A 72089-nucleotide genomic window follows, 5' to 3' on the forward strand; every position below is an offset into this window, starting at 1 on the left:
TAATTTGATTTATTGTGATTTTATTTAACATAAAAGATCTTACATGTTCTTTCATTAACAACCAAAAGTATTGAGTTTATGTCAAAAAAAAAAAACACCAAAAGTATTGAGTTAACTCAAATTGCTTGGTGCTTGATGCCATTCTAATTGTTGTAAATATATTTATTTTTTTTTATAAGAAAATTGTTGTAAATATATGTTTGAGCGTTATGATGATGTTAATATATAATTTTTTTATAAAAAATAAATTTATTAGCCTAGGGGATAACACATTCAAACCAACACACATAGAGAAGAGAAAATGTGGTCACTCAACTCGCACTCAAAACTTCACTTTGAAAAAAACATCATTGTTTGATAAATCTTCGGTTATAATCCAAATTTTTATTGGGATTTTTTATGTGGCTAGTAAAATATTTTTTTACATTTATTATTTTAGTTCTACTAATGGATTAAAATTTGTTTACATAGTAATTGGATTAAAATATTCTCATAGTTTATACTATGTTTTTCGAAGATTCTAAGATTAATTTTTTATTATAGTGAACTTGAAGACTGTTCTTGATTTATTTAACCGAGGTTTATATTAAGGCTCCGTTTGACCCTACTTATTTTCTACTTTTCTACTTCTCCTTAAAAGAAATAGAGAAATAGAAAATTGTGTTTGACCCTATTTTTTCTTAAAAGAATTAGAGAAATAAAGTAAAGAAGTAGAAAATAAGGAGAAGTTGGGTCAAACACAATTTTTTACCTATTTACTACTTTTAAGTAGAATAAAAAATGTAAAAAAAAGTATGGCCAAACGGATTCTAAAAATAAGACCGAATCATTTGGTTCAAAGAAATGAACTAACAATGTTAGTTGTTAGTATTAGTACAATGTTATGTTAGTTTTTTCACCTTTGAAGGGACTTGAATCCTGAACCTCCCTCCTATTCTTTAACCCTTAGCTCAACTAGTTTAATCAATTGAGCTGCCCATCCGACCCCGCATTGCAATATGTTTGAATCGAGTTCAATTGTCAGATTTTTTTTCTTTTGAAATATATAAGATTTCTTTATTTATGATTATATACTTGGCATTCAATTGAAACGTGATTGAACTTTGAAAAATGACTTAGAGGTCTCACCAGTCAGTTTTATCTTCGGTTTTTAAAACACTGCGATCTACAAATGATTTTCTTGAAACAATTTAACTTTCATGAATGCTATGTTTTCCTTCTACATCAAAATGATCACCAGTTATATATATTCTTCTGTAGTCTCCATAACAACATGGATCAAAAGAATCAAGAGCAGCCAAGGGAACAAGAGAATCATGCTCCAACAGGAACACAAGTAAATGGAGAAAACCAAAATCATTCAAACCAGATAATGCAACTACCTCACCCTCTGATTCACAGTGCAGGGGCTTCTACATTTTCATCTTATCTGAGCAGAGATCCATTCCAACATTTTCCTCACAAATATTTTAACCAACAAAACTTGCAGACGAAACTCGCCACTTTCTGGGCGATACAAAACGATGAAATTCGCGAGACCATGGACTTCAAAACTCATCGGATTCCTTTATTACGGATAAAAAAGATAATGAAAGCTGATGAGCAAGTCAATAAGATATCGGCTGACGCGCCTATTCTGTTTGCTAAGGCATGTGAGATGTTTATTATGGAGCTAACAATAAGGTCTTGGGCTAATGCAGATTTTAACAGAAGAAGAACACTTCATAAGGGTGACATTGCATCTGCAATATCAAATACTGATGTATTTGATTTCTTAGTTGATATTGTTCCAAAGGAAGACACAATGGAACATGACATATTTAAGGATATACCAAGAAGTGAGTGTGTTCCATTAAGGAATGTTAATGTTCCTTATTATGTGCCAGTTTCTCTGCAACCTCAGTATGTTCCCATGCAACCTCAGTATGCTGCAGGTCCATCCTATTCCTATGGTCCTCAAGGAATGCTTATGGGAGGACATGTTCTCAATCAACCTTATTACAACATGCAGCAGCTACCTCAACCTTTTGCAAATCAAAGGTTTGCAATTCAAAAACAGGAAAATGATGAGTCTAATGATTTGCGTGGTTCAGAGAATTAAGCACCTATTTAAGGTAGATTTATAATTTAGGTTAAATAAATTAAGGGTTCAATCTTTCGTTTGCTCTGCACTCTTTTTTCCTTCATTTAGGTTTTATCCTATTGGATTTTCTTGAGAAGGTTTTTAACGAGGCAGGTGCTGGTTATGCCCTTGGCTATTTTATATGTGGGTTTTGGCCTAGTCCCCCACTTTTTGTAATTTTTTTTAATTAAATCAAAATAGGCATCTTTGCCTTTTGATAAAAAAAAGGGTAGATTTATAATTCTTTTTTAAGTATTTTTGGGTTATGAATGAGTACAATATTTTAATGGCGATTAAATTTTATGAAACAAGTTTAATTTTGAGAAGAACCATTTTCCACAGCAATATTCAGGCTGCCCCCATCTTGCTACCAACAACAAATCTAGAAGGGGGACCAACAGAGGCCTCTTAATTCTTTTTTTTTTTTTTATACTAGTGTTATTATATTATTAGTTTAATTTTACTTTCAATCGCTCTATTTTATTAAACTCACGAAAATAGTCCCTTTTTATAATTTAAATTTTTTATATTCGTTGTAAATTTGATCCTATCGGTGCTTTTCCCCTAATATTGAATTTAATGACAAAATATCTCTTTTGAGACTAAAATTCACCTTTTTTTATGCAAAAAAATCACAATTTTTATGGCAAAAAAGTTAAACTTAAAAAAATCACCTATAAAATACATTTCCACAATATTAACTTTGAATTTATCTTACAATTTTTTATATATGCTGTGCTTTCAAAATTTAGTTTTTTCTTTACTAAATTATAGTTTTGAACTCGACCCCCTAAACTTAATTACTGCCTCCGTCCCTACTTGCTACCCCTCGCTGTGTCGCTTTTCTGCCCACCACGCTAGTACAAAATATTTGCCCAAATAGTTTCTCTTCTTTAGTTTCAAAATAATGGTCATGCATGTGCATATACTGGTTTATTTGCTGCACAACAAATAGTGAAGAGCTAGAACCAAAACTATTTGATTTTGATAACATGTACTCAGGATTCCTTTTATCACAGTATTTCTTCAATCTGATAAAGCTGTGTAATGCTTACCTACATTATTGTGGGCCAATAAAATAATGAACAAGAGGCTGGTCTCTACAAAATGATGTCGCCTTACTGTGATCTTTTCACTAGGTTTCACTATGTGCACTAACTATGCTTTAGGCTAAAGCTGTACAAAAGGGACAAATCTTAACTTGCAAGGCTACTCGCGCATCAAAATCTCATTCCAACTTACGTGCTGCATGGTAAAGCTCCAAATAGTCGAGAGCAGGCCGGTTCCAAGACCAGTCTTGCTCCATTACTGTCTTGCATAATGTGTTGAACCACTCACGGCCATCATACCACGCGGATATTGCCCTGCAAATTGTCCACATAATATTAATCTTGCATTTAAAAACATTAAAAATTCAGATGTTAGTCGTGTGTGGCAACGTGAGCAAGCAAGCAAGCAGACAAAACAATCCAAAATCAAAAGTTGTAAGAAAACATAATTCTTGTGATTCGTCTGTTCATGCCACAGCCATTTCCAACCCTTCTTTCGACATGAAAATTCCAATGCAAAAACTTCAGTATACAACGACTGTTTCTAACTATCATGTATTCCATGTATAGAATTGGGATACTCCTAAAACTTCTTACAGTATTATGAAAAGTTCGGCAGTAAAAAGAGCAACTAGAGAGTAAACTTAATGTTGCATAAATGAGCATGCTATGTTGGACGATGTTTCCACTAGTGACTAGACAAGATTAAAAAAAAACAACCATTTGTTACTGTTGTATTTTTTTGTTAATTTTTTAATGTTATTGGCAGATTGGGTTCTCATTATATAATTCTGGCTTGTCATGTGGCACATTACTAACCTATTAAGAGCATAATCAACACCTCCGGCATCAGCCCCATCAAAACTGAATCCATTTGGCTCAAGACCTTGTGCTTGTGCTCTATCCCTATCATGATCAACGTCGAATACCGTGTCGTAAAGTCCTGAAAATTACATCAAGATGAAGCTCAACTGAAGAAAACAAAATAGATGAACAGAAGTAATTGAAAAGACGAAACATTCCATATTAAAAAAGTACAAGGTTAACGATCAACTCATGTGCTATTCAAGGTCGGAAAGTCAACAAGACCAGTTAAATGAATTATATTGGTGGCTAAATATAAAGTATGCACAAACCTCCAGTTTTTCGAACAATAGGTATTGAACCGTATCTCATTGCTGTGAGTTGTGTGAGTCCACATGGCTCAAATATTGAAGGAACGAGAATGAAATCAGCACCAGCATATATCTAGAGTAAAAATAAATCCAAGTGAATCAGTCGTGTCCCATTGAGTAGTACTTGCAGATATAATAGATAAAATGTTATCAAAGTTTTTTTTAGTTCCATAAGTTACCAAGTGGGAAAGAGGTTCATCATATGAAAGGCAAAGTCTAGCCCTATCACAATAATGAGAGGAATGCAATTGATTTGCCAGTTGCACAAAATCATTTTGGATACGGGGATCAGGAGCCGAGCCAAGTAATACAACCTGCATTCAAATGATCTTTATGCAGTCAAGACACCTGCTTCGATGCAACATTTGTGAACATCTTCTAAATTGAACAGAAGAAACTAAAAACAAATTTGAATACCTTACTATGACAGTTACCCTTGGTTTATAATGAATATCAATCACAACTACATGAAGCATAAAATTTTCATTTGAAAAGTAAGAGGTGGGTTCCAAGTCTAAGATATCATACATCCGGATTAAACCACTCGACTTAAAAACTGAAACTGACAAGTGGCAACCAAAAACTTGCTGCTTATCTCCAACACAAGGGTGATGGGATTCAGTTCAACACAACTTAATCAAAGATTTAATACCGCACCAGTTGTCACAGAACCACTTAGACTAAAAGCTTATATATCAAGTATCCAGTGTAGCAGCAAGAATGATTTTTACGATTATAATAAAATAATAGTTGGAATATTTTCAATTTGTTCTACTAGTTTACATTAAGCAGGCAATCAAATATGGAATTGAACGAGATAAGCTCTGTTTTCTATTGAGCCCTAATAGGCGTTGCTGGTGCAAACCTATGAAGCACGACACCGACACTTATGATTACACTAAATTATGTCATTTTTTCAAATTATTATCGGTGTCGACATGTCAATGTCCATGTCGTGTCCGGTGTATGTGTTTGTCTCCGTGCTTCATAGGTGCAAATTGATGTAAAATAGAAAAAGGAAGACCTGTCCGCCGCGTTCTAGGGTACGCCATATGGCATGCTTGATGAGATGGATCCCTTTTTGATGAGTCAATCGAGTAATAACTCCTACTAAAGGAAGATCGGCTGTTTTTAAACCAAGCCTTTGTTGCAAGGCTTCTTTGGAAGCTCTTTTTCCTTCAACGACATTTTCTGATGTGTATGGTACCTGGAATAATGTGATATGGGAGCTAGTTATAACCAAAACAACAGAAAATTAAAATAACTTGTATATATGAAACTACAAGTACAACTAAAAAGGGGGTGGTGTAATGGTACTGTTGACTCATTCATTGCACTCATTATTGAACTCAACTGCATACATGAATCCATTTCATCTGTGCAATGAAGAGATCTAGTTTAAGCTTTTCTATGTTAAACTCAGATGGGAAAAATGTGTGTAGTTGTGCCTCATTGCAAACATTCACAAAGTTACAGAATAAAGTATGCAAGTATCTCCACCCTAATCAGTTGCTTTATCCTGGAGGCATGGATAAGGACTGATATACGATGGAACTGGTCATTTACTCATTAGGGTTATTTTCCATTGGAAGTAAAAAGTGAAGATAAAACGGTTTGTCAGCATTTTTTTCCCACTTGAGTTGTATAACTTATGTAGGCATTGGATCTCAAGCAGTTACCATGTTGAGGCATGAATTTGCTAATATGTACATGTTAAGACATTGTAGTTGTGTAAGAAAAGATAAAGAAAGATCTGGAAAATACCAACTTACAGGAATGAAGTTATCATTATATGGATCCCATATATCAGGGTCGACTCCGTTTATTATGCCATGAAACTTGTAAAGATAAGGAGCAATTGCATGATTCCCAGCAACCTCCCTTGAATAAGTGGGGGAGACCTGCAAGCACGTATAACCAAAATGCGTATATTCAATAATAGAAAATCAGAATATGATAAAGATGCAAAAATCACAATTGCTTTTTCTTTTCAAATTGCAGTTTAACATCCAAAACTCTATTTTATTTTGGAATTTTATAACATCATATTCTAAGAGGATGCATTTGTTTGAAAATAGATTTTAAGAATACAGATGACAGGTCCGATCAAATTCTTGACAAGAACTACTATGAAGTTTACAAGAACTGCATTTGGGGTAGTTTGTTTATGGCATATTGAATCTTAGCACAAAGTAAGTGATGATGCACAATGTCCATGATTTAAGCCTTAAAGGGTTCTTACGAGAGGGGGCATGCCAGAAATGTAAAGTAAAAAACTATACATATGATTTAACCAAACAACTCAAGCTTTTGGGATATTTTAATACTGTTTGAAAGTTTATAAGGTAATTGACAAATTTAGGGGATAAGCAGCACTTACAGTTGTAGCTTTGTCTGCAAATGCCATAGCTCTTGCAATTAAAGCGGCTCCAAATTCAAGATTATGAATTGTAAAGACTGCTCGAGCCTTACTAAGACCATAGTGTGTATACTGTTCTTTAAATAGCCATGCAACTGGAGCACTTGACCAGTCATGGCAGTGAATGATATCCTGTCCATTGGCAAGAGAAAATTACAATACATCCTCGTAAACAACTGATTAAATTCATGTTTTTTCTTCCAAAAAAATGTGAGATCATATACATTTTAAAACTAAGGTCACGTGCAAATTTCTATGAAAGTACTTTGTGAAAGAGAATATTGAGTTAGTACTTTGTGTTTTTCACCCATGTCGGAGAGAGGAAATATATTGTGAATGTTGATGAATTAACACTTATTTCAAAATAAAAATAACATAACCAGCATAATAATTACTTAATCAAACTGTATTCCTTACAGGATTAAATCCATTTTGGAGTAGAAATTCAAGAGCGGCATGACAGAAAAAACCAAATCTCTCTGCATCATTTGCACGACCATATACACAGCCAACCGAAAAGAATCTGCACAAAAGAATATTGATTTGTAAAACATACTTCGGTTTATGAAGCATAAGTTTTTCAAGTCAGCTTAATGGTAATGTTCATAAAGAGTAAAAATGCAGTTACCACAAAAATAACAAAGAAAGAAAATAGTGCACACATGATAGGAAAATATACATTTCTGGATTTGGAACTAACAGCTGAAAAAATCATAATGTAGATATAGTTTTAGAACTCAATGCCAAACAAAAGTTAACAATAATCAATTCAAACTGTTGGTTCGGTTACACAATCAAACATAACTTATACAACAAGAAAGATCAACTTATTGGTTTCAGACACAATTTGATTCTTTTTTGTTTCTTCAGATCTTATTTCACATATAATGTATATACTATGGTTGAAAATACAGAAAATATATTTTTCACAACTTTTGTACTTATTAGTGGTGCACTAACTGTAAAAGCTAGCTTACATGTTATCTTAACATGGTATTGCTCTAACCTAAGAAGCACTTCATTTTAAGTTTGTAAGAAAAGGATCGACAACCAAAGCCTTTACCCATTCTGAGGCTCCAAAAAGTAAACAGACAGGCCTTCGACCTTTCCATGCCATACTTTTATTTCAGTCCCACCCCAGAAATAGTTTTTGTGATATTGAAAGTCCTTTACCTGCATCAGAAGCCATTTGTTCAACAGATAAGAATAACATTAACTAAAACAAAAACAAGAAATCTGCATTTTTCCCGCAAAATGTTAAGGAGAGTGCTCAATAATGGCCATTTATAAGCCACTGATGCAGCCGTTCAAACGCCAATATTAAGAAATGTTCTCAACAAGCCATGCATTTCCTGCAGATGCAAGTCAAACAATACTAATTTCCCCCACCTTGATTATCAACAAGTTTCATATTGAAACTCAAACTATATGTAACTTTTATAATCACAACATCATGCTGTATTCAATAGAGTTAGGGAGAGACCAGAAAACTTGTGAATTAAGGAACATGCATTAAATATCTAATGCAGACTAGCAGATGTAATATAAGTACAAAAGAAAGAAAGAAAAAAGCTTACATTGCTAAGATTCATGCAGTCATACTTCGGAAGAATGATATCCACATTGTGATTTAAATCTTGAATAGCTCTGGATAGACTAGTAACAACATCACCAAGGCCTCCAACCTTTCAAAAGTTAACATCAGATTGTCATAAACAGAAAAAATAGGTTAAAATAACTGACAAATGTTCTCTGCATTAATAACAACTATCAACCAGTTTGCGAAGAAAATTATCACCAGCATATCTGATGAAAGGAAACAATTATCCTATAGAAGCAGCCAAGTTATCTGAGGATTCAATTAAACAAATTTATATAGTAGGAATCTCTCCACATTGCTTACATTAAGAAAAGGTGGGTATATAGAAGAGTTCCCTATTGGTTTCTTTCCTCTAAAGATTAATTTTGACCCATTATCTTTTTATCTTAGTTTTAGGCATGCATACTAAACATAGCCAAGAGACGGTGTCATAGTTCATGCTTTTAGCAAATGATATAGTCTTAATTGGAGTCGAGAATAGAAATAATGGGAAGTCAGACATATCATAGTAGGCAATCCCGAATAGCGGCGCGGAGCGGTCAACCCCAAAATTGGGATAGCGTATAGCGGGATAGCTGCTATTCGAATTATTAAATATATAACTATATATTAATTTTTATACTAAATATATATGTAGTTATTTTTTATTTAAAACAATATTTAATAATTAATGAAATAATACATTATTTTAAATAGTCATTATTAAAAATAGAGACCATGTAACGGTGCCGATCCGGCGGTTTCAGATGTAAAAAGTGCTTCGTGCTCCATGAAAACATAAAAGCGGGATATCCCGGCTGGAGCGGCCATTGCTAACTGCTCCGCTACCAGCCTTCTCATAGCAGCATGCTGCTGCTCCGCTCCACCGCTATAGCGCACTATCGACTACTTTGAGACATATGGATACAAGCCATAGAAGCACAGTACTTCTGCCTAAGTAGAAGAAACACATGGTATATGGAATAATACAGAAAGTTATGTATTCAAAGAGTTTATTGGGCATTGAAGTTATGTATTCAAAGAAAGGGGTCCCCCTTTCACTCAGGAAGTATGTTCTAGACCAGCTGACTGAAACTGGTCTGATGGAAGTCAAACCATGTTGACAGCAAATGGATGCTGAATTATCTCACTGTCACTAGACCTAATCTTGCTTTTCAAGTAAGTGTTGTAAGTCGGTTTATATCTTTTCCTACTACTCATTGGGAAACACTAATTTGCATCTGAAGAAAGCTCTAGAAAAGGGAATTGTGTACCAATATCATGGGCATATGCAGGTGGAGGCTTTCTTAACTCAGATTGTGCAGTATCTCCTGTGGACCGTAAGTCTACTACAGGATGTTGTGTATTTTTGGGAGGAAATCCTTGAAAAGTAAAAAACCAAACGTGGCGACAAGATCAAGTGCATTTGCAGAATACAGGCCTACAATACAAAATGCTTGTCAACTAATATGGGTAAGACAGATCTTGGATGAGATGGGATATGACAATATTTGTCCTATAAAATTGTGGTGTGATAACTAGGATGCCATACAAAAAACATCAAATCTAGTTTTTCATCCAAGAGAAGGTTCAACAGAATCTTATATCTACTTCTATGTTAGGACAGGTGACCAACTAGCAGATTTGTTTACAAATGCATTGAATGGAATGATTTTGTTTGTAACAAATTGGGCATGATAAATATCTATGCTCCAGCATGAAGGACAGTGTCAAGAGATATTATAGCAAGTTACTAGGGTTTAGTATATGGGCTCGGCCCACATGAGGGTCACTACACATTGTAGTGTATCCCGTTACAGTATTCTCATGTCTCCTCCCTATCTAATCGCTCTCTTTCTTCATGTATTATCTCTTACCTTTCACTTTTTTTTTCTTTCCTAAGTTGTAACATAATGAAGTGTAGTATTTTCCTAATCAACTACCTTCATATTCAATCATTCTATCTCTTCACAAAAACAAAAGAAACAAGTATTATCTCTTCTATGGTCTCTCTTTTCTTCCTACTATCATTGAAAATAAATGGAGAGATCATAACAACAATGCAACAACCTTCTTAAAAGAAAAATGTTAGCATACATAACAAGTGAAACAACAGATCATAAATCATAATGTAAGAAAAAAAAAATGGGAAGTGGAAATCTTAAAATTGAAGATCAACTATACACAAGACAACCTCTTTAAAATTTATGAATTCCTAGAATAACCAATTTAATGCTCCATGCAAATAGGTTAAGCTTACCTTTGCAATTGGGGCCATTTCAACAGCAATATGAATGATATGCAAAGGAGGTTCCTTCACAATACTACCAAAAACAGGTATGTGGTAATCCATTCCAAATTTGTTATCAAAAACTCCACCATGTTCACTCTCAGAGAACACAAAGTCCATCATGTATGCATCCAATGGAACTTTAACTGCACAAACATAAAAGCATCAAGCTTCTTCCAGATTTCCTAGTTAGAACAAAGTTATTATACTTTGTGTCAAATTGAATAATGCAAAATTTGCAAAAGTATAGTAAAATTGTCCATCATTAAAAGCTACTCTAATCTATTACTATACATAATCCGTGAACATGAAATCTAAATTCAACCATATGTGATATAGATAATAAGCTCTGTGCAGATTCTTCATAACATTTGAGACAATGAACTCTCAGCACTCAAATCCAAGGCCAGAATATAGCTTAGGATACACAAAGGCTAATTGTACATAAACAATGAAACATACAAACATTTGCAAAAACTCAGCATCATTATATTTTTCTCTAAATCTATGCAGCTACATATCAAAGGTTTTATGCAGAAACTCAAAAGTAATCTGACGGCTCTGGAGCCTGGACAGCTGCTATCATTTTTGTCTCCTTTAACACCAGTAATCTGCTAACCAGATTAGCACACACATAAGGTGATTACATCCTAAGTCACATGTAATATATTTGGAAGAAAGATCATATTTTAGAAATAATACCTCTAATTAAGATCTGAAAATGGGATTAAAATCCTTGATACTACTAATTGCCAGATTACTATGGTACAGTCATCTTTCAAGTGTAAACAAAGGAAGAGACTCACCAGAGACTTTGACATGTGTGCCATTCTCTGCAGGCAACATTCTCTGAGGTGGCAATGGACCATTACGATGAGACCAACGATTAAATGAACCTCTAAACCAAACCTCAGGTTTTCCATTCAGATTTGTGTTTGAAGGGTTATAAAACACGGTCACCGTACTCCCTGCTTGAACATCAAGAGGCTCAGTGAAGACGATATGCTTTTGTGATAGCAAAAAACTTTTCAAAGTTTTTTCCTTTGTTTCGGCTTTCATTAGTGCTGTTTTTTCAGCCTGAAACATTAACAGAACAAAATAAAAAAGATGACTATTTAATAGCTTGAATATCTTTTGATCTATTTTCTTCCTAATTAAGTGCAAAGAATAGAATTTACCCAAACAGTGAAAACGATCAATCTAGAACACACTCTCAACTATCAACCTAACCAACGAAAAAAAGGTGAACTAATACTTGAGTGATTATACATCATAAGATGACCAAACCCTCAAGTTGGCCCTTCAAAGTCACTATAATATTTTAAAACTCATTCTCAAAGTTTTATGTTGATTGTTAACGTGTGTCATCACATTAGTCCTCCAATAATTTGTCACCAAATTAATCTCTCAAAGCTCTAAAACTTTACCACATTAGTCTTTGCAAAAAATCACCAAATAAGTCCCTCGAAGGTTTATATCATCACCAAATTAAGGGCAAATATGGCTGTTTTAGATGTTTGAGAGGCTAATTTGATGACAAGATATTTTGAAGAATAATGCAGTGATGTTTTAAAGTTAAGAAACTAGTTTGGCAACTAAATTTCATTGGTCGACTAATGTAGTGACATAACTTAGGAGGACCAATTGAAGAGGGTTTTCTCTAAAAGACTACGCTACTACTATCTTTCTGGTACATTAAAAAGCACAAGCTATGAAGCAAGGACACTCCTCAGATTAGGCGTGTCCCGGTGTTGGACACGCATCGGTGTCCGAGCCGACACCTGACACATATTTACAAATTATTATAGGTGTCGATGTGTCAATTTAAAAAGCTATTAGGTTCTTATATAGGGCCTACTCATCCTTACAAAACTGATTTGTAAGGTGAAGGTGTCATCTTTATAAAACTATTTTCAGGCCTTATCTCTTTTCTAATGTGGGACTTGGGTTTATTCTCAATACACCCTCTCACGCCCAAAATTACTAAGCTTAGTGCGTGGAAAATACAGTCTGTGGCTCGAACAGATAGGCTCAGATACCATATTAAGTTTTATATTGGACCTAACTCATCCTCTTTTCAATGTTAAACATAGGTTTTCCCTATAAATGCTACAACTTGGAAGTGACCACAGGCAAGAACAAACCTTTGCATGTATAGCTTCCTCTCTCAACCTCCTCTCCTCCTGAAGTTTTTGGTATATAAGTTCCTCTTCCTCAACCCAATATTGTGCATCAGGTGTAGCCATTGGGACAATAGCATGGAAATCTTGCATATGGTTGTTATCATACACAACTGCATTTTGAGGTGGACCATCAGCAAAGACCCAATCCAGGACAAGAGCTTGATCAGGTACAACAACTGCATAAAACATACAATTGATAAGAAAAAAGTGTTTTATACTTCAAATCAGTCAAAAATATGAGATCGAGTTTTTATCCGTGTATGCTTTTGCTGACAAATCAAAGATACATTGATCTAGAACTGCATGAAGAGTAGATGAGGTGAGTTTAACCCTAGTCTACAAGTAAACATTTAATGTTTCACATAGGAAATTTGACTCTGCCTCTGTATGAAACGCCAACCAAACAAATGCACACACAGTACAAATCCATAGTAACGAGTAGCTTGAAGTGATTTATAAATGCTTGTCTAACTTAGTAACTTTTGAAGTTCAAAATTTCTCACAAAGTTACTTTAAATATAATGATGAATCCAAAACAGATATCCCAGTCCCTGACTTCAATCCTGGTTTTTCTGATCTATAATGTGCAAGTTTGTCTATTATACACTTATTGAATCTAGTAACATATTAATTTTGCAGAAATGAATTAAAATCAAAGATTAAGAACAGCTGTGTATAAGAGCATTACCTTCGGCATACCACCATGCACCACCACCTTTCAAAGCAGATTTGACAAGCCTTTCAACAATTGATAACCCATCCTTCCAATTGTTGTGCCCACCATGAATCCATATTTCGTTAGCATGTTCAAGAGGACCTGAGCTTCCATTGTAATATAATCTGACCAAGTCATTGCCTTTAAACTCACTAGGTTCAATATACCATACATCGTCATTAGATTTTACGGCATTTTTCATCAACTGCAGCACTGCTTCCTGCCTTCTTTCAACCTCCAACCTTGCATGCAATCTGTCCTCTTCCTTTGCAGCTTTGTCTGCTTCTATCCGCCTTTGCTCTTCAGCGATTCTTTCCCTTTCAGCTTCCTCCTTAGCAAGTTTTTCTAATTCTTTACGTTTCTCCTCAAGCAAAAATTCTTCGAATGCCAATACATCCATTCCGCCATTAACTGGTATACAGAAATCTTTCTGGTCATTATTGTCATAAACACTTTGTCCATTGAAGAACACAAAGTCTAATTTGTAGGCTTCTATTGGCACATACAATCGGCAACTCCACCAATTATCCTTGAGATCTGCTTTATTCAATCTGACAGTAAACGATTTCCACCTCCAATCATTAAATGCCCCTAAGATCAGAATGTCTTCTTCATCTCTTAGTGTTGAAAGGGTCTTATTAAGAAACACATCTATCTCTTGATCAGGTTTAACCACAGGAGGATATACAAACATCTGTGTCCCTCGCAAAAAGCTTTCGTCCGCAATCCTCTCTATTTCCTGCTTTCGCAAATTTTCTTCCAACTTCAACTTCAACATGTGAGATGCTTCTTCGTTTATTCTATCGTCGGTAGCAGCACTTGTTACCTCTGAATCTTTAACATTTTCATCATCTCCAATGTAAGAAGTTCCCTCCTCATGTAACTTAACATCATCAACAACCTCATCAACAGTAGCAATATTTTCAATTTCCTCGCCTCGATTACTCTCAACAACATCCAATGTCTCATCTCGCAAGGACAATTCGCCAAACTCCCGAGCAATTTCATTAGTTTTATTATCCAAAACCACACGCTTTTCTTCAAGGGGAAATTCAACTTCCCCATCTTTATCATCATCAACATTAATATCAAGTGTTTGTTCTCCTTTCTTCACTCTAGCATTTTTCTTACTACTTGATCCAATAGATGAATTTGGGACAAAACCCTTTGGACCAGACCTCTTTGACTTACCCTTCTTATGTTGTCTTTTCCTAGAAAAATCTACAAAAACATTAAAAGAAACAGTTCTTGAAAAATCAAATCTTAAATTTGAAGCAACGATCATAGTAATATAATTAAATTTGTAAGATACAACAAAAACCCAAAAAAAAAACCTGCACTAGCATTAACACAAGAAAGTCCCCTACTTGCTTTGCCCCATGAAGACTGAAAAAAATTAACCAAAAAAAGAAAAAAGAATCAAATTATAGCAAAATTAAAAAATAGAAGCATAACAACACAAATGGTAGATACTCGTGTCCTTTAACCATTTGGTTCAGGGTTCGATCCCTGGTCGGTGCATATGAAAAAACATTTATTGGATCTCAATTAACTCGATGAATTAGTCTCTACACTTGCGCACAGAAGCACATAATTAGGAATAAGTTAAAACATACTTACAGGTGTTAAACCAGAAAATGGAGTGAGATTGAAACAACCGCCTCTATTAGGGAAGAAGGTTTTGCAGCTAAACTGCAAAGACAAAGACATCTCCATGGTAATTGTTTGTTACTAAATTTGGTTGTTTTAAGGATGTTTGGTTTTGTTAAGAAAGCATTTGATTGATGAATATGATGATTAAAACAACACAAGGTTTATGTGAATCTATAGAACTAGAAATCATAAAACAAAAACAACGGTGATGTGAATAAATTTACAGTGTGAAGAAGAGTGAAGTAAAAAGTTGTTGAGGCATTGATTCATTGAATGAATGAAAACATAAAAACAAAACGTGGTTTGGTGATTGGTTAGGGGTATACTATAGATAGATAAAACGACATTTTTGAGATGAAATGTGAGTGGTTACTAGTAAGATCGAATATGGCAGTGTTCTGTTTTCATGTTTTGTCTTGGTCTGTGCTAAATAGTAAATACTATATAATATTTGCAACAGAGGTAGGCAGCAGAAAATTTTCCCAGCTCAATCATACCTATCTTAATCTTCTACTATTATATGGAGTACAATTTTTTTTATTTTTGAAATTATCTTCTATAGGAGTATATAATTAAAAAAATGGATTTTTTTTAGCATAAAAAATGGTATATGACTACTTTTCTCAAATTATTGAAATTCGATGTTAGTCTCTCAGTTTTCAAAACGTCGATCGAGTTAGTCCTTTTGTCTTCTTCTATTAACTAACAGAGGTAATTGTGTTATGGTACGTTAACGCAGACGTGGCAAATTTTAGGGACTGAATTGAAAATTTTGTTGGAAGTACAAAAGATATCATAATGACACGTCAACAAATGTGGGGACCATTTTGAGACTCTTTTTTTTTGTTGTTTAGATATAGTAGTCTGAGTCTCTCGAACAAGCAACTCATTATTTCAGCTCTTTGTCTACTCTTTCAAAATTTAACAACAAATGACCAATTTAGTCCCTGACTTTTGCGAATATTGCTAAATGGTCCTTCGAATTACAAAAGCATAATTTCATGATAAACTTAATACATTGACAAGGATTCATTCCACAAGGCAACAAACAACATCATGATAAAAACACATAAACACAAGACACAATTTTAATTGTTTTTGTTCTAAAATTACATTTTTCATCTTCTCCATAAGTTTCACCCATGGTCTCTATTAGTTGATTTTGATCATCCATGACACCTTCAATCTTATCCATAAAGCTTTCCCAATACCTCATTTTGTTCTTCCATAACCTTTGATTCTTGTTTATGTGCTACTATTATTTGATCAACCTTTCCCAATAGGTCACCATTAATCTTCAATGCTTAAATGTTATGTCCAGCATCATCATATGAACACCCCACAAGTCCTTTTGCAAAAAAATCTCATGAGCTTCATCATAAATTAAATTTTCGCAATAAACATGCCTTCAAAGCTGGACATGAAAAGAATGGACGATTTGAGTTTTTAAATGTCCTTGAAATCTTTATAACAATTTTTCATTTACATATGCAGTAACGAATTGTACAACTATCATCTTGTGCGTAAACGGGAAACCCTAAATTAAATTTTCTCTTTGAAGGTCGTGTAAATTGAGAGTCACCTACCATTCTTCTCATTTCGTTGGAGGATGACACATATTCAATTCAGTTCCTGAGATTTACCATGCGGGAGATAACGTGTCATGTCAACAAAGTTAACTTTATTAACTAACTCGGGATGTCGGAGGGACTAACTTGATTGATGTTTTGAAAATTGAGGGACTAATGTGAAATTTCAATAATTTGAGGGACTAAGTTGCCAATTTTGCAAAAGTCAAAAGACCAATTTTGGTATTAACTCGATTACTATGAATACCAAAATGAATTATTCCAAGTTTGGTATTAATTTCAATGGCTTTATTAAGAATATTATATAATATTATATTGGATGAAATATGATATGAACATGTGTTTATAGATGGAACAATTTTCATTTTACATGTCAATTTTGTAAGATTAAATTAGAAGGATAATTTTAAAAATATAAAGTAATTTTTCTACTGGTTCAGATTTTTGAACCATGAATCTCCAGCACACTTAAGAACACACTGATTCACTCACTGGTATGTTGTCACACTCACTCTATAATTAAGTCCATGCAATAATAGATTTTGAACCAGACTCTAATATTATCTTAGAATTTGAGTTGAATCTAATTCAACTATACAAAATCGATTTATAAAATGAAAATTGTCTCTAATTACAATCGCTTCTTTCAAATCATCTCACATTCATTGTGAAACTCTTAACATGTTTATGCGAGTGAAATAATATATAAAGATATACAATTTAAGAAAAATAATTTGGTACATCCTTTAAATTTGTTTGGTACATAGTAAAATGAAACAATATATTTCCACAATTATAAATAAAACGTTTTTTAAAAATTCGCAAATAACTTGATACTAAATAAAATTGTATTTATAATTGTGAGCGAAGAGAATATTTACTAGAAAAAAGTAACAATATACGGTGAATGGTTTGAATCCAAATAACATAAAACAATGTATGAAATGTATGTATGATTGAATGGTGACTTTTGATCGGATGCAAGGGTGAGAAGGCAATAAATTATTGAGGAGAGGAAAATATCGATTCAGAGGTTTGTGCTAAAATCTTCAATAAAATCATTAATTTATGGACACATCTTAGTCACGAGTCACGGTCACGAGGTTTGTGCTAATATCGATTTTGAACTTTTTTATTTAATGAACATGCAAATTTTGAACTTAAACTAATGAAAACACGTGTTGCTTTAGAGTGTATTTGAATGAAAGAATATTTTAAGGGAATGTTATTTTTTTTTTAGAGAATTCAAATTTTTTAATGTAAATGTTGGTGTTTGAATGATTAATTTAGAGAATTATTAGAATGATGAGAATTAATGAAGTATATAGTCCAATAAAATTTGGAGAATTTCAAATGACAATTAAAAAGTGGAAATTTAGTTCTCGTGAGTTTAGCTCAATTGATAAGAATTCACATTATATACACAGGGATCGAGATTCGAACCCCGGATTACCGGATGAAATTTCCAGTCATTAGACAACTTGAAAAACAAAAGAAAAAAAGGTAGAAATTTAAAGTTCTAGGTATAATGAAGCTATTGCAAGTTATCTGTTTTGCTATGAAATTTCAAGCACAAACTCTAACTATAATTTCTAATGTGCTTTGGCCTTAGTCTTATCTAGTATTCATTTTTCCTACAGATCCATTCATCCATCATAGCATTTGTGAACAAAAACTGTTTCTGGTAGAGTCAAATATTGAGAGCATTCCTCTAATAAGATCTTTTTCTATAACCAACTACCATGGGGGAAGAAATTCAAAGGATGATTAACTCGTTTTGGTGGGGGGACAAATAGAAGGCAAGGTAGAGGAATAAATTGGCTCGGTTGAGATAAGCTAACTACGAGGAAGGAGTTTGGAGGAATGGGATTCCGACGGTTGAGATAAGCTAACTAGATATTTTGCAAATTGTGATATTTTGGGGGCTCGTCTAGGCCACAACCCAAGTTTTATATGGCGTATTATCTACACTTCATAGGTAATAGCCAGAGGGGGACTTAGGTGGTGCATCGGTGATGGAAGTAAAATCAATGTATGGTCTGAACATCTAATTCCCATGTCACTAGTCCAATGGTGCAAGGCTGGGAACACACAAGAGTTACAAATTTAATGGATTATTCAACACTAGAGACAGAGAAGAAATAAGCAGGTTGGCTATTGTTGGAATGGAAGGTAAGGATAAGAGGATATGGAGGTATAATAATAAATGTGTTTATGCGGTAAAATCAGTGCATCGGTTTGCAATGGATACATTAATAATGAGCAGTACAAAATACCGGGAGATTGGAAGTTAAGCATACACTGTGAAACAACATAGGGTGGCAACCACCATCGATAGGGAAAGTGAAATGTAATGTTGATGCGGATAAACAAAACAAATTTGAGATAGATATACGGGATGACCATGATATCTTTGTAAAAGCAAGAAGTGGTTTTGTGGCTCCCCCCACCGGCAGAAGCAGAGGCATGGCCGTTGAAGGAAGCCATCACTCGGATGGGAGAATTGGAGTTATCTAGAGTGGTCATTAAACTAAGATTGTTTGCTAGTGGTAAACACCATGAAAAGAAACTCTAATAATCAATCTGAGTTTGGTCATATTATAAATGATCGACACAGAATATTTTAAAGATCAATTTTGATCAATCAAACTAAAGTCTAAAAACTTTTTCAGCTGCATAATTTCATTTCAAGGAAGCATGTGAACATAATGCCCTCAATTACTTACTACATGTGTTACTGCACAAAACATGATCACAAGAATTATGCATTACTACATTTAATATGAGAGGTTACTCACCAAATCTAATTGCTACAACCATATTCATGAATCATGATATTATACATTACAGAACAAATTAACACAGTGAACTCTCTGAATATTATTTATACAAATCTGTTATTACATACATATATATAGTTTAGCAGGGAACAAAAACTGAACAAAAAAAAATGAGTCCACTTCAAATTAAATTGCAATTTTCCAAGTGCACAAAGTTTGCACAATAAGAAAAGACATTATAAAATTGCAACATTTGCATGCATAGCATAACATTATATAAGCATATATATAAAATGAAAATGGAAATTTTCATTATAATTACCTAAACTAATGCATCAGCACCAGCAACAATTTCGAGAATTTCACCGGTAATCTTGGCTTGACGTTCCCTATTATAAACCCTCGACAAATTCTTCTTCAACTCAACAGCATTATCACAAGCACTACTCATAGCACTCATTCTAGCAGCTAATTCACTAGCAAGTGATTCCTGCAATGCTCTCAATATTTGACTGTTCAAATAAAGTGGCAAAAGTGCATCAAGAATTTGTACAGGATCTTGCTCAAACTGCAAAATAGGCGAAAAATCAATCGTCTTAGATCTAATAGCATCTCTTTCAACAGTTAACTTTCCTTCTTTTGTTGTTAACCTGAAAAGCTCATCTTCGGCAGCATCAACACAGTTTCCATTAATATCACATATTTCGCCTTTCGGTGAAAGTGGTAGTAAAGTATGAATTATAGGATCTGATTTCACTAATGAAACAAATTTTGTATACAAAAGTTCAACTTTATCAACTTCTTCACTAACAAAAAGTGAGAAAACATCATCAGCAATAGTTTGTGCATCTTTAGCAGTAGGAAGAGTTCCACCTTCAAGAAACCTATCAACAGGTATATAAGGCCTACGTGTGAAATAAGTGTTACCCTTTTTACCAACACTTATAATAGTGTAATCAACACCAAGATTTTTCAACTCAGCAATTCTAGCTTCAGCTTTTTTCAATATTGCATTATTGAATCCACCACAAAGACCTCTATCACCTGTACAAACAACAAGAGCAACTTTCTTAACTGGTCTAAGCTTAGTAAGCGGCGCATCGATATCTTCGGTTTGAAGTTGTTCATTGATGCTATAAAGAACTTCAACAAGTGTCTGTGAGAATGGTCTTCCATTAACAACAGCTTCTTGAGCTCTTCTGACTTTTGCAGCAGCAACAAGTTTCATTGCTTCAGTGATTTTCTGAGTGTTTTTGACAGAATCAATACGAGTTCTGAGTTCTCTTAGACCACATTGAATTGAGAAAGGTCTTGAAGGAGTTGAAGAACATGATGAGTTTTGTGAAGGAAGCTGAAAAGGGTTCAAAGCTGAACGAAAAGAGAGGTTAGATGCATCAGGTAATGAAGGTTTGGAAGAGACCAACATGGTCATATTGGAGCAAGACATTGTTAAGGTTGTTTTTTTTCACTCTGCAGAATATAGCAGAGAAAGAGAAAGTGGTGTTTGTAAGATGGTTTTTTGGTTTTGTGATGTCTTATCTTGTGATCCTAATGGTTTTTTCTGATCTGTATTGGGGTGGAAGTTAGAAGAGAGGAATGAGTGGAGGGAATGAAAAGTGGATATGGTTTTGAGATAACGATTTTGAGTGTTGGAGATAGTAAGAGTAGATTTCCAATTTGTGGGTCCAATCTGATGTGGCTTCTGTGTTTTCTGAGGGTATATGCGGCTGTTCGAATCCTGATTCTTTCTGCAGTAATTAACTTTACACAGTAATCACTTATTTGACAGAAAAAATATGAAAGACTTTATTACTGTAGTTTGGTACACAAGTATCAAATTTCGACAACAAATTATATGGTTAGGATCAACTTCCACTTTTGTATTAGGAAAGCATATAACTTTTATTATTAATTTTATAATAAAAGGGGAAGTTGCAAAAATTAAATTAAGGGGCACAATGTTTAATTTAATAAATGGGGGGTGTAAAATGCAAGTACATATATATAAATGGTTAATGGGTGAACTAGATTTTTTTTTTGTTCAAGAAATCAAAATTCATCCATTCAACAAGGCTAGGAAGCCACAGATAATACACCAAGAATATATGTATAAGAGTTTATAGCCTGAACAAAAATAATTACAGGAAATCCAATGGATAAGTTCTATACAATTCAATAGTTCCACCATGAACTAATATGTTCTTAAATGTTATCCAGTGAACATGACCATTTTGGCCATGACCTCTCAATATTTACAAGGACCAAAAACATCGCTTGAACCTTTGCCAGTAACTATACAAATCTTAGATTCCAATTTCTAGCAGACTACCCAGAAAATATGAAGGAGAAGAAGAACAAAGTATTGTGAATTTTCCTTATCATGTAGCACCTAATCTCTGATTAGAGATGGTGATGGACAAGAACAACAACAAAAAAGGCCTAATTAGTTCGGAATTTAGATGGTGATATAGTGCACCAATCAAAAGTATTGATCATTACTGCCATGCCTTGAACACATTAACATTGAATCCGATTTGCACCCGACTTGCCAGAAATTTTTAATAAAGAATCTTCACCATTACCATCATGGTTTGATTCTTTCATCAGTTGATCCTATATTTGCATTCAATTTGCTACGACGCGTCCTGGGTTTTCGTGATGCTGTTAACACTTGAGGACCTAGTCTTGGCTGTTGTACAATGTCTACGGTATGTTCCTCCCCCACGACTGTTTTACCAATTGTTAAGTTTCTGGACATAGAATCTTCGCCAGTTGTTACCTGCTGAAGCATAGCCTTTGATTGTACAAGATCTTCTGATCTACTTGAGTCTAAACTTAGCCACGACGAACTACTTATGTCATCCATTCCCATAATAGTCAAAGCCATATTTGGCATAGCATTAGTTGTAGGGAGACTAGAATCAACTTGAATATCAGAATCGGCTCTTGAGACCTCCTAATAAAACAATGTTAAAAGGAAGGTTGTGAGGGAAGAAAAAATATATATATTTTGAAAAACCGCCTGAGAATATAAACTAGCATCAAAACGAAAAAAGGGGAGTTGAATGATTCAAGAATATAAGCATAGAGAAATGACAAACTAACAACACCAGATGGTAATGAACCAAGAAGCAACAAAAACAAATAGTTAATTGAATGATGAAAAACATATATCTATTAAAGCATGAGGCAAAAGCCCAAATTAAAAGTCTTGCATGTATAAACAACTCAATAATTAGGGCATTTAAAGTTTTAGAATGGCTCAGATTTTAGAGCTGAGAACCTAACAAGGATAACATTATTTTCAAACTTTCTTGCTTAAGTAAGGAATTATCATCATGTTGCCACTGACTGACTGATATACTAATTATCATCCAATTAAGGGCCACAAGGGAGAAACAAATAACATAGTCAAACGTGGAAAGACATGACAAGGGCAGTCTCAAATATAGATATATGATATATGCCCTCTCATTGCAAGGCTCAAACAAAAATTGTACTCCCTTTTTATGTTAAAGAATTCGAACTTTTTTTCCCTAAAAAAATGTCAACTTGTTTCAAAATGAATGTCCTTTACATGTTTCAGTAGAATTATTACTTTACTTCCAATTGTATCCTCCAATTAATTGAGTCTACACTACTTCCAAAGTATTACACCAATAGTAAATACTAAATACAGTTAGTTTAGTAAAATTGTCAGGTCTTTTGATATAATCATTGTATTTCTAAATCTATGTGTAAAAACCTTAAATGACACTCATATTGAAACGTTCTAACACAACCCAATACATTTACATAGTAAGTACTAAGTAGTAAGAAACACAACACATCATAAAACATCCAATGAAAACCCACATTGAAAATTAATAATTGGTGGTTCAACATAAAATTTGGTTTACAAAAATATTCAGTTTTGCATTTGGAAGATTGAAGTTGAAGTAAAACATTAAAAAAATCTATATCTATATAAGACACACACAAACAAAACTCAGTGAAAAAAAATAAAGCAACTACCTTATTTTGAACCTCAGAAGCTTTTTCACATCCTGAACCATCCTCTTCCTCAGAATCAGACATCTCTTCACACTCAAACTAAAACAAAATTAAAATCAAGGTTACAAGGGAATAAAAAAATTATTTCTAAAAACTAACTAAAAATATACTCTGAACCAGCACCAAAGAAGAATAATCAAGTGCTGAATGGTGCAAGACCATAAAGAAAAGAAAAATGACCAACCACCACCTAGCATAATGGTTATCCAACAGAATAAGATTGGCATCATGGTCATGAATTAAGAAGCAACAGAAACAAATAGTTAATACAACAACAACCAAGCCTTATCCCACTAAGTGGGGTCAGAGAAACAAATAGTTACTAGAGATTGCAATTTTGCATAAAGGAAGTTGAAGTTACATGCATGACAAATGAATTATATGTGGGCCTTTTGAGTTTAAACATGGCTCGGAGTAGACCTGAGAACCTCACAAGGATAACATGAATTTCAAATTTGCCGGCATAAGCAAGGAATTATTATGTTGCCATTGACTGATTGATATATTAATTACCATCCAATGTAGGAGTCGTACAGGACAGACAAATAACATTCAAACTTGGAAAGACAGGGAAGGCTCGAAATAGATGTATGACATCTCATTGCAAGGCTCAAACAAAAAGGGTACATTATAATTTTTATGTTAAATAATTAAACTCAAGACAAGAACGTGAAGTTTTTATGATAAGCAGTGAGGACCATATCATACAGTATGAGCTGAAAACCAAATGAAAATTGATAATTTGTGGTTCCACATAAAACTAAATAAGAGAAGATTGAAGTTGAAAATAAAAAACTATATAAGAGGAGATTCATGTTATTTCTCCCCATTATTGAAATTTGTAAAATGTATTTCACCTCAATATTAAAAATTTGTAACATTAACATATATAATACACACAAAGACACAATGAAAATCTAAAACTAACTGCAAAAAATAAAGAAGATACCTTATTTTGAACCTCAGAGGTTTGTTCACATCCTGAACCATCCTCTCCCTCAGAATCAGCCATCTCCTCACACTCAAACTCGACATGTTCTTCAATATCTTCTTCAGAATCGCTTAACTCTTCTTGCTCCATCACTATCTCAGGATGAGACTGTTCACCAACATCATCTAGAACATATCTGGTAAGGTTATCATCAGGAACGACTAAAGGGGCACTTGAAGCAAATTTGCCACCGCTAGGTGAAGGAATTCTACCACCCTGCTGACAATATGGAGCATTCATTGCTGTTGCACAACTAGCTACGATTTTCTGCGACTCTATAAGATCATGTGCCTTTAGCTGTCTACTTTTCATAGATTTCTCACTTTCTGGTACAGAACTTAGATGAATCTCCAAGTCAAGTTCATTAGATTTGTCATTAAGGCCAGAAGATACATTAGTTGTATCAAGCACACCACTAACAAGTGGTTCAGCCTGAATAGCATCAGAACCAGTTTGTGCTTGTGTATCGTTAGATTTCTGCAGGAGTGGATGAAAATCAATGCCTCCTAACCTTAATGAGGAACTCTTTGACTTCAAGGACTTGTTAGCACGATCAATGTGCCCTTCTTGTTGTGAACTACTGAACAGACTCAGATTTAATTGCGGCTGTCTTCCTGAGAAGAAGCTGAAGGAGCTAGAAGGACTGGTACTAAATTTAAATGGATAATAAGGTGTATTACCCTCTTCAGTGCCCTGGAACAAAAGAGGATGCATTTGCAGATCAGCACGAGTGGCTTCCTCTTCCACAAAAGATCTGCCTTCAGCAGTTTCAGACCTTTCTAATTGAGAATGTATCACACTGTCTTTTGGCATAGGTCTTGCACGCTTAGCACGATGATCGATTCCAATTTTCTCACCATGGGGAATTTGAGATGCAGAATTATCTTTACTAACATCAGTGACACCACCTCCAGGAGGATAAATCTTAGATTTTCCACACTGGAAACCTTTAAAAGCAGTCTGAGAAACTACACGAACAGATGATGGAAGATTTACAGGGGGCAAATCCGGTGCTAATTTCACCAAGCGAGCGCTGTTTGCCTTCCGAGCCCGATAAGGCCGACAATAGTATTTGGAGCTAGATGTCGCACCAAAAACTGGGTTATTAGGAATAGTTGCACTAGGTGCACCTTTCCCGCCACTCCTAAAATCAGATGTAGAGTGAAAAAGCAGGGGAAGCTTATATGCAGATGGAAATGCAGGCTGATTACCATTTTGATGTTGAACATTTCCACTTAAACCATAATTGCTAGTTCCTCTATAAAGCTGAATATTTTGTGAAATTGAATCATGGCCAGCATTAACTACTACAGATGTCGAGGAAACGTGTTCTGAATAATTAAAAGTAGACGCGTCTGGTCTCCAATCTGCCAAAAATGCCTGGTGGACATAAGGAACGTTTGAATAATCCGTGCCATCTGCAATTTCAGTCTCACCATCCTGCATTATGTTCCAAAGAAAGCTCACAACATTAAATCCAAAATCTGATAATTTCAATCCTCAAAACTAAAGCCTAGATAATCTAAGCACTCATACTAAACCATAAGCCATTTTGTCCACTGAAATGATTAATGAACTAACCAGCGCAAATGTGAACTAGTGTCATGTATGGAAACATATTGGTACATTTACAAGCACACAAACATCAAATCATGATTTACAATTTCTTATATACTTATGGGGCATGTACGTATGAGACAAACATCTTTATATTATACAACCTAAGCCACTCAGGCAGTTAACAAAAACTATATCTTTTTATATCGCAAAAACTACTTTTTTTTTACACAATCACAAAAACTACATTTAAGATGACTATAATAGCATCTCATATGCAGGAAGGACCTGAGCAATAAATTCAAAAACAGGTTTTTAGCTTCAGACAGTAACAAACCTCTTTATCAGATACAGGTTGCCCACATTCTGTTGTAGTAGCTTTCAACTTTCTTCTTTGTGACTCATACAATCTTCGCTTCGCCCTTTTTGGTGAATTTAACTTGTAAGACTTTTGAGTCCCAAGAGCAACTCGCCATTGGCGTGGAAGCAAGACTGGATCTCTGTGTGGAACAACATATTGCCATACTGCCATCCAATCAGATTTATAATGCTTAAGTCCCTGATTATTTTTTGTCACACATTAGCAACTTATATGCAATCTAACAGAAGATTTTCAAATCCAAATTGCTGTAGGATAAATTACCTCGTGAATGCATGCTATCTCCTCTTCAGTCAATGGAGAGGTTTTCATTCTTCGAACTGCCTGTACGGAGAAAAATTTCACTAAATAGTGTAAAGAATCAATTAATTGAATCTTATATTCATGTCTGTAGTTCATTTTATATAGGTCCTTTTCAAATAAAAAATCCTACAAGGACAAGCCTTTATGACTTGAATCTCGTTCAGACATAAATTTTGTGTGCATGATGCTCTATTTGGCTTTTTTTTTTTTTTGAACCATGCTCTATTTGGCTTTAATTGCTCATATTTGTCACTTTTTTTTTTAATGGCGTTGATATTTGTCACTTGAAATGATCAATCATAAATTATTATGAAATATATGCAAAAATTCAATACAATTCAGCTAACTGGACTTCTGAATCGATGATTTTCCATCCTAACCATCCACAAATCCAATACCTAAGATTCACATGCAGGATAAAGCTATTCACATTTTAAAACACAACATTTGAGTGAGACACATTTTAAGTATTTAACCATAAATTTCATGTCTCAAATTTGAAGTATTTAACTATAAATTTCTTTTCTGAGGCAAGTTGGTTTTGGAACCTGGTCTAGGGTTATTAGAGTCGACTTTGCCTCATGCATTTTTTTTTCTGTTTTCAGTTATAAAAAAAAATTGATCTAGATGTTATCAGGTTTTTAAGGAAGTTTACGTTAATCATTCTCTTTTATGAAATATATTTCAATTTTCCTACAATTTTAATCTCTCAAAATTTGAAATATTAAAATTGTAGGAAAATTGAAATATATTTCATAAAAGAGACCTACTCCTTGTATCAAAAGTCACCCTAGCAATGTAGAAGTCTGGTGGCACGTCTCATCAAAACCACTTGCATGGTTACTCTTACCCTAATATGGGGATCTCCCAAATATTTTAGACTCCCCTTTTGACCCAACAGTGGTGCCAAAGAGCCAAACTCTGACTATAAGGCGATGTTCTGATTCTTTTAGGGCTAAATATGCTCTGATTAAGAATAGCTATGCTGATATTGAGATATTTACTTTATAGGAAGTTGTAGTGCAATTGTGCAAATATGTCTACTTCGAGCATTTCTTCAGTTGCAGTTTCATAGTTTAATGGTGAAAACTATGAAGGCATGGGGTTTTACATAAAATAAGGAAAAGAATAAGAAGAATGTGATTATTGTGAAATATGATTGCTATTTGATAATGATTTGCAATTTTTACATTCATGGTGAACTTGAGCAAACAAAAGATAAAGGGACAATTGCTGTAAAAACAGGAAAGTTGTGGAAATTGCTACTGATGTTCTTTAGATTCCAAAAATATATATAAATCCACTTAGTGTTGCACAATTGCAAAGAAATGGGCATGCAATCTCTTTGAAAGGAAATTACTGTTTTACTATCATTGATGATGAAACAGACATAGCAAAGATTGAACTGATCAGAAACAACTTGTATTTGATTATATATATATATATATATATATATATATATATATGGATTAAACATATATGTTTACCTTTATTGAGTTCTCTGATGACTTTGAAGAGCAACGATTTTTCTGCCTGACAAAAATCTGTAACCAGACCATTCAGTGCCATATTAGATATGCCACAAAATTTGACCATCATAATGAAATTGCTGAACTAAGTATTCAAAACTAAACATTTTGTTTCAATTCAAAAGCTAGTTAATTCAGAATTGCAAATATTCAGCATGCTGACAGCCTGACACTTCAATATCACAGATCGGCTGATTCAGCCCTACTCAAGAACAGAAACGCTGAAACTTGGGTCTCAACATAATAGCACAATATATAAAGAGATAAAAAGAATGTTTATCCAAGACTTGATTTGCACAACTAAAAATTGTTGCCCAATCAATGAGTAATAGTATACTATAAACCATCTATGACAAATATTAAAACCAACTTTCCAAAGCTGTATCACAGTCTTACTGTGTTTACTAATGAACATCTAGATCCAAGAAACATGTTGCATACAGCCACATAATAACTCATTTACTTTTCTCTTACTTTACCTTTTTACTTTGGGGGGAGGGTGTTGAGGTAGTGTATATGTTGCTGAGTTTATAGTAATCTCATCACTGGGCAGTGTTTGCAGAAAATTAGTTTGGACATCGTTTCAACCAAATCATGTAAAAAAAATTCAGCAAATGGAATTGAGAAATAAATGTAATCCAACCCTGCCATTTTTTAGAAGATCGCCATCCAGGTACTCCACCAAAAGTTTAATTCAAGTAACCAAATAATTCATGTAACCCATTTAGCCATTTCAAACATAGTTTTAAAAGCGAGACCAGATTAGCTGATATGACCGAAAATTGGTGAATATTATTTGTATGGGGTTTGGTTTGTTCAACCCAAAATCCAGTTCGTCACAAAATTGACGAGAACTAGTGGAAAACCTATGATGAAGCGGTTGTATTATATTTGAACTTTTTTTGTAATTTTTATTAATTTAATTCAGCCACACACAAAAATTAAGTACAGGCCCTATGCCAAGTTACAAAAGCTCGCATATAAGGTTGATGCACGAATTTTCATTATTTAGTCTCTTGTTATTGATTTTTAATGTTACTTGCTAGACATATAATATAAGATGACCATTTTATGTTAATTTACATCTTTATCTAACTTTATTTTTTATAATATTATTATGTTCCTTCGCTACAATTTTTTAAATACTTGTTATATTACAATTCTGTATAATAACATAATTAACAACTGCAATCCAGCCATACAAGTCTATAAACATGAGAATGCTCACAAATTAGAGAAAATACATCAAAGAGCATACAACAGAAACTAAAGAAAATAGTACATCCACTGTATCACATTCAAAAGAAGTTGTTATAAAATATAGTCAGCCATAATAGTCACCTGATGCGTAGACTTGCTGGGAAGAAATCTTCGTTGAATTGCTTCCCAATCTGTATTATATTCCAATATCCCTAAGGCTAGTAATCTGCAATAAAATATATAGGTCTTATGTAATCACCGCAAGCTTGTCTTGAACAATGAGAATAAAATTCAGAGACAAAATGATATTAAGTGGCTGTACGGTGCAATGGCAGAACAAAAGCGGGCTTTGCATGACAGAAAACATTGACCACAATATTAATGGCAGTCTGCAGGACATTTTCATGATTCGAAAAATGAAAATACCTCGGTGCATAAGTACGGAGATAAACATTAGGAACAAATGATGTCAACCTAAGTATAAGTAAAACACAGTATAGAAATTGCCAGCCCAGCAATAAAAGCACATATCCTAAGAAGTGAAAATTGGAAAAACAGCTTATGCAAAAAAAAAAAGGAAAAACATACTTATTAGAGAAGTTTATTAACTAATGAAAGGAATGGTCGAAAAGAGGAATTTATATGAGAAGTATAATCAATCTTCCATCTATTTCACCTAAAGCTTGATAGGTGAAAGCTCCAACATTAGCATTAAGTATCTAAAAGAACTCAAACTACTTCTTACCAAGAAGAAAAAAACGTATTCATACCTCCACTTTGAGGGTATGAAAACATGCTTTGATAAGATTTTCGAGGTATGAAGTTGAGGGGGAGTGTTGAGATAATGATAGAATTACATTCCTATTTAGATTGCATCTCATGTGTATAAATATTTGTACAAACCTTTTCATTATTGAGTGAGAAATATAAATGTTCAAGTAATACTAAGGAAATAAAACCAAGATCTAGCTTTTTCACAGTAAATTATTTAACATAGTAGGCTGGCAGTCTGGCACAAACAGGAGGAATGCAACTTACTCATCCTCTGCATCAGTGAAAAGTATCCTATTTACAACTGCTGCCGCAGGTGGCTTGTGTGGGAATAAGGCTGGATTGAAAACGGCCAAAAATCTTTGACTTGAGTTTGCAACTTCCTTTGGTACCAAAGCAATTGACTTTTTGGTACTTTCAACAAGCTTGGCAGCCAATGTTTTCTTAGGTTGTTTTTTACCAGGTGAAGATGAGACACTATTATTTGCTCCAGATATGGTTCTACTTGAAACTTCATCGTTAGTTCCAGCAACAGATGGCAAACAAGGGAATAGAGGTTTCTTTTCGATACCCAGATCAAAACCAGATTCAATGTACCGCTTTCGAAACTCTTGCGCAGCTGTAAAAGGAATTTTAAAACAATGCTTGAGTAAGTAAACCGTAAAAGTAATTATTATGAACCAGTATAGACTGGAAAGGCATGAAGAAGACTTAAAATATTTAATATGACTTACCAAAATTAATGTCATCTACATATCCTCTTAGTAAATTAAGAGGAGCAACATCAAGAATAGATTGCACAGGGCCTCTTACAAAAGGAAACCAGAAAGAACCGTCAGTATTTTGAAAACAACTCCGCTGCCCATTCAAAGCTTCAGAAGAGGTCTGATGGTATTGAGGATACCGCACACCCATTGCATCTTGGGTAGAAGCAGATTCTGTATTGCACTGGCCTGGGACAGATTTGGACTTCCCATTGGATACAGAGTTGTGGGGGAAATATGGAGTAAAGCAAACAGCAGGATATGGTGTTCTCGTTGAAGCTAATACTTCATCCCGTTTGTGAAGCATCTCAAAAAGCAAACTCTGAACTTGAGAAGATACCTGTTTGTGTGAAGGCTCAAGAACCGATAGAGAAAATACCTGAATAAGAAGTTGCACATGCTCGTGTATCAAACAGTGCAACTGACCAATCTGCTGGGGAGTAAAGCCATTAACAAGACCATTTCCTGAAGCAGAAGATTGAATGCTGGGAGTAGCCTCAGGCATCAAACCATTCCCTGAAACAAAGTGTCCATTAAGCCAATGAGGCAAAATAGGGCGCAGTGGCCTGCTAACTTGTCCTAATGGTTTTCTCTCACTTTGGGAAGAGGTCTTTCGGCGCCTATTTTGCCTAGTCTCTGGTCGCCGTCCAGCACCATCACACTCGTTTCGGGTTTCTACCACTGCATTATCATCACCATCACTCTCCAGCAACTCTTCAAGCTCTAACTCAAAGTCTGCATCATTATCCTCATCATCATCATCAGGATTTTCATTTTCATGAGATGAAACACCATCACCTTCACCCTGTAATACAGCTGCTAGAAACTTTTTATACTCTTCTTCATCATCGGCATTTTGAAGATCATCTTCATCGTCGGTCTCTTGAAGAAAGGTCTCAAGCTCATCAAGACTAAAACCTTCAAGCGAATAACGAGCTCTAGTACGCATACAAATAGCATCATCATTATCTAATCCTATAATTGGACTCCGAGGTTTTATTGTGTTGCTTACTTCTCCTATCCTAAAACCATTACTAGTACCATTAATCAACTCATCGTTCTTCTCTTTATCATTCTCCGATTGAGAGATCATACCTGACGGCTGTAAAACAATTTCCTCCTCACCATGTTCAGAATCTACTGCACTACAAATTTGCTCATTAGTTGTTATCTTGTCCGACTCTATACCCATAGATAACCCACTATCTACAACATTACCATCCAAACCATCACCTTCAGAACTCAAACTTGATGAAGCATCTGAAAGTGTTTCCTTTAAAAACAAAGGATTAAAATCCACATCTTCTTCCTCTTCCTCCTCCTCCTCCTCCTCCTCCTCCGCCTCTTTATGCTCCTCAGGTTTCAAAGTCCTTTCGGCCGACTCAGTATTTGAACCTGTAGCCATTTTAAATAAACAATAGATATCAATTTCCTATGCTTCTCAAAACTCAATAGGGCATCAAATATCAATAACAAGAATCAAGTACATAGCTATTCATAATTTCATATCATACATGTATGTACTTATGCATGCATCTTCCAAATCCAATCGCTTAAAAAATGAATGATACAAAACTCAAATTCAAATAATGCTGATTCTATTGAAAATCCAAATGACCTAAATTGAAGAAATTTGCAGAAACCAGTTAATCTAGGTATTGTAAACAACATAATAATTAGTAAAGTTTGTGAATTGATTATTATGTACTCACCAATGCTAACTCCCATGGTTGTCTTCTACAGCACGTGGCAAGTTCTGTAAACGCCAAGACGTTATCGTCGTGTCAAAAGAGTTTGTGTTCACTGTAACTTACGAACCCTAAATTGAAAAATTGAATTGAAATCAGAATCGATGAATGTGATAACCATGCGTGCGTATATAGGAGGAGAATGAAGTTTGCGCAGATTGAACCCTTGCGCATATCAAAGAAGGAGGAAGAAAGTTTCACACTTGCGTTGTGTTTGGTTGTAATGAAAAACAACAGAAAGAAGTGGGAAAGAAAACTATGGGCGGATTGTAGCGGTAAAGGAGAGACTTGAGATTAGTGTTTGGATCGGAAAATAGAGTATAATACTACTCGATTTTTGTTTTTTGTTTCACGAATCTCGTTCGGAGTCAGTTTTGTCATCAAGCAGTCCCCTCTCGATTGCAGTTACGGAAGATCGAACTGCGGTCCTCCCTACCAAGTTCAGCGCCAATCACCACTGAACCAACCAGTGGCGGAGCCAGGATTATATCGGAGCCTTGGCACAATTTTAACCGCAATATTTTTTTGGCTAGCATGAGTCAAATAAGAAAAAACCAGCAAAACATAATCAAATAAGAGAGATGAAATATTTTTTTTTTAAAATGGCTAAATATATTGAATTGAAGAATGAACCAGCACAAGAAATGCTAGTCCATCACAGAGTACAAAGGATTACAACAAAAAGGAAATGATAACTATACAAAAGGCTCAAGACAAGCACACACTTAAGCTCACTCCTATTTTCTATACAAATCAAAGAAACCTGACTGCCACCCCAATAAGCAAACCAGCATAACAGGGAAACAAGGCATATACAGCAGCAAAAAATAGAAAAGGAGAGCACTTGATAAAATTCATAAAGAGAGATGAAATATAAATGATACAAAATTTAGCCAAACTGATAATGCACAAAATAACAATTTTAAAAAATTTTAGTTAGGATACTGCTGAGAAAATGCAGAAAAGGAAATAACAGGAGCATAGCCTAAGAGTTCAGGATATTTTTGCAACACAAACCCAATATCATCTTTCTCCACATCAAGCCCTCTAAGAAACTTAATAACAGGAGCAAGCTCAACAATAACACTAGCATGCAAAACTTGTGGATAATTCTTAACAAATTCACCAAGTTTAGACCTTGAAATCCCAATTTTTTCTAAATAACCTAAAACAGGAATCATATTTTTTTCTCATACTACAACCCAACATCAAAGGATACTGATTAATATCATCAAGTTAGACATAGAATAATAATTGGAATATCAATTTCTAAGTATTTTATGCAATTTCTCAGTTTTAGGGTTGCTTACTTTACCTGTGTGCGCTGCGACTGCGACTGCGAGAGAGGCTGAGAGCGGCGGCGGAGAGCGGCCTGAGACTGAGAGAATGAGAAATAGAGATATTTGAGAGCAGTGCTGCGGTGGTGGATGGCGAAAGAATGAATGAAACAGAGAGAAACAGAGAGAAACGCAAACTGTTGTTTCTTTTTCTCTTATTTCTTTTAGGCTTAATTACTAAATTGGTCCCTTAAAGATATTTTTGGTTTTAAATTGGTCCCTTAAAGAAAAAAATGCCCAAATTGGTCCCTTAAAGACTTTGCCGTTAAATATTTTGGTCCTTTCCGTCCAGAAACTGTTAATTTGTACATGTGGCAAACTGAGTGCTTACATGACTGCTTACGTGGTTGCTTACATGGATGCTTACTAGGTAAATCATTTATGTTAAAAAAAAAAAAAACTTAAATTTAAAATTTAAAATAAAAAAAATTATACAAACAAAAGAATGGATGAAGAAGAAGATGAAAAATTATACAGACAAAAAAAATATAATATACCTAACATAGCCTTCTTCCTCACATATCATCACCCTAAAGATAAGCAATTTATCACTAAACCCAGATGAATGTAGCTCTCAAATTGAAGTTAGATAACGTAAAGATAGTTTTTTTGTTTGTTGAAATTGATTGAATTGAGATAGAAAATGAGAAAGGGAACTGACCAACACCCTGAGTGAGGACCTGACGGATCTGAAGAGATTTGATAGAATCGACGGTGTCACCGACGAAACCCATTGCTTTGTTTCTTGTGATTCTGAGAGAGTGTTGTTGCTTCTTCTTGTTTATGCTAACACCACCAAGTTGTTGTTGTTCTACCAGTTTTGTTTTGTTGAGTGAGTGACTCTTCTCTTTGCGTTTTGGTTTTCGCCGGTTAACAAATAGACAGAGCCAAACACCAAACAAATGCCAATTTTTTACAACAAACAAACGTTTTTTAATTTTTAAATTTTAACTTTAAGTATTTTTTTTAACTTAAATGATTTACCTACTAAGTATCATGTAAGCACTCAGTTTGTCACATGTACAAATTAACAGTTTCTGGACGGAAAGGACCAAAATGTTTATCGGCAAAGTCTTTAAGGGATCAATTTGGGCTTTTTTTTCTTTAAGGGACCAATTTGAAACCAAAAATATCTTTAAGGGACCAATTTAGTAATTAAGCCTTTCTTTTATTAATTTTTTAAAAAAAAAAAAAAAATATGGGGGTGGGGCAGCCCGGGCACGTGCCAGGGCATGCCGGGTGGCATCTCCGCCACTGGAACCAACTAACGATTGGTTAATACGTTTCGATTTTGTCCACTTATGTCTTAAGGATAGATTGTTAAAATAGAAATTATGTCTCGAAAAAGTAACTTTAAACCTTATGAGAGGTGTAATATAACATACGGTTTTTAACGTAAAGTTTCTATCTTTAGTACTAACAAACAAGTGTTATGAGGAAATACTATATGTTAGCGATTCTGAAATGAATGTGATGTTTATGTAAACGATGATAACATGAATGAGTCAGAGATTGTGTATGATGTGGAGGTTGAAAATAGAGGCACATCCTTAAGTATGGATGGGAGAATATACGAGTGGATGATGAGAGTTATCAGAGGAGGAAAATGCAGTTAATATGTCAATAAATGATGTGGTAGATTCAATCTTCTTTGAGACAAATCAGAATAGGAAAATGCTTAATTTCACGAACCGAAGCATCACGAGTAATATTTACGAATGGTGTTGCGTCGTAGTCGACTTGTAACTATATACAAGCATAATTTAACTTGGTTTCTCTATAACTATGTATTTTGACAAAATCAAAATTAGAAACCAAAATTGGAAAGGGTTACTATTATTGCTATTTAGTTTCAGTTAACGAGAGAGATAGAGTTAGGCTAGTTTTGCTTTCTTTTCCTAATTCTTATCATCTTATAGATTCGAGATTGAGATTGCGTGTCTGATAATGCTGGTTTAAAATAAGGTGTGTTTGGTATAATATTTTTTGTTCATGAATAGGTGCTTGAAAATTGGAATGATCATGTGGGAGAGAAAAAATAGAACGATAATGTTCTTTCTTTATTTGACGTGTTGAATAGTGAGACTCTTTAACAATGTTGATTCTTTTTTTCTATTTTCTTTTTAGTATTTATTTATTTAAGGAAAAAAAAAAGTGTCTATCGTGAGTCGGGAACATGTTTTGCCCTCCTCAAACCCAAACTCATAAAGTTCGGATTTCCCCAAACTCATCCTAAATTCAAGCGGGGATAAAAATGATAACCTCAAACCCATACCCAACGGGGATCGGGTATCCCCATCGGGTTTCGGGTATTCCCATTACGCCTCTTTCCACCTGAATTTAGATTATATTGTAATATTTTTTTATTAAAAAAAGGTTAAATGTCCAAAATTATTTTCTCTCAACAATATTTTTTTAAATAAAGTAGAAAAAAAATAGAGAAAATGGTTTGTTTAATACTCAAATTAAAAAAATAAATAAATATATGAACGTAATTTAAGAGATTGTTTAAGCGTTTCTAATTTAAAAGATGTGAAATCTAAATTTTAGTATAAGCGGGGCGGGTTCGGGGACGGGTACGGTGTGGATATCAATGTACCCATTACCCGCCCCAAACCCATATTTTGAAATCAGAGAAAACCCAAACCCGAATCCAAACTCAGTCAACTCGGGTTTTCCCCGTCAAAGCGGGTATGGTTTGGGTGGATACCCGCGGATATGAGTTTTATTGTCATGCCTACTCGTGAGGTAATCTCTTCGTGACATATAACATCACTCATACGAAAAATAGAGATTTTGTTTCCAAAATCAACAACAAAATAGAATCCATTTTTCATGACATATAGCATCACTGAATGCATTTTTATAATGGAGGGTAATTAAAATGGTAGCAGTATAATTTGATACAAAGTTAATTGACCAATTTAATACTTAAAAAACTAAAATGACCAAGTTATTAAAACGTTAAACATAAAGATCACAAAATACATTTGACCTAACGTAAAATATTTGATAAATTTAATAAAAATACAAGAGATTGTTAAGTTTATAAATGTAATTTTATAAATATATATTTTTCTTTCATTTTACTCCCTCCGTCCCTAATTATAAGTCATCTTTCAAACATAAAATTTATCCCTAAATATAAGTCATTTTCAAATCCCTAGATACATTTATTACTACTTTTTCAAACATAACCCTACTTTACATTGGAATCCGAAAAATCGACTACAAATACATTCTTTTACAAGAACAATCTAGTAATTGTAACACTCAAAAAGTACATATTAATTACACTATCAACTTTTCTTAATATGCATGAAAAACCTTATAATAAGGGATGGAGTGAGTACTTTCTATCAAATCAATCGATTGAAGAGAAAATTTTACCTTACTTTTCTCTTACTTTCTCTTTTATATCAAACAACTAAAAATTCCTTCACTTTTTACTCTTTTTCTTTCCTTTCATTTTCTTTCTACTTTCTTTTTCTAACCAAACTTAATGTTAAATTTGATGATTGTGTGGAGATGAAATTCTATCTCATGAACATTTAACCGTAGACTCGTGTTTTTTATATCTTACACCCTTAAACTTTTCAACTCATTTTTTGTGTAAAAAATTAACTAGACTCTCATGTCATATGAGATTATACTTTTATACTTGTGTGTATGGCTAGAGAGAGAAGTGGCATATATTATTTAGGGGATTTGCAAATACATGTTTAGGAATTAAAAAAAATTAAGATTTTTTTTTTAAGAAAAGTAGATCATCATAGTTGAATAAACATAGTTTAGTTCAAATAATTAATAAAATAAAATAAGAAAAGCAGAGGTCATTATTCAAGAGGAATATTGCTACAAAGTTACTACTAGTTAAAACTAGACAGCCCATAAAATACAAGTAGGAACAATATTTCCTTTCAAAAAAATAAAAATAAGTAGGAACAATATTTTAAATCTATAGTTTATTCACAAGTCTCAAACTAGTATTGTTTTAACCCTTAAATGTAGCTCCTTCATGGTTGGTTGTTCAAGACTTACAAATATTTGAGTGACGAACATTTTAGTTCTTAAGAAAAATCACGAGATCTAATTTAATTTATGGAAAAATATATACAACTTTTAGTACCTGAGAAAGATATAATGGAACAACTTAATCTCTATCTGAACAATTTAGTCTCCACCTCTTTAAAGACGAAAGAGATTAAGTTGTCTTGGTTTTTTTTTAGAGACTAAATTGATTCTTGCAGTTTTTGTCGTGAACTAAAATAGTCCTAGCTCTAAATATTTTAAGGAAATTGATTTGAAGGATGTAAGGCCATCCTCTTGTTTCATGTATAAATTTAATCCTAAGCAATCAAACTTGGTAAATCAATGATTTTTCCTCTTCATCTTTGATAGTGTTAATCATAAGAACCACTTGATTCATACTTGGCCTAGCCTCTAAGGACCTATTAACACATCTTATAGCCACTTGAAGCATATTAACCATCCTCTCTTCACTTGCATACTCTTTCAACAATGATCTATCAAACACTTCACCTGTCCATTCTTCCCTTACAACTGATTGAACCCAATCAGTCAAGTCAATACCATCATTCTTCACCAATTTTCCAGTAAGTAGTTCAAGAAGAATAACACCAAAGCCATAAACATCTCCTTTAAATGCATCATTAGCAATAGGTGTTGCAAAAGTTGAACTTTGTTGATGATCATCCTTAGGCATAGTACCATATTCACTTATAAAAGGCTCCATGTTATTGTTTAGCAAAATGTTTGATGATTTCATGTTACCATGAATAATACCATGTTGGCCTAGCTCTTGATGCATGAAAGCTAATGCTTCAGCAATTGAAGATGCAATTCCAAGTCTGCTTGTCCAATCAAAGGTTTTTGATTTACCTGAAAACATATCGAAGACTTTAGCTAGCCCGTGTTGATTCATATACAATTTTACATAATGTTTCAAGCAAAATATTTATGATATGTTCGGTTTGAGAAAACGTTTTCTGTTTTCATTTTAAATTGCAAAACGTCAACATGGTTTCAGTTCACCCTAGCTAGATCGTATTTTCAAAGTTGTGTATGCAAATAGTGAAAACGGTTTTCAATGTGAGTCATTGTCCACGTGGCAAGACATGCTCATGTGGTATGTGAGTCACTTGTCACGTGTGCGTTGACTTGGTCATGGGGCCAAAATCGCAAGTTTGTGAAAGTTAGGAGGCCAAAAATGCTATTATGAAAGTTCAGGGGGCAAAATCACAAGTTTGTGAAAGTTAGGAGGTCAAAAGTGCAATTTAGCATATTTCTCAATAGTTTATGACTTGCAGAGTAATTAAACCAATAAAGAAAATGCATCATATATGTAAAAACAAAATGAAGATTTGGTATTTAAAATTTACCATGTAGAAGCTTAAACAAACTTCCATTTTGCTGATATTCATAGACCAAAAGCTTCTCTTGTTTGGAAACATAGAAAGCAAGAGGTGACAGAACATGAGGATGCTTTGCTTGATTCAATAGTTGCATTCTTTGCTTGAATTCAACACTAGAAATACTCCAATCCTTAATCCTTTTCACAACCACTACTATTCCATTGGTTAACATCACCTTATAAAGACTTCCATTCTTCCCTCTCCCAATCATTTCAGCAGGTGCTCTTAACAAGTCCTCCATTTTCAATTCATTCACCATTGGCCTTGCAAGAACAATAAGTGATTGTTGTGAGACCATTCCATTTTCAGAAGAAACTGAAAATCCTGATTTGCTTGCCTCTTCTGATTTGGATTCCCTTGAAACATGGCTTGTTTTTTCGATATCACCATTTGATTCTGCTTCAATTTTCTTTCCTCGTTTCTTTACAATACATAGCTTCAAGACTACAAAAAGGATTATGATAACACCTAATGCAGCATAGCCTGAATAGATAAGTATCTGCTCTTTAGAAGGACCCTTTGATTTTTCTTCATCAGATATCTTACTAGAAGTACTCCGCAGAATCTGACTGGAACAATTTTTCTGTAGCGGATATCCACATAGTCCTGGATTACCGAGAAAACTGTCGGCAGAGAAATAACCTTGCACATCTGGAATTAGGCCACTGAAATTGTTAAAAGAAACATTGAATTTGTCAAAATTAGAGAAATAAAATGCTGGTATATTTCCACTGAAGTCATTGTTTTGTGCTAGGAACATATTGAGGCCTGAGATTCTATCCAGGTTTGGCAACGGTCCTGAAAACTTGTTGTTCGAAAGGTCTAGTCTTTTCAAATTGTTCAACGTGGCAAGCGAAGCAGGAAGGTTTCCAGCAAGTTGGTTTCCGCTTAGGTGAATGCGAGTGAGTTGTTTGCAATTTCCGATCTCGGATGCTATTCCACCACTGATGTTGTTGTCATCAAGACTAAGAAAGGTGAGTGATGCAGCTAGAGGCTGCGAATTGCAAAGCAAGGAAACATCAAGATTTCCAGACAAATTGAACCTGTAAAGATCCAACCTCTTTATAGACATTTGAGCATCACAGATTACACCATTCCACTGATCTTTGCAAGGATCAGTGTCTAGTTTCCAAAGCAAAGTGGAATTATTGTTCTGCTGGCCTTTGAGTTGTGTCAGGAACTGTATCAGTGTTCTTTTCACCTCATCCTCCTCACAACTAATCATGTTTAGGAGGAAAAAAGGTATCATCAAGAAGACCAACAACTTGTTAGAAATTGTTTCCATTTGAACCGAATATGCTATAGGTTTTTTGATGCAAAAGTTTATGTGGACTAATAAGCTGTTTGTTTCTTTGACAGAAATGGAACTGGTCCAATTGGCTGATATTACAATGACAATTTGATTTATAATCCTAAAGCCGTCCTGATATTTGACAAATATAGGCCGGCAGATGGAACTAGTAATGTCATGACCTTCTCAAATTCATTCATTTGGCAGGCTGTTGACATCATGATTTACTAGTGCTATGCCAAGATACTAAAATATCCTATGATTTAGACAATAGCTGGAGGTCTTTTAAAAGCACAATAATTTTTTATATAAAAAAATTAATCTGGTTTTATTTGTTTGATAAAAATACCAGAAGGGTTGGATGAGTCTAAAATAATGTTTTCAACTCAACATGTTGGTTCCAACTTCCACAAGTATGATACAACATCCATCGTGGTATGAAAACATAATAACAAGTAGGTCTATTAAAAGCTAAACAATACATCTATGAACATTGCACCAAAATTACAATTATGTCAAACTACGTCCTTTCACGAGGTCACAATGAGGGTATCCTTTCATGAGATCTTTGCCATTTGGCTTCAACCAAAAGGTGAAGAGTTAGCAATAATGCAACATAGATCAAGACATGAATAGTAACCCTGCATTACATATTAATCCCCTTGCCTATTAACTATTAAGCCCATCAACACCCTCAGTGCAACAAGTTTTTCCTCGGTTTGAGGACAAGTTTTCCTGCTTGATACATAAGGCGCTCCCGTAACTGAAAGGATATATCGGCCTTCAGAACTGAAAACCAAATCAGCTTTGTAAATTCACATAGTTGACACTTGCAAAATCAAGTAAGGGATCTCCCAGCCCATTCTCGTTCTCGTCTCTTTTGTTTAGCTTGCATCTTATTGAACTTCTCTTTCCCCTTCTCCAAAAGAGGGTCATGCACAACATAATCATTTGGATCCTCAGTGCGAGACATGCGGTCCTGCATATTTACAGGAAAAAAAATAAGACTGTAGAAAAGGAATGTCTGTGTCTTTGATCTGTAACAACAACTACGTGTAACAGGAACTTGTGTTGCTACTGTGGAAAAGAACTAACTTGATGGTTAGGGTTCAAAAAGGATGTATTTCAAATAATATAATTAACGTGTCTCAACACACGAGCATACAAATTTCAACAATATTCTGCATTTAAAACTGAAGATAGGCAAGACACACCGATGTGGATGGTAAACGAAATGATTTCATATCATGGAATGGAAAGAGAATACTGACCTTGCCAACTGCGGGGGAGAATTTTAAGCCACCACTTCTCCAGTCAGATACCTCGTCACTAACATGTTTAGATTCAACAGTTGTGGATGTCTCCTTGGTTTTAAATTTTTCAAGTTTTGCCAGAACCTGAAGAGAGAGATACAAAATGAACATGGTTACACACAATTTGGCATATCAACATAAGTTCAACTAGCTCAGTCATTTATTTTTTCAATCTACAAATTTTCAGCCAACTGCTCTTCTGTGTCCCGTTTATCCCATTTCTTGATATTCAAGAATAATCTAGCACTTTAGATGGTAGAAAGAATACAATCTGGGAATAAGAAAACAGGGAGCAAAAAGTATAAACAAATAAAAATCACAACATACTTCCTCTTCACGCCCTTGAAGTCTGCGTTTCTTCTGCTTCTGCAAATGTCTTCCTCTCTCCGCTTCATTCAAAAGCTGCATATCCGTGTCTGCATTAGCCATTCTTTCAGCTCTTGCTTCGGATCCTATTCCCTTTTTCTTCATGGACAATTTTTCCACTCTTGGTTGATCCTCATCAGCACTTAAAGAATTGGACCTGGCAAGAAATTATTCAACCATTTACAGAACCAATCAGAAACCTGTAAGATAATAGTAAGACCCCAAAACAAGCAAACATATGTAGGAAATCAAATAGATATCATAAACTCCATATTTTGAAAATGAAAATTATTATACAAATGGCATGTTTATATTCTGTAAGCAAACTTCACAGGTGGTAAGCCAAACTAGAAGCTAGGCATTGGTAACTTTCAAGTACCAGACTAGAATAGTGACCAAACTGAAGTGGTAAACTCCGTATTTTTAAATGTTCAATTGGTGGATAATGCTTCTCTAAATTAATATTGCTAGAGATTGGCAACTTTCAAGTGCCAGACTAGAATAGGGACCAGACTAAAGTGGATTTCTAAGGTAATGCACCAAGAATTAGAAATCTCCAACAATTTTTAAGGATCAAATGTCACTGATTTTATATGCATAAAACATCCGACATTTATTAAAAATCCTTTATTAATTCTGTAAATACTAGCATAAGGCTACACATAAATGAGACTAATCATACAATTTAAAAGCCCTAAGTTTGTTTTATGCCATATGTTAAATCACCACCATTCAAATGCTGGTACATTGACACTTTTGTGGCAACTGCTAACAAATATTCAAGTTCAAAATGTTGAAACTATTACCTAGCTCTTGACACAGTATGGTTCTCTGGACTGGACCTGGTCCTGGACCTTCCTGCATATGAAAAATGATAAGATGCTGAGCTTAACGATACAACAATAATTTTGATTAAGAAAAATATAAAAACGTAATGAGATATTATCATAATCTGTTCAAAGAAATGAGTAGTTAAAATGGGAAGTTTGAAGATTACAGCACTCCCAATATTCACATTTCACATCAACTAGAGATAAGGCCAAAATAGTCCGTATAAAGTTATGACAATCTTCACCCCTCAAGCTAGCTATTGGGTTTGAATTAGACCTAGTCCGAGTTTGTTCTCAAACAACCACTCAGTACCTCAGTTAATATTGTTACTTATGTTCTTACTTTTTTCTTCATTCTTCACATATGTACAGAATTGACATTTTATGTTCCCACACATAGTTCCACTTTATTGTCTATGTGGCACAATAGACTAGACTTGGCAACCCCAACACTACTGTACTTATTACTGTACTGAAGTGAAGCATTAAAATATCTCAATTTCCAATATGAAAGAAGTGGATTTTGTGTTAAATGTTGTATGGCAAACTCCCATTGATTCCCTCTTTCTTCTACTGTTTACTCAAAACTACTTGTAATTAATTTTCTGTGAACTATGAGGATTAGTCGTATAGTGGCCCAAAGGGCCTAAGCTGTGGCATGAGGGATACCCTGAGCGACTACTGGAGGCTAAAGGCCCTAACTATGGCTGATTAGCAAATAAATAAATTAACTGTTGGTGTTTAATCTTACCGTATCAAATTATAACGACCAATCATATCGAACTATATTCATGATTCAAAGTGTTTATTCTGTCTTTCCCTCTTTATCAGAAACATTGTAACTTTAACTTAACACACAAATAAGAATAAGAAAAGCTTATGTTATAGATTTTGATGGGTTGTTGAGCTTATTGGGCCTGCAGTTGGAGGTAAACAGTTGGTAGGTAACAAGTAGAGAAAAGGAATGTAAACGGTGGGATGGAAATTGGAAGGAGAGGAAGCAGTAAGAATGGGGCATAACAGAAAGACTACCATTGTTTGTAGTTCAAATATAAATATTCCCTTTGACAGGTGCCAAATGTTACTTTTACGACTTGATTCTAATTTACCTTTTGCTTTCACAATTTCCTGATTCTATTTTCAGAATGCCCACCATTTCTATATGCTAGTAGTGAGACAACTCAAGCATTATCAAAAGAGGGCAACGTTTGATTCCATAAAGTTGACACTTAGAAAGTGATGGGTTAAAGAATAGAGATAAAGATGAATTACTGCTGAATATTACTATTGATGAAAATTAGTAATAGAAAAACAGAAAATCTGGAAGAATATATCAACCAGTCCTAGCCAAAAAGGCTCCCTCACCAGAGAATGTTCTTAGTGGTCCATCTCTCTCCTATAACAGAATTCATCATATCTCTCTCCTATCACCCCTTATTTTCTCCCTCTCCTATAACAGAATTCATCATACATCCCCTTATTCCTAACATAACTAACTCTCCAACTACTGTCATTTCCCTCCTTTCCCTGCCAGCTCAGCCTCCTCATTCTTCTTAAGATACTTCCTATGGTAAACAGGGTAATATATTGGGCCTGGCCACATTATTTAGTGGCAGCTAGCCCAACTCTCCATCACAGTTCCTATCACAAAGCACAATAATTTATTTAAAATTTATACCCTATTAGGTAGGATGTGGCCCAAACAATTGGCAATATATTAATCTTCTATTGGAATGTCAAGTAAACAAAACAAAAAATGTCAAGTAAATAAACATGGTAGTCTAAAAGTTACTCAAAGAACACGATGTAAAAGTTATAAGCTCATGAAAAATTCTACGGTAAAACCAAAGACTTCCTAAATAAGAGGTAGAAATTTTATAAGCTACAATGTACAATGTGGAAGGTGAATGAGGTACCAGTTTGCAACTTTGGTTTGGGCGGGAGATCATCCAGTTCCTTCCGCTTTTTGAGTATTTGCATGCGCATTCTTGAATCAAAATCTGCTTCATTGTCATCACCGGAATCATGATGAGCCAATTTATCAGCCCCTGAATCTTTCTGAGGCTCTTCTTTTTTTGAGGTAAGTGCATCCCTTACAGATAACTGCATATCCCTTTTTAATTTACTTTCAGATGAACTCTGCAAAATAAATTAAAGCAAAGCTTATATGCGTGGCCATTTGATGTAACATTTACGCTATCAGAGTGAATTTATTAAAATAACTCCATAACACTCTGAACTTGGAGCTGTAAGCCAAAATCCATAGATTATAAATAGATAGAATAATAAAAAATTGTAATTATTAGCAGCATGATGTCAGGCAAGAATGCTATATGAGAACTGAAAGTAAAACTACATGAAAGGCCTTATTACCAATTCATTATTAGCATTTTCATCCTTTAGAAGACGAGGATCATTCAAGACATCGTGACTGCTCACAATCTTTTTTTTTACCAATGTCAATTCTTTTTCCTCTTCTTCAGTTTCTTCCCCGAATGAAAGCAAGTTCAAATTTCTACAATTTAAGTTTACAACAAAAATAAATAAATCATAATAAGCAAGTTATTCCATTGCATTGAATTCTAAAAAAGACAGTTATCATGATAGGTAGAAATGAGATCTCACTTTACACCTTTCCTCTTTACATCTTTACCATCTGTATCATGTGTAGCTTTAGTCTGAGGTTTCTGAAGTGTTCTTGGAACAATGTCTTCAAATGGGTTCCACAATACCTAAAACAACCAAATGTTTAAGTAACAAGACACTCAGAAGGTTAGAACAACTTCTTCAATTAATTTTCATTCCATGTTAATCATAAAATCAAAAGTTCCCAACCTACCTCAACTGACAATATCTTCGGAGCTGGATCTAATGGCCGGTCATTCTTATCAGTCTCAACTTCACCAAGTCTCAACAGATTATACATTGTATCTCCTGTCACCTAAAATCAAATAAAAGAACAATCAATCCTTCGTGTGCATCCCTAAAAATCGCAAACACAAAACATATTACCAGGGTTTTAAATAAGGGTCTTGCTAACTAGTGCCCCTGGGGAACTTTGTTAAGGAACCAAAAAGGAAAATAAAAAGGGTTTTGTCTTGAAAAAACCAAAGTTTAAACTTTTATTGTCCTCGTGAGCATAGCTCAGTTGGCAGGGACATTGCATGTAATATGCAGGGGTCGGGGTTTAAACCCTGAAATTCTAGACACTAGGCTATTTGACCAAAAAAAAAACTAACTTTCAAGAGAATATTTCTACCATTTGTTTCTTATCGAGTGCCCTTAGGGTACTTGTTAGCATTTGCCTTTAAATAAAGGTCCTCAACACTCTAGCCTCGACATAGCGGTTTTCTATGTTGCTAAAACCACAAAATATAACTGCTATTGAGGCCACGTCATTCACATTTGGCTGCAATTTTCTGCATTATCAAGTATCACAATGTAACCACAACCATTGAGGCAACCTCTATATAAAACCCTACATACCACCACTCCACTACTATCTCTCCTCTTCCTATCCTAATAAAAATAATAATGATGCTGATTATGATAATAATTTGGCAACATAAGCATTGCAATTGCATAATTTACCTTTCCGAAAATGGTATGTTTTCGATCAAGCCAATCACAATGATCAAGAGTAATAAAAAACTGACTTCCGTTAGAATTAGGTGTTCCGGAATTCGCCATTGCAACCAAACCTCTATGCTTGAATTTAATACGCGAATGAAACTCATCAGCAAAAACATCTCCATAAATACTTTCACCTCCTACAAAAATCACAACCAATTCATTCATTCATTCATTCATAAAAAAACCCTAACCAATCAAATTGAAGAAAAATTCAGAACCAAAACTACGAAAACATACCGGTACCGGTGCCGGTGGGATCACCACACTGAACGAGAAAGTCTTTGAGGATACGGTGGAAGATTGTGTTGTCGTAGTAACCTTCAAGACAGAGTTGAACGAAGTTTCTAACGGCTTTGGGAGCTTCTTTAGGCCATAGTTCAATGTCGATAGGGCCGCGCGTTGTATTGACGACTACCTTTCCCTTTGTCGGAGGTTCCAAAACGTACACCGTCGACATCTTCTTCTTCTTCTTCTATTACGATCGCTCCACCGGTGGAGTAACCACTGAATTTGATTCTGGGTGATTATTATCGACTGTTGGAAAAAGAAAAAAAAAAAAGTTAAATGCAGTTTTGCCCCCCTTATTTTGATTAAATTGGAATTTTATCCCCTGTTTTAAAACTTGGACTTTTACAATTTTTTGATTTTACCCCCATCAAATTCTGCTTTCGAGTCACAACTTCAAAGTTTCGCACACAACTCAATTTGGATCAATAATTCACCAAACAGATATCAAAATGACCGTAATCGAGTTATCTTTCTACAGAATCAAACCCCACTAAATTTGGAGTTACAAAAAGAGATTAATTACTGTTTTAGTGAAGGTATGTCCCCAAAATTTTGCACAAAATCTGTTTTCGAGTCACAACTTCAAAACTTCGCATACAACTCAATTTGAATCAATAATTCACCAAACGGATACCGAAATGACCATAATCGTGTTAGCTTTCCACAGAATCAAACCCCACTAAATTTGGAGTTACAAACAGAGATTAATTATCGTTTTAGTGAAGGTCCATTTCGGTATACGTTGGTGAATTATTGATCAAAATTGAGTTGTGTACGACGCTTTGAAGTTGTGACTCGAAAGCAGAATTTTAGGGGGGGCAAAATCCAAAAAATTATAAAACAGGGGGTAAAAGTCCGCGTTTTAAAACAGAGGGGGTAAAATTTCGATTTAATCAAAACAGGGTGGTAAAAGAGAAAAAAAAAAGTTTAATTGATATGCACTGACGGTGTAAAATAGTTTTACACGATCGTCTAATAAACGACAATTATTTTGCCATGTCATATCAAGAAAGTGGGGTAAAGTGGAGTGATGTGGCGGAAAACATGGTTGGTATTAATTGACAGTGTAAAACATTGTCGGTGCATATCAATTAAATCAAAAAAAAATTTGACTTTTATCAAAGTATTTTATGGGAATAAATAAATTTTTGCGTTTACGTAAAAAAAAAATTATGTTGATTTATAAAATTTCTTTAATATAAATAGTATTTTTATAAACCGGTTTTTTTATAAACTACTTTGAAAAAATTAGGTCCGTTTAAATTGGCTTATTTTTTAACTAATGAAAATATTTTAAGCAAAGAAATAATTTTTATGTTAATTTAGAAGTTTTCACAAATAAAAATTATATTTTATAAGTTGTTTTTTTATAAGCTACCTCGAAAAGCTTATAACAATAAATAAAAATTTATTTATTTACATAAGTTGTTTCGCATAAACTCAAAAATAAACTAATACAAACGGGCCTTAATACATAAAACATTATTTATTAGTATAAACTATTTCGTATAAACTAATAAATAAGTCGATCCAAACAGACCTTTTATAATGTCAATCAATAACAACGATGTTTTTTTGCTACATCACCACCTTTTTTTATATGACAAATTAATAATTTTTTTTTTATGATCTTCTAAAACTATTTTATACAGCTAGTGCATCTCCCATTAAACTCAATCCCATTAAACTCAAAGTTAAAATAACTCTCATTTTGTGTTCTACGATGTTTGGTGGACAAAATGTTATTGATATTTTAGACAACTTGCGCTGAGGACAAAAAGTTGTCTCGTGATTAAGTGGGGACAAGAATTTTAGTTTTTATCTTGTCGCTTGATCCTTAGTTTGTCCAGTACTATAAATAATTTTAAAATCAGATACATCACAACTAAAATTGTCAAATCTAGTCGCTTATTTTTTAGCAGATCAAACGACAAAAGTTATGGTACATAAGCAAGGTCTTGCTTATGCACCATGCATAAATACCCCAGATTGCTTAGTGTGCCACCCGGTTTGCTTAGCGTGCCCCCCAGTTTGCTTAGCGCGCCCCCTAAATTTTTATTTTTATTTTTTTTTAAAAAAAAATTGATTAATTTTGATTAATTGAATTTTAGTTTATTGATTAAGGATAATTTTCAAAGTATTATTATGTATGGTTAAATGTTTTAGTAGTTAGTTTTAAATTAAAATCATGCCAAAACCATTTTGTTGTAAAATGGTTTCAGAGATCTATAGTACTCCAAAATCATTTTGTTGTGGAGTGGTTTTAGAGATCTGTACTCCAAAACCATTAGAGAAAATCTGGGGGGCACGTTAAACAATTTTCATTATTTATGCATGGTGCATAAGAAAAAAGTTTATTCACTATAACCACTCCCAGATCAAATGTATCATTAGGAGGTAAAATCAAGCAATTGAAACTTAAGGAGTCAAAATCAAACAATTATGAAATTTGACGGTCAAAATTGTATTTAAGCCTAAAATCAACTAAAATTTTCTAAAGTATTCTCTCATCCGTCTATAAATTATTAAAATGAACTAAAAGATCTCTAAATTATTCACTCATCCAACTATTTAATCCCTAATTTATTAAGGGTGTGTTTGATTTGTTAAAGGGTAAGTACTGGACAGAACAGTACAAGACAGAACAGCACAACACATGACAGAACAGCACAGAACAAACTTTTGGGATATTGAACATTTTTTTGTCTTATACAATATTTTGTTAATAAAATGGTATTTTGGCATTTTAGACAACTTGTACTGCGGACAAAAAGTTGTGCTGTGGTTTAGTGAGGTACAAAAAATTCTGTTTTTGTCCTGTCCATTGCTTCCCAGTTTGTCCAGTTCCTGAAACAGTTTTACAATCAAACACAGTACAACTACAGTTGTCCTGTCCAGTCTCTTATTTTTTAGCGAATCAAACGGACCCTAAAATCAACTAAAGATCCATAAACTATTCTCTTCTCCTTGTTATAATCAACTAAAAAGTCCATTAATTATTGTCACCTCCAATTATTTAATAAAAAAAATGCAAAAAAAAAAATCCAAAATAAGTATCTCTATTTAAATTGTAAACAATCAATAAGATAAAAAACAATAATTGTTGTAACTAACATAAAAAACATTCATATTCTTGTTTTCTTTTTCTTTTTTTTTTGTCAAAAAACATTCATATTCTTTTACGTGGAATAGGTCATTAATGGAATTCTTTTGTGTGGAATGAATCGCCGGTGGACCGTGTGATTGGGTCTTTTTTTTTTTAATGCTCTTATTGTGTGAAGTGTGAACTAAACCATATAATTATACTCTTCTATTCAAAATAAATCCGCTAGGAAAAAATTGGATTGTCTATCATCACTAAATAGAAAAACTTTAGATCTAAAAATTTCAAAAGCTCAATCTGTAAAATTGAATGTACCTTGCTCAAGACCGGCCAAGAAAGTGATGTACTATGTGAGCATAACAACATATAACAACATGTGATTGAAAGGAACTAGTAATAGATCCGTGCTATCGCACGGGTCGTAACGTTATGTCGATATTTTTTTAAGTTACACTTTACTCATTAAAATTAAAAAATAAAATATTGCACTAATTTAAGTTACGTGATTGAGAGGAATTTCGATTATCACTATCATATTTATGATTCAATAATTTAGATACACACATTTCTTCAATTTTTTCTCCAATGGAGACAATGCTTTCTCCTATTGAGAATACTATGTGAGAATGACAGCATCTGATGTGAAGCTGGGTGAGCGAGTAGTGTGAACACGTGATTGGGAGTGTGGGAGCATGTGATTGGGAGTGTATGACCACGTGAAGTAGGGTGCACAGTGATGATGACTTGAGCGCGGTAAAAATTGAGCAATGTTATTTTAACAATTTTTTTATTTTTTATTTTTCATATTAACATTAATATTCTTATTTTCTCTCTCGTGTTTTTTCTCTTTATCATTTTTCTCAATAAAAAAAAAAATCCAAAAATTGTCTAAAAAAATTATTAAAATAACATTTCTCTAACAAAAAATATCATGCGACACAAATAATGACACCTTTAGAAATAAACTTTAAAAAATGAATGAAAACAGGTACTATAAAGCAAAACATTAATATATAATAAGACCTTCATAAATTTAAAAATATTGGAAATACACAGTATTTTGTTTTTGTTATAAATTTCTATATTAAATATTGTTCTTAATATTTTTTATATTTTTATCAAGTAACATAGTGACTAGAATATGAAGTATTCGAGATTTGAGTCACAACCTTCTACATATATAATGTGATATCCGTACTAATTGAGTTAAGCTCACAAAAACTATCGTATATACTTCTATTTAAATAACTATAATTATTCCTTCTTTGATGTTTTTGAAATAAAAATATCGACTCACAATAAAAAATAATGCAAGTTTTTTTTCTTTTTTATCAAGTAGTCTAGTTGCTCCTTAAAAAATAGCCTAATTGCTAGAAATTTCACACTTAAAATGAATATGTGGAATGATCAGGGTTCGAACTCCGACCCCTTACATATATAATACAATGTTCATGTCAAATGAGCGAAACTCACGTAACAAGAATAATGCAAATTCTAATTTTATATATTACTATTAATTATAAATGGTAACACACGAAAAATGAAATACATTTGAACGTAGAAAATAGAGTGGATTCATTGTCAAACAAGTAGAGAAGATACATAAAAAAATGAAGAAGATAATTGAGAATTAGACACGACCCACCATTAAAGAAGGTACATGAAATATGTGGTGGTTAATTAAAAGGTGGCAGAACAGCAGGGGTAGGCATTAAAAACCGAACCGAACTAAACCAAACTATTTTCAAAATTCATAATAATCAAATTGAACCGAATCGTTTGTCTTTTAACCGAACCGAACCAAACTGTTAAAATGATTTGGTTTTATGGTTTTGAACCAAACTATAACTAACTTTTGACTAAAAAAAACTGAACCATTAAGATAACCGAACCAAACTGATAATCATGAACCGAATCAAACTGTTTCAATTTAGTTTTAAAACTGTTAATTATGGTTCAATTTTTTTTATTTGGTTCGGTTTAGTTCTACAGTTCGGTTCAGTTTTTGGTTGTTTTTGCCCACCCCTATGCACAACTATATACATTGGAAGGTACTACTTTGCAGAACTATATACATTGGAAGGTACTACTTTGCATCAACATGGTTTTTTTCTTTTTGGCATATGATAAACATGAACACAGATTTACACAACACATTAAGAATGGACAATGATTTTTCAAAAATAAAACAAAAGGTGTGGGAGATCAACGCCGGATAAGATAAAAGGAAGATGATATTTATTAATGTTAAGAATAATATGTTTAAATGTCTTTTTGAATACTTTAGATTTAATATAAGATATTATTATGATTTATATAATTTATATTTTTGTTTAGAATTTATATTTATATTTTTGTTTAGATTTAATATAAGATATTATTATGATTTATTTAGAATTTTTAAGATATATTTGTTATTTAAAGATATGTATTAGAAGTTTTTTTTTTTTGTAGCTCTATTCTATATATAGAATTATATAGCTATGAATAATAATGAAAATATGAGAAAGAAAAATTGGAGTATTCTTTGAATTGAGTAAATTTATATATCGTCTAAATTTCGCAATACAAAACACAAAAATAACTTATCATTTGTACAAAAAAACCATCACTTAACTTATTCATGACTCAAATGAAATTCTATCCAATGAATAATCAGCATATATGTGGAACAGTGGTCGTAAAACATAAAACAACTACTAATAAATCTGCAACACATGCAAAATACAAACAAAAGACTTGTTTTGTTAATTTTATTATTCGAGTAGATATATAGTTTTTGTTAATTAGCAAAAAAAATTGAATTAATTAGTTTAAGTTTGTTTATTTAAAGTTTTTGCAACCATGCAAATACAAACAAAAGACTTGTTTTAATTTGTTTTATTATTGAGTAGATAGTTTTTGTTAATTAGCGAAAAATCTGAATTAGTGTGGTGGTTAGAGCGGTAGTCATTGGTGGTCAAAATGATCTCTAAAGGTGATCAAATGTAATTAGAGTGAAGGTCAATGGTGATCAAAATAATGATCAATAAAGATAATCCGATAGGTAGTCCTGTGGGTAGTCGGAGGTGATCAATTAGGTATGCTATTATTATCATCATTGAACTAACTAACGATTGATATTAGGTATGTTATTTTGTTGTATGTGGGTACGATAATAAAGTTGGTTGATAATTAATATACGGCTAGAAACATAATTGACCACCTATTAACATATGACAACACATTTGTACCAAAAAAAAACGAAAATATGACCACACATGTGTTTATATTACTCGAAAAATGTTATGGCCACGTTTTTTTAGTATTTGATACTTCAAGAGAAAAATAATTTATATTTTGGTGGTTTTTTGTACTTTTATTGAATGTCAAAAAAGTTGATTATATCACTTTAGCGAATGAAAGCACTTGTGTTGTCTTGATCTCATTGCTTTTCATAGCCAGTATAAATGGTTTTATATAGCACTATAGCTTAATGATTTTTTTTGGTTTTGACCTAATTCTTCAAACTCTTTTTTCTTCCTTCCTTATTTTAATTTTAATAGATTTATTATTTGCTGCAAATAATAAGTGGTAGTTTTGAGGTTTCAACCTAGTTTGAAACTAGGAGGAATACATTTTTTAATATGTGATGTCTTCACACTCAAATTTCTTTGCCTAAGAATTATATCACATAATTTGCTTTTAAAAATTTCATAATTTTATATTGAAATCATAAGTCAAGTATCATATATAATTTTTTGAACCTAGTATTTTTTTTTATAATATTGGCAAATTTCTATTTTAAAGATATGGCTATTAAGAACAATAAACCAAATAAAAGTAGAAAGAGAAGTGGTGAATGCGTGTTGATAAAAAATTAGATTGTTCACCTATCATTGTTGAATCTCGATTCACATGCCAGCTTAGTCATAGTTATAAGGGTACATTCTTGTGTCCCTTTCCATTAATAGTGTATGTTTTATATGAATCTGAATTTTGTGCGGTCAAAAAATTTTGCAGTTATGCAATTAGTAGGATTTAAGCCATCCAATTTTGATCAAACGATTAAGAAGTCATCTCAAAATTTTATATTAAACAAAAATAAAAAATTGTCTAAAGATTTGAACCATCTAATTTTTTATTATTTTTTTTTTCTAGTGGAAGGGGGTCCTAGTAGTTCAGAGTTCGGGGCGAGTTCTGGCATCAAGTGGTTCCAGTCTCCTCCCAAATAAAGTTGCGAAGGATCAAACCGTGGTCCTCCCTCCCTACCAAATTCAGCGCCAATCACCGATGAACTTACTAATATTTTGTTGAACCATCTAATCTTAATAAAAGAGTCCTGCATCGGTATCCAGTCTGACAGCATTGAATCCAATTCCGTTTTATGCATGTCAAGGTCAAGTCCTTTCCAACAGAAACTCTCAGCCACGCCCTTTGTTGGGTAGTAAATATATTGGACGTCTATTTTTCTTAATATTGTTGTCGTTATTATAAAAGTAACTTTTTACTTTTTAGTAAAACTAGTAAAAATATGTCACTTTATACCACTTTGGAGAGATCCGTATATTAGATGGAAAATAAATTTTAAAATGGAGATAATTTACGGTGAATCATGTTGATAAAAATATTTAAAATATTAGCGATAATGAATATTGTTGATCTCTTGGATATAGAGGTTATTGGTTTTTGTAATTTTTATAATTGAAAAAATGAATGAATTGATACCGATTTAATTAAAACAACATAATTAGGTTCTGTTTAAGCTGTAAAAAAATATAAATCTCATAAATTTTTTATTTCTTAAGAATATCATTGATAATTATTAAAATTTATGATAATTTCTTAACACTGATTCACAATGTACCTAATAGGTGGTCGATGTAGCTAGGGGTGGGAAAAAAAATCTGAATTGTTGAACCAAATCGAACCAAACAAAAAAAAATTGAACCATAAGTAACAGTTTTAGAAGTTAGTTATGGTTCAGTTCGAAATCATAGAACCAAACCATTTTAACGGTTCGCTTTAATTTGAAAGACAAACAATCCGATTTAATTTAGTTACTATGAAACCCACTTGGGTTGGTATAGTGGTATTGACTTGAGATATGAGAGTGTACTCCTCCTTAAGGTCTCGGGTTTGATTTTCTCTAGTGCCAATTTGAATTGACTAATTTAACTTCAAAAAAAATTTAACTACTATGAATTTTAAAAACAATTCGATTTGGTTTTACTCCCTAACCAAACCCTACCCACCAGATTTGGATTCTATGAAGTCGACTGCATGCAGTCAGTAAATTTGGACCGTCTGATCAAGATCAGACGGCTCAGATTTTAAAGTCAGATTTTAATTATAAAATTGATTTTAAAATCTGAACCGTCCGATTTTGATCGGACGGTTTATATGTGACCAACTACACTACAGTCAGTATATTTGTGAATTCACTTAATCGATATCCTACCCACCCCTAGATGTAGCACTTGTCTTGGATGGTCCAGTAAATATATACATGTCATTTTATTAACTTATTCATTTAGGGTATATGCTTATCCATTCATCCCTACATGTCCATTTTTCGTTTGCTAAAATCTACATGTCTATTTCAAAACAAGCTAGCATAGTTCACTTTATGTATATATAAATATAATATAAAACTTTGCATTCTCAATATCAAATCCCTACACACATAAACTGAGTTTAACTTATCTTTTCCCAGCCCAAAAAAATGAGTGACTCAAAGAATGAAGCCACTGCAAACAATGGCCAATATGGCTCTTCAGGTACTACAAGTTGACCAATTAATATCTTCATATTCATGCATATGTATATGTATGCTTTTAACTAATCTTTATATGTTTTAATCAATTAATGTTATGAATCTATGTTTGTTAATTTGTTGTCTTAGATCAGATGAAACGTGAGACTGAGCTGGAATTATCCCCAGAAGAGGAAGATATCGTTGCAAAAATGTTTAGATTGGTTGGAAAAAGGTTATTTAACTTTGTCTTATATATAGATTAATTGCTACTAATAATATGAAGGTGTAACTTAGTGTGAACCTTCTATTAAAATTACTCCCACTAATCCAAAATAATTGTCGTTTAAGGTTTTTGCACACAATTTAAGAAAAGCAATAAAAAAATCAACAAACATACTAATTTTACCAAACTATCTTCACTATACATGGCTCAAGGCGAAGTATTTTTTCAGTAACAAGCATGCGGTGGGGCAAAATTGACAAAAAAAAAGTTAAGCTCTCATTAAAAATACAAATCGACTATTATTAAAAACTTTTTTAAGGTTAAAGCGATTATTTTTGTGAGACAGAGGGAGTAGTTTGAATTTTTTGGTTCAGATAGAAAAGACGTGCACTAATTTACAGTTAAGATATAAGTTAGTCGTGCGCATCTTTTTTTATTAGAACCAAAATACCATTGTGTTTGAAAAATACTATACTAATAAATGTAAATTAATTATTTAAAAAAATATTTCTTCCTTCTCATTAATTATTATGTGTTTTCATTGGAGAGGGTCTAATTAAAGTGTTTTGTAGATGGCATCTCATTGCTGGGAGAATCCCTGGAAGAACTGCAGAAGATATTGAAAAGTATTGGACTTCAAAATTCTCTTCATCATCAACTGCATGTTAAATGCTGCTTCTTCTTCTGTACCATCTAAGTTTCTTATGATTTTTATTGATGGATATCTATGTATGGTTAGAGAAATATTTTCTAAAAATAAAGATCCCTACGGGCTACATTTTATCAATAAATATGCATGGGTAATAAAATCTCTTGATTTATTTATTAATAACTTTGCAGAAAAAAAGTATTGATAAACTTACGTTTTTAAACCGTCAAAGTCAATAATTTGTTATTAATATTATATTTTTCTTCTTCAACAAAACTTGAATTATGCTACTATAATAGTTAGTTTGTTCAGTGGTAATTGACATTAGACTTGATAGGGAGGACTACCGTTCGGTCGCCCGCAATTGTGATCGGGAGGTGGCTTGAAATACTTGATGTCATAACTGACCCCAAATTAGATTAGGCAGTTCAGTGAACCAGATACTGATGATGAAAAAAAACTTGAACTACGGTACTTTTATACACCTTAATTTCTTTAACTCTTAACTAAAATATGATTTTTAAAAAAGCAAACAAATTGTATCTATAAATTATATTCTGTACCATGATAAAATTTAGGACAAAATTGATCCTGCAGTCCCTTAAATTAAATTCAGTAACATATTAGTTTTTTTTTCCTTTGGATTTGGTCCTTTTTTTTATATAAAATGCGAACATTATTATCCTTTTTTACATAAAAAAATTCCAAAATTTCGTAAAAAAAAAAAAAAAAACTCATGACAAACTCATATTTTCATCCATAAACTACGACTTCAAATTTTTATTTCTCTCTTTCTCTCACAACACGCCAAACCTTTCTTCCTCTTTATTCTTCCCACTTATTCTCTTCTTTCAAAATCAATTGTAACTTTCCTTTATCGAACAAAACAAAAGTCATATACATTATAAAATGATAATATTGTAGTTCAAGGATCTAAATTATGGACAAAATGAAAATAGAAATTATGAAAAAATCTTGAAATATATTTCAATTTTCAAGGATTCACGAGGTATTTTTTTGTTTTTTGTCATGAACAAGTCGGTATATGAAGATTTGATCGATGTTGTTGTTGTCGGAGATGTAAATTTCAGTTATTTTTTTTAAAAAAAAGAGTAGAGTTTCTTTGATGAAGTTCCGAGTTTTTGTTGAATATGAAGATCAATTAGATGATGAATGTTATTTGTGAGTTTTTTAATTAATGAATGTGTCACACTTTTTGTAGAAAAGGATAACCATGTTAACATTTTATAATGTAACTTGTAAGGATCAAATTAGAAAGAAAAATAAAAGTTACTCATTTGGCCCAGCTTTTTTTAGAGTTTATGCAAACAGCTTATGCAATATAAATTATGTTTTATGCTATTTTATAAGTTCACACTAGTGAAAATTGTAATTTTATAAGCTATTTTATCATAAACTACCTTGACAAACTTATAATAATATATAAAAATTGCATAAGCTGTTTGCATAAACTGTTTGCATAAGCTCAAATAAAAGTTGGGCCAAACGAGCCATAAATTATTACTTAAAATTAATTTAAAGAACTGCGCGAATAATGCCTAAAATATATATATTGAAAATTTTATTAATAAAAAATAGGGAAGGGATTTTATTTAATAATTAAAATGACGTCACAATGTTAAACTCTTTGACAAATTAATATTAAAATTATTTTAGTATTAAAATTATTAAACAATATTTACAATTCTTCAACATTTAATTATTTAATTTTGTAAATCCTACCCTTAAAGCCAGACTAAACTGTTTTTTAATCCACTAGAACATATTCGGTTTAAGGACAACAATTTCACCGTTTAATTGCTAGGTTGTCCATTTAAAATCCGAGTTTTTTATTTTATATAAATTAATTTAATAAAGAAAATGATATCGAAAAAATTTAAACCTAAAATTTTAAAAAAAGACAATCTTCAAAGATCCGAACTTTCACTACGAGAGTACGAGACTAATTCATGTGGTTTTAGCCACTAGCTTAGGTCATTTATTTAGATAATACTTTTTTTTTTTGAAGTGGTTCATAACCCACCTCCATATTGTGTAGGACATTCAAAGTTCAAATCCATCACAAAAAAATGTTGGGACTTAAACGTGGTCTGTTTGTTTGGATCCAAATTGCACCAACTTATATTATTTATCATAAAAAAGGATGAAAAAATAATGATAAGCGTGGGTAAAAATCATAAAATAAGGTGAAACTGATGGTGACATTTAGTCCAAATATATGCTTTGAAAATCGTGTTTTTCTCTCTTCTCATTTTTTTTCTCTCAAACCAAATATACCATAGTGTCAAGATCAGGTTGGTGTATGCCTACGGAATTTAGAACTTTAGTGATGGTTTTCATCGGTAGGTACAATCGTACAAGTCAATTTTTTTTATACAACAAGAGGCAAAGCCAAAAAAAATAAAAACAAAAATAAGAAGCTAACCGAATGGTCCGAGCTAGGGAGACGTCGGACATGTCATCAAACATGAGACAATTTAAAGTTTTCTAGAAGAAGTCTCAAAGATATGTAAATAGAAAAAGTTCAAGGTTATACTGAAATTAGTTAACCAATCAGTTGATCTATTTCCTTCTCACCATATATGGTTGATCTGAACTTGCCAATTCATATAATTGAGATCCCGATTGCGGTTGATCAAAGTTGGAATTCTACCATTACTATTGCAATTTCCCATGACAATGTCAACTAACACATTTGAATCACTCTCCACTTGAAGATGAGCAATATCTTGTCTTCGAGGTAAGTATATTCTCATGTACATGCCCCATCTCTACATGGAGCGTGTCACAACCAGGGGTGATTATGCCGCCAGGCATGCCCGGCATGTGCCCAGGCTCCCTTTTTTTTTTAGGGTTCTTACTTTAATCTGAAAATTCAAATGTTTGAGTAAGAATTAATAAAATTTAAGTGTGTATTCATAATCCTCGTGAAATTATGAGCAAAATGGTATATTTACTTGTCCAATTTGGTGCAAGAATGAAAAATACGTTTTTTTATTTTGGTTCAAAGGTTGAAGATGATGAGCAGTAGTTTTTTAAGGTTGTTTAAATATAAAACCTAATATATATATATATATATATATATATATATATATATATATATATATATATATATATATATATATATATATATATATATATATTATTAGTTAAAAACGGTCTGATCCGATTGAATTCCGATCGAAAAACCTTAAATCAATAAACATTCGTGCACTTGCGGTTAAAATTGTGCCCAGATTTAATATTATTCACGGAGTCACCACTAGTCACAAGAGCCAATTTTACGAGTGAAACTACTCGCACAAATATTGTTGCTATCGCAAAGGAGCCCTCCACATCTTGAGAGATTAAGTGGACTTTTATGAGTGTCGTTACAAATTTCACAATTAAGCTTGAACCATCCTTCCTTATGTTACTCCCAACCATTGAAAACAGTATATCATTTTGGTACAAGTCAAATTTCTAATAGTTCAAGATTATCACAGATACTATTTTTACGAAAATAATGTTAGGAATATATTATCTTGTTTGGTACAAACGGTGATTGCCCAACCGGGGTAAAGATCTAAAGTAAGTTTTTAGTCAAACCTTTAAAAAAAAAATAGAAGACTAATAGAAATAAATTATAACAATATTAATAATGTAAATGTTGATGATTAAACCTTGGTTACGGAGAAATTGAGGCCTCTTTTCTAGCCAATTGAACTACACAAATATATGTGTGAATCTAATTATAAATGGAAGATTGCTTTTTTGGCCCCTATAGTTTCCTCTAAGGCCCCTCAATGTGACCATTTTGGCCCTTTAAATGCGTTTGGATTCTAGAATCCGAAACTTGTTTGTTATGGACCATACAATCCGAAACTAGTTTAAACAAGAAATTGACTGGCTATGGCTGGCTTGTACGTGATGTTTTGCCCGTGAAAACATGAGTTTGGACTGTACAATCCGAAATTCCTTGTTTTTAATGTGTTTGGATTCTAGAATCCGAAACCAGTTTAAACAAGAAATTGGCTGTCTGGCTTGTACGTGATGTTTTACTCAGGAAAACATGAGTTTGGATTGTACAATCCGAAATGCTTTGCTTTTTTAATTTTTGCATTGTTTCAAATTGTACCAACCAGAAACGCTGACATTCGGTTTGTAGGATCCGAATACAGCCTATATAGCCATGTGACAGAAGTTGTACTTTCATAACCACTTGGACACTAGGGCGATTTTTTGGCGTATCAGAGGCTTGAAAACAACGTTTATTCACTCAAAGAGGGTTGCAATGCTCAATCGGAGTCATACAAGAGGTAATATGCGCTTTAAACCGTTAATTTTTTCAATTTTCATGGTTTTATGATCACAGTCGCCTTTGGATCACACAACCTGAAACCATTTCGGATCCTACATGCCAAACCGTGCAGTTTTTTAAAATTTTGTAATTTGTTGTTATAGGTAGGATTTGGGATGGCCGAACCTCCGTTTGAAATGAAACCGAACATCGATGAACCCGACATTGCACAACCTAATGTAGTTGAACCTGTCATAAGTTGTAATTTTCTTATAGGTTCGCTTGTATTGTTTTTAAGTTTGAAGTTGTAATTTACGTTTTAGAGTTTGAAGTTGTAATTTATTTGATTATGTTTGAAGTTATCGTATGTAAGGATAATAGATATTTTTAACTTTTAATTTAGTGCAAAAGAGCAAATTTCGAACCTGCATAATGTTGACATTAACCTGTAAATATTTCCTGCAGAAAACATGATTTTGGACTCTATAATCCAAACTTGTAATTTGCTTGTCCATTTCGGTTCGCAGGATCCAAACCTGTAATTTTCGTGATCATTTCGGTTCGCAGGATCCAAACCTAATTTGTTTCGGATGGTAGGATCCAAACCAACATCCACACACAATTTTTCCTTGCAAAAACCATGTTCCCATCTATATTTGGCTTGTTTCGGATCCCACGATCCACATCTAATGTATTTCGGACTCTAGAATCCATATCAACCTGAACCCCCCAAATTCAAGGTTATTTTGGGATTTTTGGGGGGTTTAAGAGGAACACGGGGGGCGAAAAAAGCAATCTTCTTATAAATGTATGACTAAATTGAATATTTTTTACCAAAAATTTGAAACGTAAAGCGTTTGTTTGGGTTGCTCAACTCTTGAACCGGTCCTAAATATAAATTCATAAAAATTGTTCTCGGATATTATTGTTCCCATAAAAAAAAAATCAAGCACAACTTCTCAAATTTTTATTCTCATATTAAAAGGGTGACTTTGGTTTCAAAAAAAAAAAAGGTGACTTTTTTTTTTATAAATTTTCGTGAAAACAAAACACAATTACCAATAATTATTAACTTTTCCTTGTAGAAAAAAATGTAACTATCAACTTTTCTCTATTATTTTTACAATTTCTAATAATTAAATAACTTTAGAAAAAAGGTTCTCAGAATATAAGAAATTTTCCAAACGCATTTGTGTGAATAATATTACCAGTAGCACAATACACAATAATATATAAATATATTTGAAATACGTATACTGTTCTTTTTGGTACAAAATACATATATTAATTAGACAAGAATACCACCAAAATATAACAATATATATTATGCACAACTTAAAAAATATAACAATATTATGCATAACTTAAAAAATTGAATATAACATTAGTCATTGTAACATTTTTACGAATTTATTTACCTTTTCTATGCCGCTAATAACCTGAGTCAAGCAAATGTAATTTTTTTTTAAAAAAAAACACAAATTAGTTATAAAAAAAACACTTTTGGAATAGTAGATGATCATGAGCAAATTATTGTAAAAGATGTAGTTATTTATTTATAAAAGAAATGTTAGATATGTCAATCCTCAAATTCACAAATTTATACCATATAATCCACAATCTAAACAGTCAAATCCACATGTGTTAAATTATAAATGGACAAAAAAAAAGGTACAATCTATGTGGATTGCAGGTTAAATAGGTCGATCTATGGATTTCAACTCATATATCAACTCTTTTCACAATGTTATTTATCGAAGGAATGAAAGAGATTAAGCAAGAGAAGAGTTTATACTTTATATTGTATATGATATATATATATCTTCCAACTAAAACGTAATTGAATAAGAAATTTTACGTTTTTGCATTTATCAAACTACTTCAAAAAAAAAAATCGAAACATAGTGAGCGGAAAACATTATCGAATTTTTATGCTAAACGAAAAATGTTTTCCCGAGTATACACGTTTGGAGCAAAAAAAAGTAATTTGGGAGGTCTGAGAGAAACATGAGGAGATAAGAGAAAGAGAAAAATTCTATGGTAATCACCATCACTTTTGCATTCAAAACATTGTTGGGCTGAACCTCAAGTCTTTGTCCAATGTTTTTTTTATTCATTAAATTAGGAAAAAAAAACTTTTTTATACCCATACACGTCAAATCTTCTCACACCCACAAAAATTAAAATAGGCCAAAAATATACTTACATTTTTTAAAATTATTTTTAGTACTTTCTAATTGACATTTTCTCAAAATACATAAAACTCTTAATTTTTTATTTTATTTTACAATGGAACAAAGAATCGAACCCAAAATCTCATACATATTATTCAAATTTCCCATCATTAAACCAAACTTAATGGTTTTAAATTTATATTTAGTTCCTATAAATATAATTTTTTATATTTGACTCGCATTAAAGTGATCAAACTCGTATAAACCAAACAATATTCCTCCAAATTATTTAACCATGGCAAAAATCAGCTCTATATTGTGACTCATGAATATTCCTCATCAACTTGTTTTTGATTCATATCGGCTAGTCTCAACACTATAAGTGAATTATTATGATAAAATAAGCACTTAGAGGTAGATCTTTACAGGAAAAGGGAGAGAAAATGATAGACATAAATTTATATATAATATGTGTGTGTCTTTTTCATTTCTCTTACTATGCATGCAGTCATGATATCTTGACTGTTTAATTAATATCGGACGGTTCATATGATAAGATCATATTATAACTATTTTAAATATAAAATTCAAAACTAAAAATTTGGATCATCTGATCTTAATCAAATAGTTCAGATATAATCGACTGCAGTGCAATCACATTTATTTGATTGCACTAAATCTGCATCTCTTTATATATGTGTAACGATATTTGAACTATGGATTAGGCTTATGGATGATTGGGTTTCACGTCACTATAATGTGAACCGAGTAAATGATAAAAATCATTATGATCCAATTAGTAATATTTTTGAAAAGAGATTACGATTCATCTCTTCATGGATCATCTTTCTTTGAAATTGATTCTTCTCCCGACTATATTTCATCTCTTCCTATCATCATTTCCTCTAGTGTAATTAATATTGTAAAATAACTTATAATTTACAATAATTTGTTTTACGCAAAACGACTTATAATTTTATGAGGATAATATTTTTTCCCCCTTGACAAAATGAATCTTTATTTAAAAAAGAAAAATCAACGATTTTATGTGATACTCATTATTTGCACAAAGAACCAACTAACAAAACTGTCTTACAAAAGAAGACGGTGTTGTCTCATTCTTTTCTTCTTTTTTTTAAGAAAAAGCTTGTCTCATTCTTGTCAAAACCATATTTTGCTGGTAGTTTTCACAAACCATTAATAGGCTCGGGCTAGGGTGAGAGAGTTTATCATGTCTCTCACCAATGGGCAGCTGTTAAGGGCCTTTAGATTAAATGGTGTATAGAGTTTATTTTAAGCTTTCCATATCAGAATATTTTTCCTTTTGTCTTCTTCTAACTTTTTCAACCTTGATTTTTTAACTTTCTCCGTTTCAAGTAATTCTTTTAATTTCATTTTTTGACAAAAGTAATTCTTTTAATTTTTAATATTATACTACCCGCGTCCCTAATTATAAAACCTTGTTTAATCTCTACATGTATATCAATCTACAATTTTGATCATTAATATCTTTAATTGTCTATTAGGAAAAGCTATAAAAATTTAATATTTTCAAAATACTCATCAAAACAAGATCTTATATACTAATATTTACATTTATATATCATTAAAAAAATACGGTCAAAATAAGGTAAATAAATAGTACATTTTTGTCAAACAGAGTTTTATAATTAGAGACAGAGATAGTACTACTTACTTCTATCTTTAAATATAAGATCATTTTTTAATTTTCAATCAATTTTTTTTATCTACATAATCCTAATTATTTTAACTACTTTTTTTTTCTATACTTTACGATAAATGTTTTGATAAACCTAAATAAATTTGTCCACAACTCCAAGCTCAACCAGTTAAAATGCCTAAATTGTTAGGTCAGACGTCATGATCGTGGTTCGAATCTCGTCTCCTTTACTTGAGTGTGTGAGTTTATAATGGTTTTGTCATTTCGTCTATCCAAAAAAATTAAACATAAATAAATACTCTCTCTTACACGATAAATTTATAAAGTGTGCACATTTTGCATTTGTTTTCACCATCAGTTTAATCTGGTTCGGGGGTCAGTTCTAACAGCAAGTGGTTGCAGTCTCCTCCCAATCGCGAAAGATCGAACAGAAATCATCCCTACCAAGTTCAGTATTAATCTTCACCAAATTAACTAACAATTGATAAAGAGTACACATTTTAAAGCAACTAAAAGTAGTACTTTTTATTAAAAAACAACAATTATTTAGTAAAAAATTTATGCAATTAATATAAAATTATACTCCGTAACGTGTGCCAAATTGCACATACTAAAAAACTCATTTATAAAAATAACCTCAATTATCAATAAATTTATTAGTATTATCACCAACTTTATTAATTCTCGTGATTTAATCAATAGAGTCATATTTATTTATTTATTGTGTTTCTATTAATTTTAAATATTATACTCTCTCTTTTTTTTTTGACAAAAGAGGGATTTTAAAATTAATTTTATTTTTTAAAATTTTATTTTGAACTTATTTCTATTTCTTTTTTTTGTTTTATAAAATTCTATTTCAGTTTTTATACCTTATAAAAAAGTTAAACATAAATAGTTTTTATACCAACTACACATAAATGATAAATGGATAGAAGAACACATAAAAAATACGCATTTTCTTAAGGTTCCAGTTCCACTTCGTTCAAACAAAAAATAAATAGTGATCCATGTTTTAAAGTATGCATTTTCTTAAGGGTCCACTTAGTCCTCCTTCTTTGCCTGGGCGTCATTCATCTGTGTAAAGAGTAGGGGTGCTCAAATTCAAACCAATCCAAATAAAAACTGATAACCGATCCAAAAAAATCGAAAACCGCAAAAAACCGAAGTTTTTTGGATGTGTTTGGATATTCTTTTGTGAAAACTGCGAGATCGGATCGGATTTCAGATTGATTTCTTAAAACCGATCCAAACCGAACCAAACCGCATACATATATTTAAGTGGTACACCGGTGAGGGACTTAATTGAACCCTCATCCTAGAATCCACCTATATTTTACATCAAACTTAATATTTATTTTGTCAAAAATGTCAAACTATTTTGTAGTGTTTTTTATAATATTTATATTTATTAAAAAAAATTACAATTTATAATTTGGATATCCAAAAACCAATCCAAATTAAACCGCATAATATTGGATCGGATTGGATCAGATTTTTTTTATTTGTCATCCAAAACCGAACCAAACCGCAAATGAATTTATTTTTGGATCGGATGAGTTTTTGCCTCAAAACCGATCCAAATCGAACCGCGAGCACCCCTAGTAAAGAGTGCACAGAAGAATAATAAAGGATTAAAAGAAATTTTAGATTAAATAATAAGGGTAAAGATAGAAGAAAAGACAATAAGCTATAAGCTCAAAAGTTAATTGAAATAATGTTCGGAAAATAAATTATAAGCTAGTAAAATAAGCTATAAGCTCATAATAAAAATGTCTACCAAACAGGATTTTTAGCTTATAAGCTAGATTATTGACCTTCCTAAATAGAGCCTAATTTTTTTTGTCAAATTTATTATTGCTAAATTTATGTTGTAAAAATAAAATGTTGAATTATAAAAAAAAAAGTCTTAATTACACTTATGATCCCTTATCTTTATTTTAGGTTTCAAGTTCATCCCTTATGTTTTAAAAGTTTCATGTTGGTCTCTTATATTTTCTTTTGTTGCATAGTTAGTCGTCCCGTCAAATTTTAGATTTCAAGTTGGTCGCTTATGTTTATTTTATGTTTTAAGTTGGCCCCTTATGTTAATTTTAGGTTTAAAGTTGGTCTTTATGTTTTAATTTTGTTTTTTTTTAATTAAAAGAAAATGACATGGAACATGATTGGACAAACTTAAGGGACAAACTTGAAATTTTTAACTTGAAACTTAAATAAAAAATAAGGGACCAACTTAAAATTTTTAAAGATAAGAGATCAATTTAAAACTTAAAATAAACCCAAAGAACCAAAAGTATAATTAAGCCTAAAAAAATAATGAGAAAACGTTGAATTAAAAAAGCTTAAAAAAATAATGAGAAAACATTGAATTAGAAAATTTAAAAGGCTGGTTTTGATATGACATGAGAAGAGCATGGACAATATTAAGGTGCTTTACGTGTATCTTATAATCATACCAATAAACGGTTAGGATTGATTAATAAATGATGCACCCGTGAGCTATATGAATAGCATGCCCACGGTAGAACGCGCCTTAATAATCAAATCTCCAAAAAAAAGTTATCAATAATCAATAATTATATTAATAATAAATTGCTTTTTGTCTTTTGTGGCTAACTTGCTTAAGTGTTTATTTTAACCAAGTTAGTAAGTTTGGTGCAAATTGCAAAGAAACCTTATATATATATATATATACGGAGTATATTGCTTTCCCTATCATCACAATTAGCAATAAATAATCAATTATCCGAAATTAAAACCGATTATCTAAAATCACCTTAACAAACAGAAGAAATGATTATGATTATCCAAAATGAAAACTAAAGTGGTCTTAGATGAGACAATGACCTTGATCATAATTCAGCAAATGAAATTACAAATTCTTTTCAATTATTACATGCTAATTAACAGTTTGGCATTTGCTTGCTGCTTAATTAGGCTCACTGGCCACTGAGTTGGACTCTAATCACCCAAGTCCACCCAACCGAATCATTGCCCATAAAAACCACCATTCTAATAATTAAACAAATGTATTAAATATTAATTAAATTAATTAACCAACAACCACAAGTGGAATCTGATTAATTAAATAATTAATTAACCACAATAATAACAATAACAATCATAATTAACTAAAATTACAAACAACACAAGGTGGAAGCAAGAACCCTTTTAGACAACAAAAAAACCACCACCTGAACCGGATAATTTACCCATCGAACCCGGTCTGACTCCAAACAGCATCACGAACCCGGCTCAAATCACGACCCTTCAAAGTTCGACCCACACCCTCAAAAACCGATTTCGCCGCCATCTTACGGCTACGCGCCAAGTACTCATGCGGCGGAACCATCTCCGAATCATCATCGTCGTCGAAACTATCGTCATGTAACGATTCAACCGACTCAACTCGGAGTATCTTACTCCAATCCGGCACGTTCACCGGCAACGATGTTGCCATGTGTCGTCCACGTGGCGACGACGCAACACTCTCATGCGAACGGAACTGATGCACAATCCTCGCCGTCGCTGACGTGGCATCACTCGCCGGATCTTCAAACGCAAGTGATAAACCACCTAATTGACGGTTTTCGTCGCCGTTCTGAGTAATCCGACGCCGATTCCGATACGACGATCCGCCGTTACTCTCAGTGGTGGCAGCGTTTGGTGATTCCCACTCATCAGAGAGATTCAAGTCAACTTCGCCGGAATCTCCGGCAGCCGTGGACCAGATATCCTCTTCCCGGAGCTCCGATGGATCGGCGGCAGTGGAGCCTTGGTAGTGAGAGTAACCGTATGTTCCTAATAAACGTTCGCTTCGGCTGGTAGTTAATTTCCGACCTTTCGCCATATACGGTGGCGGAATTAGGTTGCGCCGCCGAGGCTATTGAAATTATGAGAAAAATAAAAAGAATTATTCACAAATTTTTTAATATTTTCTACTACTAATGTTATGAGTCCATTGCTCTTGAGCTTAAACTGAGGAAAAATGGTTGCAACTTGTTCTCTATATATAATGTTGGAATTTCATTTGAATTTGAGTTTGGTCTTCATTTTAACTGAATTTACTCTTTTCTAGTGTATTATTATGCATGGCGAACAATAAAAATAGATGGATGGTATGAGTAGTAAATAAAATGTAGATTCATTAAACGACTAATGTATTTAGTCTATAATATAGATAATATACATCAGTTATTTAATTAATCTAAAAAGTCAATTATATTTTTATAAGAAAGATCAGATTAAAAAATGTTAGTCTATCTGACACTAAATGTGATACTTATTTCAGCTAACACTCGAGCTTAATGTTACTTTTGTTGATGACAATTATAAACAATTTTTTTTTTGTTTATTGAATAATTATAATGTATCTGGTCTATAATATAGATAAGATACATCACTTATTTAATGAACTTAAAAAATTAATTATTTCTTATAAAAATGATCGGAGCTACCAATTCGATTAAAAAAATGTCAATCTGACACTAAACGTTGATACTTATTTTAGCTTAAACTCGAGCTTAATATTAATTTTTCTGGCCACAATTCTTGACAAAATTCAACATTTTAGATTCATTAAATAAATGATGCATGTAATCTATATTATAAATCATATACATTTTACTAATAATTATGGTCAAAGTGAGTAGTTCACAATGCTGTGATAATTGATTCTTTTCGCTAAATTAATACACTATATCTAATTATATTATCATGAATTCATAACTGTTTGATTGAGATCAAACAATTCAAAATTTAAAGACAATAGTTTCTATTTTTATTATAAATCATTTAATCAAAATCAAGTGAACCATAAATCTATAGTTGTGTGACTAAACCCACATCCATGAATTTCGAGAAAAGATTATCTCAAATTGAAAATAAATTGAGGAAATAATGTTGGTATTTGGACTATTGGATTGTACATATAAAACGATATTTAAATCTAAAAGAAATGGATTAAAGTTGATTGATGATTTAGATGTAAAAATTGAAGAAAATTGAGAGAAAATAAATTGAGAAAATCCTTTATCATGAATTTCATATGATAATTAGGGATGTCAATGGGTGCACATGGGTGCGGGTTTGATACTACCCAAACCCCCACCCATATATATATTCGGATGCCACTCAAACCCAAACGCAAATGTTGTTCGGGTGTGAAAATGAAACTCATACTCACACCCGATGGGTTCGGATTTTTTCACCCAAACCTGAAACCCGTAACAAGAACACGCATAATTGATTATCTGCACAAACCCGACCCAAACTATATTTGATAAAATGCAAAATGTAGCATAATTTGGTAATATAGTTTGTAAATTTCAAAATAGTTTTTTTTTTTTTAACTAAACAATTCATCAAATGTTATCATCACTACGTCATGCACCAGTACAATATTCAAAAACTTAAAAGGATGACAATACATAGGGTAAATAGGTAAGTTAATATATAAATGAGTGAGTGAATGAGTTTCGGGTGTGAGTTTGATACTACCCAAACTCACACTCATATATTCGGGTGCCACCCAAATTCAAACTCAAACCCAATTAACTCGAATTTCACCCATTAACTTTGAGTTTGGATTCGGATGGGTCTATCGAGTTTAAATTTTCATGCCATCCCCAATCTCTAATGATAACTTGATTGTAGATTTAGGTAATGACGACACATGACATTTAAAAAATGAAATGGAACATTAAAATATGAAATTTTGTCCGTTAATGGCACGTCAGTGTGGTAGTGTGTGTGGGATAATAACTCGTTAATTTTGAGGTAAGAGAGAAGATAAATGGAAATGCACCCAAATTGAAACATGTGAATACTGACTTGGACTTTCCATTTTCAGACTCTAATCTCATGTCATGCCCACCACTCAAACCCATGAAAACGATTTTGCTGCTTTTGTTTTTTCACTTTGGTGTCAATAGTGCGGGGTAAAATGGTCAAATCATATTTCCAGTCTTCTACCATAATAAAAATAAATACTGTAGATAAATTTCGGGAAGAACAAGAAATAATGATAGTTTGGATTAACTTATTTACTAATAAAAGTTTGTTTTAGCTTATATTTGTAAGTTATTCAATATTGTATATAAAAACAGCTCATACCCATATGCACAAATTGTTTCTTTCTTTTACTAAAAAATAACATATATAAACTTATATACAACTATAACACAAGGACTTAGCTGCAAAATAAATTATTTATTCAAATAGGCCTTAAGTTTATTTTGATTTTTAGTAGTCTCTTTAAGTGACCTGACTTTTTTTATTTGTGTTAACTCTCTCATTTTATAGATAAATGAGTTTTGATAATTTAAAGTTTGATTAAAATCAAGAAAAGTAAAATTTGACAAAAAAATTATTCTAACAAAAAATTATATTTAAATTTTCTCACATGATTCGTTCATTAATATAACTCATTAGCATTTGAACTTAATTATTTAAATAACATGTTTATCTAACATGTATCCTTTTTAAGTAGACCTTACATATTTTTGTTGCAAATATTAATTTAGTCCTAAAAATTATGTGGTATCATTGCAATGTTATTTGAAATATGAAATTTGTGTATGTAACATATTAAAAATGTAAAAAGTTATATTCTTATCATTAATTTTGTATTTTTATTAATTTTTTTGGTATGCTTAACTAGTAACCAAGACATTGTTTAACATAACTCTTGAAATATCATTACTAGTAGCACAAATCTAATAAAACCATCCAAAAACTAATAACAGTTAGTAAGTTAAGTATGGTAGAATTAATGCTGCAAAATAATATTTAGATTTTAGCTAAAATAGATATATTCAACGTCCGACATATTTTAAATAAGATTATTTCAAACAAAAGTTAAATAATTTCAATAAGCTTG

At 32.7% G+C, this 72089-nt stretch overlaps 8 protein-coding genes across 14 annotated transcripts; 2 read left to right on the forward strand and 6 right to left on the reverse strand.

The window, feature by feature from the left end:
- The first annotated feature begins 1273 nt into the window (after positions 1-1273).
- LOC123896306 (nuclear transcription factor Y subunit C-2-like) lies at positions 1274-2101 on the forward strand. Its single transcript, XM_045946715.1, has one exon. It carries the CDS (start codon positions 1274-1276, stop codon positions 2099-2101), a length of 828 nt encoding a protein of 275 aa, XP_045802671.1.
- Positions 2102-3077: 976 nt separating this feature from the next.
- On the reverse strand, positions 3078-15783 carry LOC123897734 (starch synthase 3, chloroplastic/amyloplastic). Its single transcript, XM_045948479.1, has 16 exons — positions 15153-15783; positions 14867-14918; positions 13506-14753; positions 12779-12993; positions 11441-11711; positions 10605-10780; positions 8343-8450; positions 7829-7938; positions 7183-7288; positions 6727-6897; positions 6119-6247; positions 5371-5553; positions 4526-4660; positions 4308-4419; positions 3991-4114; positions 3078-3486 (listed from the first exon to the last, which is right to left on the reverse strand). Exons 1-16 carry the CDS (start codon positions 15246-15248, stop codon positions 3351-3353), a joined length of 3372 nt encoding a protein of 1123 aa, XP_045804435.1. The 5' UTR covers positions 15249-15783; the 3' UTR covers positions 3078-3350.
- Positions 15784-19630: 3847 nt separating this feature from the next.
- LOC123895677 (ATP synthase gamma chain, chloroplastic) lies at positions 19631-21240 on the reverse strand. The gene has a single exon (XM_045946143.1). It carries the CDS (start codon positions 20999-21001, stop codon positions 19877-19879), a length of 1125 nt encoding a protein of 374 aa, XP_045802099.1. The 5' UTR covers positions 21002-21240; the 3' UTR covers positions 19631-19876.
- Positions 21241-21631: 391 nt separating this feature from the next.
- Positions 21632-35106, reverse strand: LOC123900112. 7 transcript variants are annotated; one of them, XM_045951433.1, is made up of 12 exons: positions 34848-35106; positions 34684-34716; positions 34165-34227; positions 31072-32496; positions 30605-30956; positions 29708-29792; positions 28325-28381; positions 26799-26858; positions 26493-26714; positions 24557-26038; positions 23569-23646; positions 21632-22510 (listed from the first exon to the last, which is right to left on the reverse strand). In XM_045951433.1, exons 2-12 carry the CDS (start codon positions 34688-34690, stop codon positions 22139-22141), a joined length of 4203 nt encoding a protein of 1400 aa, XP_045807389.1. In that variant the 5' UTR covers positions 34691-34716; positions 34848-35106; the 3' UTR covers positions 21632-22138. The 7 variants fall into 7 exon arrangements, with proteins under 7 accessions (XP_045807389.1, XP_045807393.1, XP_045807394.1 ...); XM_045951437.1 differs by lacking the exon at positions 34684-34716 and adding an exon at positions 32814-32920 and having other exon boundaries at positions 34848-34926; XM_045951438.1 differs by lacking the exons at positions 34165-34227; positions 34684-34716 and adding an exon at positions 32814-32920 and having other exon boundaries at positions 34848-35105.
- A 2898-nt stretch (positions 35107-38004) lies between these two features.
- On the reverse strand, positions 38005-40993 carry LOC123897790 (probable inactive receptor kinase At2g26730). The gene is made up of 2 exons (XM_045948573.1): positions 39589-40993; positions 38005-39088 (listed from the first exon to the last, which is right to left on the reverse strand). Exons 1-2 carry the CDS (start codon positions 40904-40906, stop codon positions 38544-38546), a joined length of 1863 nt encoding a protein of 620 aa, XP_045804529.1. The 5' UTR covers positions 40907-40993; the 3' UTR covers positions 38005-38543.
- A 281-nt stretch (positions 40994-41274) lies between these two features.
- On the reverse strand, positions 41275-47585 carry LOC123897791 (peptidyl-prolyl cis-trans isomerase CYP57). The gene is made up of 10 exons (XM_045948574.1): positions 47292-47585; positions 47013-47191; positions 46261-46362; positions 46047-46153; positions 45795-45936; positions 45338-45560; positions 43398-43449; positions 42553-42748; positions 42184-42309; positions 41275-41891 (listed from the first exon to the last, which is right to left on the reverse strand). Exons 1-10 carry the CDS (start codon positions 47509-47511, stop codon positions 41751-41753), a joined length of 1488 nt encoding a protein of 495 aa, XP_045804530.1. The 5' UTR covers positions 47512-47585; the 3' UTR covers positions 41275-41750.
- An 8470-nt stretch (positions 47586-56055) lies between these two features.
- On the forward strand, positions 56056-57234 carry LOC123897785 (MYB-like transcription factor ETC1). Its single transcript, XM_045948567.1, has 3 exons — positions 56056-56204; positions 56330-56414; positions 56978-57234. The coding sequence occupies exons 1-3, from the start codon at positions 56150-56152 to the stop codon at positions 57072-57074; spliced, it is 237 nt and encodes a 78-aa protein (XP_045804523.1). The 5' UTR covers positions 56056-56149; the 3' UTR covers positions 57075-57234.
- A 10810-nt stretch (positions 57235-68044) lies between these two features.
- LOC123897787 lies at positions 68045-69255 on the reverse strand. Its single transcript, XM_045948568.1, has one exon. The coding sequence runs from the start codon at positions 69057-69059 to the stop codon at positions 68418-68420; it is 642 nt and encodes a 213-aa protein (XP_045804524.1). The 5' UTR covers positions 69060-69255; the 3' UTR covers positions 68045-68417.
- Positions 69256-72089: the final 2834 nt, after the last annotated feature.

The sequence above is a fragment of the Trifolium pratense genome, linkage group LG7 (genome assembly GCF_020283565.1).
Source record: "Trifolium pratense cultivar HEN17-A07 linkage group LG7, ARS_RC_1.1, whole genome shotgun sequence".
NCBI lineage: Eukaryota > Viridiplantae > Streptophyta > Magnoliopsida > Fabales > Fabaceae > Trifolium > Trifolium pratense.

Excerpts from the sequence above, each read along its gene's own strand:
- LOC123896306 (XM_045946715.1), top strand. The coding sequence starts at position 1,274 with ATGGATCAAAAGAATCAAGAGCAGCCAAGGGAACAAGAGAATCATGCT.
- LOC123897734 (XM_045948479.1), bottom strand. The coding sequence starts at position 15,248 with ATGGAGATGTCTTTGTCTTTGCAGTTTAGCTGCAAAACCTTCTTCCCT. Across the intron at positions 11,712-12,778 it reads AGGAAGCTATACATGCAAAG|GCTGAAAAAACAGCACTAAT; the intron begins GTTTGTTCTTGC and ends TTAATGTTTCAG. Across the intron at positions 6,898-7,182 it reads TCCAAAATGGATTTAATCCT|GATATCATTCACTGCCATGA; the intron begins GTAAGGAATACA and ends GCCAATGGACAG.
- LOC123895677 (XM_045946143.1), bottom strand. The coding sequence starts at position 21,001 with ATGTCTTGCTCCAATATGACCATGTTGGTCTCTTCCAAACCTTCATTA.
- LOC123900112 (XM_045951431.1), bottom strand. The coding sequence starts at position 34,920 with ATGGGTTTCGTCGGTGACACCGTCGATTCTATCAAATCTCTTCAGATC. Across the intron at positions 29,793-30,604 it reads TTCACTGATGCAGAGGATGA|ATTACTAGCCTTAGGGATAT; the intron begins GTAAGTTGCATT and ends ATTTTATTGCAG. Across the intron at positions 26,039-26,492 it reads AACCTGTATCTGATAAAGAG|GATGGTGAGACTGAAATTGC; the intron begins GTTTGTTACTGT and ends AACATAATGCAG.
- LOC123897790 (XM_045948573.1), bottom strand. The coding sequence starts at position 40,906 with ATGGAAACAATTTCTAACAAGTTGTTGGTCTTCTTGATGATACCTTTT. Across the intron at positions 39,089-39,588 it reads TTTGTTTAAGCTTCTACATG|GTAAATCAAAAACCTTTGAT; the intron begins GTAAATTTTAAA and ends ATATGTTTTCAG.
- LOC123897791 (XM_045948574.1), bottom strand. The coding sequence starts at position 47,511 with ATGTCGACGGTGTACGTTTTGGAACCTCCGACAAAGGGAAAGGTAGTC. Across the intron at positions 46,363-47,012 it reads AACATACCATTTTCGGAAAG|GTGACAGGAGATACAATGTA; the intron begins GTAAATTATGCA and ends ATTTGATTTTAG. Across the intron at positions 41,892-42,183 it reads TCTCCCCCGCAGTTGGCAAG|GACCGCATGTCTCGCACTGA; the intron begins GTCAGTATTCTC and ends GTAAATATGCAG.
- LOC123897785 (XM_045948567.1), top strand. The coding sequence starts at position 56,150 with ATGAGTGACTCAAAGAATGAAGCCACTGCAAACAATGGCCAATATGGC. Across the intron at positions 56,205-56,329 it reads TGGCCAATATGGCTCTTCAG|ATCAGATGAAACGTGAGACT; the intron begins GTACTACAAGTT and ends TTGTTGTCTTAG. Across the intron at positions 56,415-56,977 it reads TTTAGATTGGTTGGAAAAAG|ATGGCATCTCATTGCTGGGA; the intron begins GTTATTTAACTT and ends AGTGTTTTGTAG.
- LOC123897787 (XM_045948568.1), bottom strand. The coding sequence starts at position 69,059 with ATGGCGAAAGGTCGGAAATTAACTACCAGCCGAAGCGAACGTTTATTA.